Below are 72,089 nucleotides of genomic sequence, written 5' to 3'. Positions count from 1 at the left end.
GTGGAAATGTGGATCTAGATCTCCTCTCTCTTTTCCTTCAAAAACTAGCAAGAATCCATGGAGGGATTGAGAGTTAGCAAGCTCGAAGAAGGTCAACAATGGGGAAAGAACACGAGCTAAAAGGATAAGGTTCATTGGGGAAGAAGACCCCCTTTTATAGGAGGGGAAAAATCCAACCGTTATGTGCTCAGCCCGCACACGAGCGGTACTACCGCTCCACGAGCGGTACTACCGCTCGGGTGGAAGAAGCAGGGAAAATGGAGCAACAAAACATGAACCTTGGGGCGGTACTACCGCTCACCCCAGTGGTACTACCGCTGGAGTAGCAGAACATGGGACCAAAAGAGGCAGGGCAGAGCAGAGTACGGCGGCAGTAATGCAGTAGCGGTACTACCGCCCGACCGGAGTGATACTACCACTTATAGGCGGTAGGCGGAACTACCGTGCCTTACTGCCGTGCCACTACTGCTAAACCCGACACGAAAAGTGCAGGACCCAAAATCGAGGCGGTAATAGAGAGGTACTGGAGCATTACTACCGCTTGACGCTACAAGCGGTACTACCGTTGCCGACCGCGGTACTACCGCAGGGAGAAAACCAGGACTGCCATAACTTCTTCATAAGAGCTCCAAATTGAGCAAACTCAAGCTTGTTGGATACAAGATGACGAGTAGCATCAAAACAACGACTGATTATAGTAAGAAGAGGCAAGGGAGGTATGCCTAACAAATAGAGGAGTGAGACCTCCAAAAAGGAAGAACCGACATAACCTCCAACATCGAAAACATCATAGAAGATGCACATGAACTCCGTTTTCAATGAAAACGAGCTTGTCAAGAAAATGACCATAAGCTCCAAATCTCATAAGGAGAAGAACCAAACAAGAACCAAAAAAGATGATGCAATGGTTTGAGCTCTCTACGAACGATACGATCAAGCTACTCATCGAGAGCCCCCCCCCCCTTGATAGTACGGCAATCGATCCTATAACCCGGTCTCCCAACTACCACTATGAGACCGGTAAAATAGAAAACCTACCAAGGGCAAACCTTTGTCTTGCACATAGTCCACTTGAGCTAGATGATGACGATCTTGACTTCCTTAACTTGGACCACCTTTCTTGATAGTGTTGGCTCGATGAAGACTAGTTGATTGCTCCCCCATACTCCACTATGGGTGAGCCACTCTTTGGCACATCTTCATAGATTTTTTTCTAGAGGTAAGTGATGATGTGGGATGAAAAGATAAGTGAGGGGCCCCACATGGGGACCACAACCCCCCAGGGCGCGCCAGGGGGTGCTGGCGCACCCAGGTGGGTTGTGCCGACCCGGTGCACCCCCTCTGGTTATTTTTGCACCAAAAATTCTTAAATATTCAGGAAAAAATCATATAAAATTTTCAGAGCATTCTGAGAACTTTTATTTTTGGGTCATTTTTTATTGCACGGGAAATTCAGAAAATAGACAAAACATGGCATTTATTTTATTTATCTAAAAAGAGAGAGAATAAAAAGTAGGTATAGAAAGTAGTGCTTACTAAATTCATCAACTTCATACCGCTCAAAAATGATTCATTAATAAGGTTGATCAAGTCTTATTAACAACCAGTTTCGATTAGTATGAAACCGAAGAACTTTCGTAAATCACTAAGTTACCTCAATGGGGATATGCATTTCCCCAACAATAAGCATTTCATATTTCTTTTTGACTGTAGGTCGATGTATTTGAAAACTTCCAATAGTGATTGTCGGAGATTTTTCAATAACATTAATACCATTCGCTTGGAATTGTTTCTTCGTAAAGTGCACTGTATGCTCATTGCCATTAATATGGAAAGTGACCTTGTTTTTATTGCAATCAATAACAGCCCTTACAGTATTCAAGAAGGGTCTACCAAGGATAATCGACATGTTGTCGTCCTCGGGCATCTCAAGTATAATAAAGTCAGTCAAAATAGTAACATTAGCGACAACAACAGGCACATCCTCACAGATACCGATAGGTATGCCAGTTGATTTGTCAGCCATTTGCAAAGATATTTCAGTAGGTGTGAGTTTATTCAAGTCAAGTCTTGTATATAAAGAGAAAGGCATAACACTAACACCAGCTCCTAAATCACACAAAGCAGTTTTCACATAATTCTTTTAGATGGTGCAAGGTATAGTTGGTATTCCCGGATCTCCAAGTTTTTTAGGTACTCCATCTTTGAAATTATAATTAGCAAGCATAGTGGAGATTTCAGCTTCCGGTATTTTTCTCTTATTTGTGATGATGTCTTTCATATACTTTGCATACAGAGGCATTTTAAGGATATTAGTCAAGCGAGTACACAAAAAGACTGGCTTCAGCATTTCAGCAAAGCGTTCAAATTCTTCATCATCATTCTTTTTAGTTGACTTGGGTGGAAAATGCATAGGTTTTTGAACCCACGGTTATCTTTCTTTACCGTGTTTTCTAGCAACAAAGTCTCTTTTGTCATATATTTTATTTTTATGTTGTGGGTTATCAAGATCAATAGGTGGTTCTATCTCTACATCATTATATGGTTCTTTATCATTGGTTGGTTGAGAGTCTTCATGAACCTCATCATTATCTCTTTCATTATCATTAGGTGAGTGTTCATTACCAGATTGAGTTTCAGCATCAGAGATAGAAATTTCATTTTCATTATCAGGAGGTTTTTCTATTTCAGGTTCACTAGAAGTGTGCAAAGTCCTATCATTTTTCTTTTTCTTTCTAGAAGGATTAGGTGCACTAGTGCTAGCTCTTTGTGAATCTTGTTCAATTCTTTTAGGGTGTCCCTCTGGATAAAGTGGTTCCTGAGTCATTTTACCTCCTCTAGTTGCAACTCTAACAACAAAGTCATGCATATTATTATTCATTTCATCAAGCAATTCTTTTTGAGATTTAGCAACTTGTTCTAACTAAGTTTGAACCATGGAATCATGTTTTCCAACACCTCTAACACCCTTTGATATTCTAAATAACAAGTCACTCAAGTGAGCAATCATATCAGAATTATATTTCAATTGTTTCATAACATTTGCATTGAAGTGATCTTGTTTCCTAATACAGTTTTCAAACTTATAAAGGCATTGACTAGGATGCATATTGTGAGGATTATCATTTTCATTAAACTTCATAAGAGAATTTACCTCTACCACCTTAGGAATTGGTGGTGTATTAATCCCATGTATTTCTTCAATAGGAGGTAAAATTTTCAAATCCTCAGCTTTAATACCTTTTTCCTTCATAGATTTCTTTGCCTCTCGCATACCTTCGTGACTGAGATATAATATACCCCTCTTCTTCAGAGTGGGTTTAGATGGTGGTTCAGGAATAGTCCAATCATCATAATTTTTCAATATGTTATTCAATAATTCTTCAGCTTGTCCAACAGTTCGTTCCTTGAAAACACAACTAGCACAACTATCTAGGAAGTCCCTAGAAGCATCGGTTAGTACATTATAGAAGATATCAAGTATTTCATTTTTCTTAAGAGGATGATTAGGCAAAGCATTAAGTAACTGGCAAAGCCTCCCCCAAGCTTGTGGGAGACTCTCTTCTTTAGTTTGCACAAAGTTAAATATTTCCTGTAAGGCAGCTTGTTTCATATGAACAGGAAAATATTTTTCAGAGAAGTAATAAGTCATATCCTAGGGACTACGCATGATATGTCTCCAATGTATCTACAATTTTTGATTGTTCCATGCTATTATATTATCAACCTTGAATGTTTTATATGCATTTATATGCTATTTTATATGATTTTTGGGACTAACCTATTAACCTAGAGCCCAATGCCAGTTTCTATTTTTTCCTTGTTTTAGAGTATCGCAGAAAAGGAAAATCAAACAGAGTCCAATTGACCTGAAACTTCACGGAACTTATTTTTGGACCAGAAGAAGCCACAGAGTATCGGAGTTGGACCAGGAGAGTCCCGGGCTGCCCACGAGGGTGGGGGCGCGTCCACCCCCTGGGCGCGCCCCCCTGCCTCGTGGACAGCCCGGAGGTCCACCGACGTACTTCTTCCCCCCATATATACCCATATACCCTAAAAACTTCGGGGAGCACAATAGATCGGGAGTTCCGCCGCCAGAGGCCTCCGTAGCCACCGAAAACCAATTTAGACCCGTTCCGGAACCTTGCCGGAGGGGGAAATCCCTCTCCGGTGGCCATCTTCATCATCCCGGTGCTCTCCATGACGAGGAGGGAGTAGTTCTCCCTCAGGGCTGAGGGTATGTACCAGTAGCTATGTGTTTGATCTCTCTCTCTCTCTCTCTCTCGTGTTCTTGAGGTGGTACGATCTTGATATATCGCGAGCTTTGCTATTATAGTTGGATCTTATGATGTTTCTCCCCATCTACTCTCTTGTAATGGATTGAGTCTTCCCTTTGAAGTTATCTTATCGGATTGAGTCTTTAAGGATTTGAGAACACTTGATGTATGTCTTGCGTGGGATAACCGTGGCGACAATGGGTTATTCTATTGATTCACTTGATGTATGTTTTGGTGATCAACTTGCGGGTTCCGCCCATGAATCAATGCACAGGGGTTGGCACACGTTTCCGTCTTGACTCTCCGGTAGAAACTTTGGGGCACTCTTTGAAGTACTTTGTGTTGGTTTGAATAGATGAATCTGAGATTATGTGATGCATATCGTATAATCATACCCGCGGATACTTGAGGTGACATTGGAGTATCTAGGTGACATTAGGGTTTTGATTTATTTGTGTCTTAAGGTGTTATTCTAGTACGAACTCTAGGATATATTGAATGGAAAGAATAGCTTCATGTTATTTTACTATAGACTCTTGAATAGATCGATCAGAAAGAATAACTTTGAGGTGGTTTCGTACCCTACCATAATCTCTTCGTTTGTTCTTCGCTATTAGTGACTTTGGAGTGACTCTTTGTTGCATGTTGAGGGATAGTTTTATGATCCAATTATGTTATTATTGTTGAGAGAACTTGCACTAGTGAAAGTATGAACCCTAGGCCTTGTTTCAACACATTGCAATACCGTTTGTGCTCACTTTTATCATTAGTTACCTTGCTGTTTTTATATTTTCAGATTACAAACACCCATATCTATCATCCCACTTGTATCACCATCTCTTCACCGAACTAGTGCACCTATACAATTTACCATTGTATTGGGTGTGTTGGGGACACAAGAGACTCTTTGTTATTTGGTTGCAGGGTTGCTTGAGAGAGACCATCTTCATCCTACGCCTCCCATGGATTGATAAACCTTAGGTCATCCACTTGAGGAAAATTTGCTACTGTCCTACAAACCTCTGCACTTGGAGGCCCAACAACGTCTACAAGAAGAAGGTTGTGTAGTAGACATCAACGCACACAACCAGGAGCATGAGTATTGTACCAAGCTTTAGCATCACCCTTTAATGAGAAAGGAAATAATCTGAGAATAAAGTAATAACGAGTTTTCTCATCATGAGTAAAAAGAGTGGCTATATCATTCAACTTAGTAAGATGTGCCACAACGGTTTTAGTTTTATAACCATGGAAAGGATCAGATTCAACCAAAGTAATTAACTCTAGGTCGACGGAGAATTCATAATCCTTATCATCAATATAGATAGGTGAAGTAGCAAACTTAGGATCACATTACATTCTAGCATTCAGAGATTTTTCTTTATACTTGCATAGTAATTTCTCTAGATCATCTCTATCATTACAAGCAACAATATCTCTAGTTGCTTCTCCACTCATTACAAGCAATAATATCTCTATTTTCAGGAGATTCAGTTTCAAGCTCATCATCAGATTCAACAACATCATGTTGTATAACTCTAGCAATTTGTTTATCAAGAAATTCACCAAGTGGCACATCATCATTATCAAGCAAGGTACTAGCATCATTATAAGCATCATTCATAGTAGAAGTAGCATCATCAATAACTTGCGACATATCAGAATTAATAGCATGTGGTGGTGTTGCAAGTTTACTCATAACAGAAGGTGAATCTAAAGCAGATGGCAATTCCTTACCTCCCCTCGTCTTAGAGGGATAAATCTTAGTCTTTGGATCCTTCAGATTCTTCATAGTGATAATATGATAATAATCCCAAGTGACTCAACAAATATAGCTATGCTCCCCAGCAACGGCGCCAGAAAAAGTTCTTGATAACCCACAAGTATAGGGGATCGCAATAGTTTTTGAGGGTAGAGTATTCAACCCAAATTTATTGGTTCGACACAAGGGGAGACAAAGAATATTTGAAGGTATTAGCAGCTGAGTTGTCAATTCAACCACACCTGGAGATTAATTATCTGCAGCAATGTGATCAGTAGCAAAGTAGTTTGATAGTTTTGATAATAGTGACAGTAGCAACGGTAATAGTAAAAGTGATAGCAGTAGTTTGCAGCAAGTGTAACAGTGATGATAGCAATAGTAACGCAGCAAGATCAATAAGGATAAATTCATAGGCATTGGATCGGTGACTTGTTGGATGATATTCATCATGTGACAGTTATAATCTAGGGCGATAGGGCACTAGCTCTAGTTCATCGATATAATGTAGGCATGTATTCCGTAAATAGTCATACATGCTTTATTAAAAGAACTTGCATGACATCTTTTGTCCTACCCTCCTGTGGCAGTGGGGTCCATATTGGAAACTAAGGGATATTAAGGCCTCCTTTTAATAGAGAACCGGAACAAAGCATTAACACATAGTGAATACATGAACTCCTCAAATTACGGTCATCACTGAGAGTGGCCCAGTTGTTGTCACTCCGGGGTTGTCGGATCATAACCATAATAGGTGACTATAACTTGCAAGATCGGATCTAAAACATGGATATAATGATGAATTCATAACAGTTCAGATCTGAAATCATGGCACCCGGGCCCAAAGTGACAAGCATTAAGCATAGCAAAGTCATAGCAACATCAATCTAAGAACATAGTGGATACTAGGGATCAGGCCCTAACAAAACCAACTCGATTACATGATGAATCTCATCCAATTCCTCACCGACCAGCGATCCTACAAAGGAATTACTCACTCCCGGTGGGGAGCAACATGGAATTGGCGATGGAGAAGGGTTGGTGATGTTGAAAAACGAAGATCCCCCTCTTCGGAGCCCCAACGGACTCCAGATCTGCCCTCCCGAGGAAGAACAAGGCTTGACGGGGCTCCGTCTCATGGATCGCGATAATTCTTTCTCCCTGATTTTTTCCTGAAATAATGTGATTTTATAGTATCAGGGGGTCGTCAGCGGGGCCACCAGGTGGGTACGACCCACCTGGGCGCGTTAGGGGAGGGGGGCGCGCCCTTGTGGGTTGTGCCCACCCAGGGGCCCCTCTCTGGTGGGTCTTGGCTCCAGTAATTCTTATTATTGATATAAAAAATCCTCAAAAGTTTTGTTCCATTCCGAGAACTTTTATTTCTGCACAAAAACAACACCATGGTAGTTCTGCTGAAAACAACGTCAGTCCGGGGGTTAGTTTCATTCAAATCATGCAAATTAGAGGTCAAAACAAGAGGAAAAGCGTGAGAAGAAGTAGATACATATCAACAACCATCTCCCCAAGCTCCGGGACCATGTCCATAAGGTTCGCGGTGCTCCGGCTCGTCCCTCAGACGAGGTATTCGATCGGGTATGGCCCCGCCGAGATGCTACAAACCTCGAATATCCGCGGGAGAATTGATTTTAACCCCCCTTATTTGAGGGCCTTTGATCTTAGACCCTTTGTTTGTTTGCCTCCCTCCGAGCCCCCCAGTACCACATAATTCATGCTGATTGCCCCCTTGGCATTGTTATTTGTTTAGTTAGCTAGTAATGAAAAAAAGTAGTCTTACAATATTCCTCTTTGACTAATCTGCCCTCGCACAGTTTCGTCAAGAACCCAGCACGGGAGTTTTCCGCTCGAGAGGGCTATCATGTTCATTCTTTTCTTCTCGCTTGACCGCGACTAGCAGCCAGAGCCACCGCGCCCCGCCGGCCGTGCCCCCTGCAGCTCCGCCGCGTCCCCTCCCTCCCCATCCGCTGCCCTCCATTGCTGTCCCAAGGCAAGGCAAGCTTCTCCCCTTTTGTTTTCCATGGATTTTTTGTGGTTCCTCTTGTACAATTGTCTAAATTGTAGGAACTCTAGGTGCCAAGGGAGATTGATATGGGGAATTGAGTGGGAGGGGTTGGATCCATAAAGGGGTGTGATGGATCTGAAAAGATTGACATGGGTACTTCTGTCTATTGTTTTCTCTATTTGATGCTTATGTACTAACAATTTTGTTAAACATGCAACAGGGGGTATGAGCAACAGCTAGACATAACTAGGGGGGCTCATATGGAGGCGAGTGAACAGAGGGGTCTAAGATCGAAGGCGAGCGAACATGGGGGGTTAAAATTAATTCTCGCAATCTCCGCCCTGGATCTCCAGTCTCCATGGCCTATTCACTGTAGATGTCACGTCCCCAGCCTTCGCATCGCCTTAGATAGCTCTATGTGGGACTCCTGAAGATGCCTTGTACCTCCTCGCCGAGGCCCTCGACCCGAAGCACCCCTTCCCGCGCGAGCGTGCTCCGGCCATCACCTCCACCTGCCATTGCGATGCCTCCGACCTCCTCTGCAAATTCAGGACGCCCCCGTGCACTTGTGGCGTTCCGCACCTCCCCTCTCTCCTCTCCGTACCCCCTATCTCTCCATGCCTCGCGCCGCCAATTTCCACCACGGGAGCTCGCCGTGTTGTCCCCCGGCCGGTGTTCAAACGTTGTCTAGGACCCTTAGACTAATTATAGGAGAACTACTAATTTTCCTAACCCCTGTACTAATTAGCCACTGAATTTTGGCCCCACACCGCACTAACCCCTCTTAGTTATAGTTATATTAAATTAGTTTCACTACTTAGCTAACTACAACCACTCTATGACAATGGAACCTACCTCTCTTTAAAATTTATTTTCATAGGTGATTCCCATATGTAAGGGACTTGGCTAGGGAGGGAGTTTTTTTGTTCTCAAGACCAGGTCCAGCATGTAAGTGACAAAACCCCTTTGCCAGCTACCAGGGGCAATTTGGTCCAAAGTAACGGTCAAACGTCTTTGACCGGATGGAATGTTGATGGAAGGGCATTTGAGCGACCCGAGAGAAAAAAGTAAGGGCAAATCTGATGAAGCTCGAAAAGTAAGAGCAAAGTGGGTAGGAACCAACTAGCGATAAAAATGCAACTATCCCTTTGATGAGGCTCTCTCGCCGGTGTTGAGGCCCTGAGGCTACGACAAAGGCAATGGAGACTCTGACCCCCACATAAAAGGAAAACTAAATGGTCTGCCGTGTGGACAAGATGTCATGATTTGACGGTAATTAATTATGTGACTTTGATGAGCTTGCTATTTTGTGTACTTCTTGGTCATTGTACTCTAGATCATTCCAGGATTTCTGTGCCAGGCTAAATTCATCCATGTTCGGCTACTGAGAAGAATCGATCCTTATTACTTTGTTTATTACAGTTTTAAATATATTGCAATCAATAGATCTCCATTGTTATATTTAAGATATCTCAGATAATACATTCTCAAATATGTGGACATTTTTTTTCCCGATTGTAGTTTTGGATGCACCTTGTTGTTTTGTTAAAAAAAGAGTCAGGTCAACATTGTTATTTCATGCTCCTATGTTTAATAATGAGGCAAACAAATGGTTTGTCAGGTAAACATTTTTCTAGACTTCGATGTTAACGTAGACGGCGCTATTACATCCTCTCCTCATCATGTACGAAAATGGTCATGCAATTAAAGAGACACATCAAAGCATGTATGCACCTCAACCTTACTTCATTGGTTGTTATCTGACGACCAATGGTGAGCTGTACGCGTTTAAGCCCAGATTTACGTCATACTAATCATCATTACTGGTCTGCTCAACCATATGAGTATCCCCTTTACTATTGCTATGTGAACATGGTCGTCATATATATTTGGCTAAAAATAGACAATGAGGTGAGCTATAGACTTGGCCGGTAGCGGCTGTGCAGTCCTAAAGCATGTAGGGAATGCTCTAGGCGACTTCTTAGGCCCTCCACTTTGTAGGCCAAAACCGGTGCCAAAGTCAATTTACTTCATTAGGCACCGGTGCCCTGCACTGACTAGCAGGTGCCATAATTTTTTTTAAGAATCGGAGCATCTACTTTCTTTGATACCAAATCCATCTACGCAATATATTAAGCGCGTCATCCGTCCTTCTTGAAGAGCTGCCAATGAGCCAGGAACAGCATCTGCTAGTGGGCTAATCTGGGCTGTTATATACTAGTTTATATACATGGGTCCTAGCTCTAATGGATGCCAAATTCTTTCACGTTGTGTGGGCGGTGCTAAAAAAATTTCTTCTGGCATTGATGCGCGTGTGGCATACTTTTCAGAGTTTTGGCACCGCCTACATGGTGGAGGGCCTTAGAACACTAATTATAAACTTCAATGCTACCGGTAGTATAATGGAATGCGAAAACATGGCGAGTAACTAGCTTTGCAATGTTAGGGAGATATGTCTATGATTGTCCAAACACTAGAGTTAATCAAGCAACAATCATGGTATAAAATTATCGAAAATGGATTGGAATCATGGTTCTAACAGGTTGGTTTCCATTTGTGAACTATTTAAATTGTATTTGAACATGTGTGAACCATTATATCATCATAATTATACCTAAAAAAATCCAGGACATGTCAGATATCTCGAGTCAAAATTTCACGTCCATCCAAAATCATCCCATGTTCCCCAACAAATAAATTAAGATTGACAATATCTTCAATCTCTCTGTGGTAATTTATCCATCCTATTGCCTCTATCTGGCAAGGCTCTCTTATCGGGGTTGTGCTCCTAAGACAAGGACAACGGTAATGGCGACTCGACTTGACAGACTCACGTACAAAGAAACCTGAAGTTCAAGTCGAGAGAAAAAAACATCAGGAATTTTATAGTAATGAATCGGGTACATTTGATCAGCTTAATATTTTTGCACCCTTGAGTCATGTGTGTACTCCAGATCGTACGAAGATTCCTATGTCAGACTACGTTCATCCAAGTTCAACCGACGAGAAGAGCCCTTATTACCCTGCTTATTATTGTATTTAAATATATTGTAGTTAATAGATATTCCTGGTTGTATTTAAGATATCTCAGCTATATATATATATATATGTTATCAATTTAAGTGCAAAATTGGCAATGTATTATATATGTCACTGATTCAGTAGGCCCTTATATTATAACATGCAAACTATCTACTGCCTTACCTGCAATTAGTGGCAGAGCGTGGCGAACAATCAGGGGACATGTCACGGACAAATGATGTTGAATTGGGGAAATTAAGAGACGAACGCCCCAATATATTATTTGTTTTAGCTTATGCTGAGTTGCTGTGGAGGGTTTTCACCAAGGGAGCTTCAGGTACATATAACATACATACAAATGACTCACTGACAGACCGGAGTTGCAATCTTCAATTGTGTGTAGCTAGTTATCTAATCACCAAGACGCTTTTGCCTCGCTTTTTAGATAAAGCAACAACCACCGTACAAATGACAACACAACTCCACATACACACACCAAGGCATGATACAATGATGTTGATTAATAGCCACACATCCTGCAAAAACTCCAAGAAAATGATAGGTGGGCAAACAGACCACCACTTGGAGTCGACGGAGCACTCAACCTTGGACAAACCACCACAAAATAGATGAAGCTGAATAACGACGAGCCAGGAACTCAAAATCGGCGCCTATAGAAAGGATACGACACTGGAGCGCCATCCCCACCCGATCTAAATGATCTGGGTTTTCACCCAGAGCGACAAGGACAGAGAGTAACCATGGTCGTGCCTTCAAGAAGGCGGCAATGCCCGTGGATACTGCCACCGTTGACCTAGCTAACACCAGACTATGTTTTAACCCCCAACAAGCACCCTCCACCTTTGGAACATGGAGCAGCCAGGTGCGAGACCACCTGTCGCACCACCACCAGAGATCTTCGGACACCAACTACAACACCGCCCACATGACCATGACAGTAAGCCATCAACCGAGCTATGAGCTTCGCCCACGAGCATCACCGCTCCCCAGCATCCAAGACCACCCCTCAACCGCCGCCACAGCACTCAAACACCATCAACCGGCGAAGCAGCAGAAGGCCCCTCCTTCTGCCCCCAAACAAGATCCCTTGCAATCGGGAAGGTCCCCCTCACCGTTTACGCTGGCTGGGCTTTTCCCGGCTGCGCCGAGGGGGAGATGAGGTGTGGGAGAGACGAATCAGGTTTTGCCCTCCGCTCGTGGGAGCAGAGCGGGTGAATCATTTTTTTTCAAACCAACACCTTTTTTAAAAGGAGGTGGACCCCCGGCCTCTGCATCTGGGCGATGCATGCAACCACTTTACTAATTATTCACAAAGACCTTACAAAGAAATACAAAAGTAAGTCTGAAGCCACCGTCTAGACAACAACTGTCACTACTCCTATCCAGTTGATGCAGGGATGCTGATAGTCTGGGCCTAATACCAAACATGCCTCACAGCTAAACCTAACATCTAAGATCCGAGGGCCCAACCAAGCCACTTGCTGGGTATGAGGCATACATTGGTCCGGCGTGCTCTCAGAGACCACCGCCGCCAACTGCCATCGTTCCATCTTCAGAGTTGTACTGACGCATCAACCTTGTCCGGTCTAGCTACCGTCGACGCCACCACGGCTCCAAACGACACCACGGCGCCCAACGACGCCACCTCCCTGCGCGCAAACTGCTGAGCATGTCGTGGACGCCCCCGGTACACCTCAGCACCATGCCGCCACGTACCATCAGCCGATACAGCTTGAAGTATTTGGAAGATCTATCGTGCGTAGCACCTGCCGAACAGGCATGACAAAGCGTATCACCGAAGCTCCGTGCTGAGCATGTCGTGGACGCCCCCAGGCATGACTGCTGAGCATGTCGTGGACGCCCCCAGGCATGACTTGACATTTCCACCGAAGCTCCGTGCAAGATGAAGCCGCTCCACTTCCTGCCTCTATCTTCCAGCGCTGCTCCAAACACGATGCTCCCAAGAGAGAAACGACACCGCAATGCTACCATCGTCCGATCTGGAAGAACAGATCATAGGGCTTCCCCTGGAGTAGTACGAGTGGGTCGACAGTAGTCACATGATGATGTCTTCATCAAGGTAACGACGCAGAAGGCCGCCATCGCCCGTCGTTGGCTCGGTTTTCACCGGCAACTACATCTCCCCGACTCGCAGCCGGTACAAGATGACGGACCCGAGATCCGAACACCCAACCTCAGGCCGACCACCTCTGACGGAAGAGATGACCACCACCGCCGGCTGCACCGGTCAGAACAGGATCTGATTGGAGGTACCGTCGACGAGACCACCAGGCCCTGCACACCGCCGTCGCTGATCTGAACGCAGCATGCATGCCACCGCAGCCGTCGCCGCCCGAAGGGCCAGCCGCTGCACCCACATCCTGGCCGCCGCCCGTGACTGGTCCGCCCACCGCGCCAAGCTGTCGCCGTCCGAGGACGGGCCGGCCTCCTGCCGCAGCCATTCGCTGAGCCGCAGATCCCAGATCGGCCGCACCACCGCACGCCTTGGGGTCCGCCCCACCCCGGAGACGCGCGAGAGAGGAGATCCCCGCCATCGCCGTCAGCCCCCGGGCTTAGCCCGGTGGCGTCCTCCGGTGGTGGCGGAGGGAGAGGAGGAGGGAGTTCGTGGCGGCGGTGGCTAGGATTTTGGGCTCCACCCGAGTCGCCCTAGGGGGAGGGTGACGCGGGGGTCAGATCTTTGCGAAGCCCAAGACTTGTATTCTGCTTTGTATTTTGCTATCTGTAGGTGTCTAATTAAGACTACACAGAAACTACACATCAAGTCATCAACCTATTATTTCTATAAATAGGATACTATATAGGACATACTTATGTTAGTATGAATAGTTCATCATGATTCATACTTCAATGCCATGTTGTCCAGTCAATATGATATAGAAATGACCACAAGGCAGTCATGGTGGACGATGGCAGCGTCTCTTAGCGTCGTTACCCTGTTGAAGGCATCATCGTAGCAATGTCGCCTCGCTCCTTTCGGCCTGCTCCAGGGGACCCTAGATCTGTTACCGGATCGGACGATGGTGACGTCTCGCGCCGCGCTCCTTGCTGGAGGCATCGTTGTGGAGCAAGTGCTAACTCGAGTGCACAGGTGGTGGAGCGGCCTGGTTTCTAATGCATCATCGACGACGGGTCTCGGCGGCATGGCGCAATGGAGTTTCAGCGACAGGTGCGTGTGGATGGACGCGTGTAGGATGGTGGCACTGTCTGGCGTCATGGTGACGTCGATGGTAGTATGGCCTGACGAGGTGAATGCATTGATCAGTACTGAAGATGGGACTGCAGAATATGGAGGCAGATGATCCTAGAGCGTGCCGGTTGGTACTCTCGTCTTGCTAGCGAGCAGCTTCATGAGGCCACCGGAATAGATGTTATCTGTTGATATGTTGTACTAGTAGAAAAAGGGCCTATTGTCCCAGTTCATAAGGGCCTTTTGTCCCGGTTCCTAAACCGGGACTAAAGGGTCGGTACTAAGGCCCTGTCCCTTTAGTCCCGGTTCAATCCAGAATCGGGACAGATGGGCCTCCACGTGGCCTGTGCGCGGAGCCCAGGCAGGAGGGCCTTTGGTCCAGGTTGGTGGCACCAACCGGGACCAATAGGCATCGACGCATCAGCATTTCTGTGGCTGGGGTTTTTGTTTTTTTTTTAAAGGGGGGGGGGGGTTGGGGGTTTTGGGGGGTTAATTTAGGTGTTTCATATATTGTGTTAGCTAGCTATAATTAATAGAGAGAAGTGTCTTCTCTTATGTTCGTGCTTGGTCGACGCTACATACTATACATACGTATAGAGAGGACTAGACACGTTAGCTAGCTAGTAAGCAAACGAAGGAAAGAGAAGATCGTCATGAACATATATGCATACAGAGAGAAGTGATATCGACCACCTCTCCTTCTCCGAGAGATTGGTCGAACAACAAGTTCTCGTATATCTATCCGACACTACCGGCTACATATATACAATAATTATCTCTTACAAATATAATCTCCTAACATACGGACTCATGGTCCACATAGTATTCTCCGTCTTCAGCGATCACGTGGTCAAGAAAGAATGCTGCCAATTCCTCTTGAATTGCTCGCATGCGAGCTGGTGCTAGGAGTTCATTCCGCTTCCGAAACATCTAATTTGAAGAGGGGGTCAATACACACACACACACACATATATATATGAATGAATGAATGAAACTCAACACAAATGATGGTAATAAAATAAAATTGTGAATGTTGTTATTTACGCACTTCATATTGTTCGTCAGAGTAGCCCCGCTCACAGGTCGTGTGGCGGATGGACTCGCAAACGTAGTATCCACATAAATCATTCCCTTGTTCCTGCCACAACCACTTTACAAGAAATAGAGGTCAATCAAACTGATAAGCAAGAATGCCAAATGGTATTGATGAAACTAGTGCTTGAATCAATAGGAGATGCGCGGAACATGCTACTATAGTACTTACTTTCGGGTGTCTAAATTGCAGCTTCTTCGGGAGTCCCGGAGCTTTTTTGGTGAATTTTTTCCAAACCCTGCCAGACAAAGAAAACAATTACTTGATATATCAGGAAATGAACAAAGTTGCTGATATGGTGGATAATGATCGATTTAACTTACTTCTCGAGCATTTGAGTCATGTCCGCATAGTCCTGGGGATCTTTTCGTCTTGAGTCTAAGACGGTTACTAGTCCCTGCTCAAGCTTAATCTCTAGGAGAATATAGCGGAAACTGCACACGCATGCATAACTCATCAATTACATTACTATAACCTTGACTAATATATAAGGGAAACCGAATATGCACAAGACAGTAACACTCACTTGAAGTTGTAAGGAAAGAGTATTATATCTTTGTTTTCATTTATTACCAACGATCGTAGCAAGTTGGCCTCGGTATCTGCGGCATGAAATTTAACCTGAGTTGCATCTATGAGATTTGTGTTAATGAACCCAATATCACCGATTTGTCTTTTCTTCAATTCGACGATCTTCAATCTGCATAATATAGTGAGGATAATTATAAATACATGCAATGAAAGAGCTGAGCTATATAGAGAGACTTAATGACAGAAGTAGTACTACTTACAGACAGTAGCAGGTGACCGTTGCTTTATCGAGGGCCAATTGATTGAAAAACTGAAAGAACTCCTCAAATGGAACAGGCAACAGTTCAATTCCAACGAGGTCATGCTCTTTTTTAACTCTCAAATACAAAGTACTCCTCCCCCCAGACTCTCTGCAGATTTTCAAGTACCAATCATGCAATCTTCGCATCATCGTTGATAGAGATCTTTCATCTTCGAGAGGCTTCCCGTACTCGTATCTTTGTATCTGCACCTCCATGAAATCATAATGTACATCGTCGGGCAGGTAATCTCCAAGATTGCTATAACCGGGCACCATCCTCGGATCATTAGCGACGATGTCGCTAGGCACCTTGAGTGGGGGGCACGATTGCTTCGCTTGTTCGCCGAGCTGGGTAATTTGTTTCCCAGCTCGTCGTTCTTTCAGCCTTTGATCACTGACAGTACTTCCCGACCGCTCCGCTTCGGCAAATTCCTTTCCAATAATGCGCTCATAGTTTCCTTTCGGCGGAGACTTGCGTGGTTTTGTCAAGGCAGCCAGAGTGCGCTTCGCTTTCACCGGATCTATCTTCTCCTCCGGAGGTGGATGTTTCTTTGCTTTCACCCCTTCAAAGAAGTTCCTCATTTCTTCTCGCACGATCTCGGCGTTCTCCTCCGGGATCCTCTCGTATGGTAACTTCTCTGGAGTCTTCAGAGAAGGACCGAATTTGTATGTCATCCCGCCTCTGGCTGTACTGCTAGATGCCGGCAGAGCAGACGGAGTGGTTGTCTTCTTTACTTGCTTACAAGGCGGAGGAGAAGGACTACGACGCGTCGGAGCAGCCGGAGTGGTGGCAGGTCTCTTTCGCCCTTGTTGATGAGGCGGAGAAGGAGGAGGCTGGCTGCTCGGGCGCGCCGGCGCGGGCGGAGAAGGAGGCGGAGTGCCGCCACGCGCCGGAGAAGGAGCCAGCCGAGTGCCCTGATCGTCACTCGCCGGAGGAGGAGGAGGCGGTGGAGGAGGCGGAGTGCCCTGACTCGCCGGAGGAGGAGGAGGAGGCGGAGGCGTCCAGTTCGTAAGGTTGATGAGCTCCTTCCGCCATAGGCATGGAGTCTTCAGAGCAGAACCCAGCCGAGTCTCCCCTTCACCGGTAGTGTGGTCAAGCTGGAGGTCCTCAAATCCCTCCATTATTTCATCCACCATGACCCTAGCATATCCTTCTGGAATCGGCCGGTAGTGAAAAGTTGCGCCGGGTTCAGTAGGAAAAATAGAGCCAACAGCCGCCTTGACCTTCATATTAATCCATTGCGTCATAAGGTGGCAATTTTGAGACTCCATGATAGCATCCACAGGATAGCTGGCAGGAGCCATCAAGACATGCTCCGGCTGACGCAGCTCGGTGGAAGCCACGCTGCTTCTCCGCTGAGATGGCGGGGTAGCTTCGGGGGAAGCTTCGGCAGTTCGTTTGCTGCGATTTGCTTCTCGTTCCTCTATCGCTTGTACCCTAGCATGCAGCGCCTGCAGTTGGGTCTGCTCCACTTTCTTCCTCCTCTCGTGGCATTTGTAACCGCATGCGTCCGAAAACCCAACCTTCCACGGAATGGAGCCTGGCGTGCCTCGTGTCCGTCCAGGGTGCTCAGGATTCCCGAGGGCCATTGTGAGCTCGTCGTTCTCTCTGTCTGGAACGAACGTCCCTTGCTGCGCTGCTTCGATATACTGCTGAAGCTTCTTGACTGGTATGTCCATTTGATCGTTCGTCCAAATGCACTTCCCTGATACAGGGTCCAAGGTTCTGCCAGCCCCGAAGAACCAAGTCCGGCAATGGTCTGGCCAGTTAATTGTCTCTGGTTCGATCCCTTTATCAACCAGATCATTCTCAGTCTTGGCCCACTTAGGCCGGGCTACGAGGTAGCCACCTGACCCCATGCGATGGTGATGCTTCTTCTTCGCAGCATTTTGCTTGTTTGTCGCCTACATCTTCTTACTCTTTTCCGATGTCTTGTGGGCCACAAATGCGGGCCAGTGATCTCTGATCTTCTCATATCTACCCTTGAATTCTGGTGTCTCTTTATTTTCGACAAACTTATTCAGCTCTTTCTTCCACCTCCTGATTAGTTCTGCCATCCTCTTAAGAGCAAAAGACTTGATTAATTGCTCTTTAACTGGCTTCTCCGGATCATCCTCAGGCGGTAGGGTGAAATTTGACTTCAGCTCAGTCCAAAGATCATTTTTCTGCATATCATTGACATAAGACACCTCAGGGTCTTCTGTAGTCGGTTTTAACCATTGCTGGATGCTGATCGGGATCTTGTCCCTAACCAAAACCCCGCACTGAGCAACAAATGCGCTCTTTGTCCGGAAGGGTTCAATCGGTTGGCCGTCGGGCGCAATTGCTATGATCTCAAACTTTTCATCTGAGCTCAACTTTTTCTTCGGGCCTCGTCTCTTTACCGAAGTTGTGCTTGATCCGGAGGGCTAGAAAAAAGAACAAAGACTTAATTAATATGTGTACATACCAAAACAATGAATGCATCAATTAGCTAGTCAGCATAAGCTTAACTAATATATATACCTGGCCGGACTCGGTTCGGTCACCGGAGACGTCATCACGGTCTCCTTCTTGCACCGGCATTGGGTCACCGGAGCCGTCCTCACGGTCTCCTTCTTGCACCGGCATTAGGTCACCGGAGCCATCATAATCATAGCCAGCTGCTTCGAGACCATCGGTGTCGTTGAGAAACAACGAGCAGACGGCATCACTTCCTCGTGCGATTATGTCCCCCAACAACTCTTCTTGTACTTCGTCTCGGGCGTGTCCATAGTTTCTACAAATATTTACAACATGGCAATTATTATTCAAACATGACTGATGGATATATTAGTGGCAAACGTAGAACTAATAATAATTAGTGGCCTCGACGCTGCTTCCCTAGGGTTTGGGGTGGCCTCGACGCTGCTTCTCTAGGGTTTGGGGTGGCCTCGACAACGCTTCAAGGATAAAAAAAGAAGAGGAAGAAGAAAAAAAAGAGGAGAAGAAAGAATAGAGGAGTAAGAACTCCTCTATTCTTTCTTCTCCTCTTTTTTTTCTTCTTCTTCCTCTTTTTTTTATCGGGAATGAGGGTCGTCGAGGGTCGTCGAGCGGTAGAGGAAACCCTAAATAGCAAGTATCGTCGGTGTGAGATACATGTGGTCGTCACCGACACTGACGGCCACATGTATCTCACACCGACGATACTTGCTATTTAGGGTTTCCTCTACCGCTCGGCGACCCTAGACGACCCTTGTTCCCGATAAAAAAAGAGGAAGAAGAAGAAAAAAAAGAGGAGAAGAAAGAATAAAGGAGAAGATCCTATTTTTTTCTTCTTCCTCTTCTTTTTTTATCCTCTTCTTCCTCTAATGTTCGACGACCCTCGACCCCTCAGCGACCCTAGACCCCCTCTCGACCCTCGACACCTCGGCGACCGTCGACCCCCTCTCGACCCTCGACCCCTCGGCGACCCTAGACCCCCTCTCGACCCTCGTTCCCGATAAAAAAAAAGAGGAAGAAGAAGAAAAAAAAGAGGAGAAGAACTCTATTCTTTCTTCTCCTCTTTTTTTCTTCTTCCTCTTCTTTTTTTATCCTCTTCTTCCTCTCATGTTCGACCCCCCCCCTCGTGTTGAAGTTATCGGGAGGGGGTATATCGACCCCCGGCCCCACGTGTTGAAGTTATCGGGAGGGGGTATATCGACCCTACCCCACGTGTTGAAGTTATCAGGAGTTTATATCGACACGAAATACGGACATGCGGGAAAATAATATTATCGGGGAGGGGGTATATATATCGACCCCCCTCGTGTTCATTGTTCATATGAATATACAAACATTTGCATATTTACAATAATCAATATCACCAAAAAAATCTATGAACAGAAAAAAATACTATTTTTTCTGTTAATCTATCTTTTGCATACATATACACACATACATATACTATACATACACATATAATCAGGAAAAAACATATATGTATTTGCAAAAAAACAGGGGGGAAGAGGGGGGTGCCGGCCCTGACCAAAGCGAGAGGCGACGGCGGCACGGGGCGGCGACGGCGAGGCAGAAGCGGGGCGGCGACGGCGTCGGGGCGCGACTCGGGGCGGCGACGGCGTCGAGGCGGCGCGGGGAGGTGACCACGACGGCGCGGGGTGGCGCGGGACGGCGTCGGAGGCAGGGGCGACTACGGCGATGGCGAGGCGCAGAGGGGCAGCCTGGCGGCGGCGTCGGGGCGGGATCGAACTGAACCAGTTTTTTCACAAGTGTGGCTTATATAGACGGGGCATTGGTCACGTTTCGTGGCATGAACCGTGACCAATGCCCCCTTTAGTCCCTGTTGGTGCCACCAACCGGGACTAATGGCCTGCGCCTGCCAAAGCCGCGGTGCGGTGGGATGTTTAGTCCCACCTCACTAGCTGAGGAGCGGCCGCACCTGTTTATAAGCGCTGCCCCGCCATCTCCATCGAACTCCTCATAACTGCAGGCCTCTAGGCCTAATCTCACACCGCTATGCCTGTGGGCCTTCTGCGGGCCTGAATCCTGGCCCATGGATGGGCTTCTAGTCGTATTCAGGCCGTGGTGGCCCAGTAGATGGTATTTTTTTACTATTTATTTTTTTCATTTCTACTTAGAACTAAATACTTATAGTTTTTTAGTGATTTTTTCTTTTAGGTCACAAAAATTATAAACTTTCTGTTAGTGCCATTAGTTTTAAATTTTGAATTTTTTAAAATTTGTGTGAATCACTAGTTTATGAATAACTTTACAATAAAAATTGATTTTTCAGTCATTCTTTTTCCTGCTATTTAATATTACTGTGTTTTATCATTATACTCAATTTGGTAATTTTAGTTAGTCATAACAAATATTATAGGCATTTTTTTCTTTTTTGCTATTTATTTTTTCATTTCTACTTAGGACAAAATACTTATAGTTTTTTAGTGATTTATTTTTTTCTTTTAGGTCACAAAAATTATAAACTTTCTGTTAGTGCCATTAGTTTTCAAAATTGAAAACACTTTTTTAGTTTTTTTTGCTTTTAGTGCCTATTTTTTTGCAGTTTTTTTGTTTTGTTTCTGCATTATTTATTTTCTTTTGTTTTTTGCTTTATTTTTTAATTCTTTTTGCTTTTAGTTTTAGAAAAAATATAAACTTTCTGTTAGTGCCATCAGTTTTCAAATTTGAAAACACTTTTTTAGTTTTTTTGTTTTCTTTGTTGCTTTATTTATTTTATTTTGTTTCTACTTACAACAAAATACTTATTGTTGCTATTTTTATTTTATTTTTTTCAGTTTTTTTGTTTTGTTTTCTGTATTATTTATTTTGTTTTGGTTTTTGCTTTATTTTTTAATTCTTTTTGCTTTTAGGTCAGCAAAGTTATAAACTTTCTGTTAGTGCCATTAGTTTTAGAAAAATTATAAACTTTCTGTTAGTGCCATTAGTTTTCAAATTTGAATTCTTTGAAATTTGTGTGAATCACAAGTTTGTGATTAACTTTACTAAAAAAATGAACATAGATGCACCTATAGAGAAAATTTGATCTAAATTCATAGTTTTCAAATGAACTCTGAAAAAGTTGGCATAGCATACTCGTGTGTTACAAAGTTGGCATGGTATTATCATAATAGTTGCGGGAGAAAGTCTTCACTTTTTTTTTCGCTTGTGTCATTTGCTTATTGCGCCGTAACCATGGATAATCTTCATCGTTTATCAGGATGCTTGGGTCAGCCTTGACATTGAAGGGAGGAATTTCATGAAACTTTTCATAATCTTCAGACATGTCTGTCTTGCCCTCCACTCCCAGGATATCCCTTTTTCCTGAAAGAACTATGTGGTGCTTTGGCTCATCGTATGATGTATTCGCCTCCTTATCTTTTCTTTTTCTCAGTTTGGTAGACATGTCCTTCACATAGATAACCTGTGCCACATCATTGGCTAGGACGAACGGTTCGTCAGTGTACCCAAGATTTTTCAGATCCACTGTTGTCATTCCGTACTGTGGGTCTACCTGTACCCCGCCTCCTGATAGATTGGCCCATTTGCACTTAAACAAAGGGACCTTAAAATCATGTCTGTAGTCAAGTTCTCATATGTCCACTATGTAACCATAATATGTGTCCTTTCCGCTCTCGGTTGCTGCATCAAAGCGGACACCGCTGTTTTGGTTGGTGCTCTTTTGATCTTGGGCGATCGTGTAAAATGTATTCCCATTTATCTCGTATCCTTTGTAAGTCAATACAGTCAAAGATGGTCCCCTGGACAACAAGTACAGCTCATCACAAATAGTGTTGTCACCTCTGAGACGTGTTTCCAACCAACTGCTGAAAGTCCAGATGTGTTCACATGTAATCCAGTCGTCGCACTGCTCCGGGTGTTTGGAGCGCAGACTATTCTTGTGTTCATCGACATACGAGGTCACCAAGGTAGAGTTCTGTAGAACTGTGTAGTGTGCTTGAGACCAAGAATATCCGTCCCTGCATATTATTGAGTCACTTTCAAGAGTGCCTTTTCCAGTCAGTCTCCCCTCATACCGCGATTTAGGGAGACCTATCTTCTTAAGGCCAGGAATGAAGTCAACACAAAACCCGATAACATCCTCTGTTTGATGGCCCATGGAGATGCTTCCTTCTGGCCTAGCGCGGTTACGGACATATTTCTTTAGGACTCCCATGAACCTCTCAAAGGGGAACATATTGTGTAGAAATACGGGCCCCAGGATGACAATCTCGTCGACTAGATGAACTAGGACGTGCGTCATGATATTGAGGAAGGATGGTGGGAACACCAGCTCGAAACTAACAAGACATTGCGCCACATCACTCCTTAGCCTTGGTACGATTTCTGGATCGATCACCTTCTGAGAGATTGCATTGAGGAATGCACATAGCTTCACAATGGCTAATCGACGTTTTCCGGTAGAAGCCCCCTCAATGCAACCGGAAGCAGTTGCGTCATAATCACGTGGCAGTCATGAGACTTTAGGTTCTGAAACTTTTTCTTTGGCATATTTATTATTCCCTTTATATTCGACGAGAAGCCAGTCGTGACCTTCATACTGAGCAGGCATTCAAAGAAGATTTCTTTCTCTTCTTTCGTAAGAGCGTAGCTGGCAGGACCTTTATACTGCTTCGGAGGCATGCCGTCTTTTTCGTGCAAACGTTGCAGGTCCTCCCGTGCCTCCGGTGGATATTTTGTCTTCCCATACACGCCCAAGAAGCCTAGCAGGTTCACGCAAAGGTTCTTCGTCACGTCCATCACGTCGATTGAAGAGCGGACCTCTAGGTCTTTCCAGTAGGGTAGGTCCCAAAATATAGATTTGTTCTTCCACATGGGTGCGTGTCCCTCAGCGTCATTCAGAACAGCTAGTCCGCCGGGACCCTTTCCAAAGATTACGTGTAAATCATTGACCATAGCAAGTATGTGATCACCGGTACGCATGGCGGGCTTCTTCCGGTGATCTGCCTCGCCTTTGAAATTCTTGCCTTTCTTTCGACATTGATGGTTGGTCGGAAGAAATCGACGATGGCCCAGGTACACATTCTTCCTGCATTTGTCCAGGTATATACTTTCAGTGTCATCTAAACAGTGCGTGCATGTGTGGTATCCTTTCTTTGTCTGTCATGAAAGGTTACTAAGAGCGGGCCAATCGTTGATGGTCACGAACAGCAACGCCTTTAGGTTAAATTCCTCCTGTCTGTGCTCATCCCACATACGTACACCGTTTCCATTCCACAGCTGTAAAAGTTCTTCAACTAATGGCCTTAGGTACACATAAATGTCGTTGTCGGGTTGCTTAGGGCCTTGGATGAGAACTGGCATCATAATGAACTTCCGTTTCATGCACATCCAAGGAGGAAGGTTATACATACATAGAGTCACGGGCCAGGTGATGTGATTGTTGCTCTGCTCCCCGAAAGGATTAATGCCATCCATGCTTAAAGCAAACCATACATTCCTTGGGTCCTTTGCAAACTCATCCCACTACTTTCTCTCAATTTTTCTCCACTGCGACCCGTCAGCGGGTGCTCTCAACTTCCCGTCTTTCTTTCGGTCCTCACTTTGCCATCGCATCAACTTGGCATGCTCTTTGTTTATGAACAGAAGTTTCAACCATGGTATTATAGGAGCATACCACATCACCTTCATAGGAACCCTCTTCATGGGGGGCTCGCCGTCAACATCACCAGGGTCATCTCGTCTGATCTTATACCGCAATGCACCGCATACCGGGCATGCGTTCAGATTCTTGTATGCACCGCGGTAGAGGATGCAGTCATTAGGGCATGCATGTATCTTCTCCACCTCCAATCCTAGAGGGCATACCACCTTCTTTGTTGTGTATGTACTATCGGGCAATTCGTTATCCTTTGAAAGCTTCTTCTTCAATATTTTCAGTAGCTTCTCAAATCCTTTGTCAGCCACAGCATTCTCTGCCTTCCACTGCAGCAATTCCAGTACGGTACCGAGCTTTGTGTTGCCATCTTCGCAATTGGGGTACAACCCTTTTTTGTGATCCTCTAACATGCGATCGAACTTCAGCTTCTCCTTTTGACTTTCGCATTGCGTCCTTGCATCGACAATGACCCGGCGGAGATCATCATCATCGGGCACATCGTCTGGTTCCTCTTGATCTTCAGCAGCTTCACCCGTTGCAGCATCATTGGGCACATCGTCTGGTTCCTCTTGATCTTCACCAGCTCCCCCCGTTGCAGCATCACCGTATTCAGGGGGAACATAGTTGTCATCATACTCTTCTTCTTCGTCGTCTTCCATCATAACCCCTATTTCTCCGTGCCTCGTCCAAACATTATAGTGTGGCATGAAACCCTTGTAAAGCAGGTGGGAGTGAAGGATTTTCCGGTTAGAGTAAGACCTTGTATTCCCACATTCAGTGCATGGACAACACATAAAACCATTCTGCTTGTTTGCCTCAGCCGCATCGGAAAACTCATGCACACCCTTAATGTACTCGGAGGTGTGTTTGTCACTGTACATCCATTGTCGGTTCATCTACGTGCATTATATATAATTAAGTGTCCAAATTAATAGAAGTTCATCATCACATTAAAATCAAAGTACATACATAGTTCTCATCTAACAACATATAACTCTCCAGAGCATCTAATTAATTAAACCATACATTGAAACTATGTAAAACATTTCAATGCGAAAACAAATGCGATCATAATCGCAACCAAGGTAACAATTGATCCAACGGCATAATGATACCAAGCCTCGGTATGAATGTCATATTTTCTAATCTTTCTAATCTTCAAGCGCATTGCATCCATCTTGATCTTGTGATCATCGACGACATCCGCAACATGCAACTCCAATATCATCTTCTCCTCCTCAATTTTTTTTATTTTTTCCTTCAACAAATTGTTTTCTTCTTCAACTAAATTTAACCTCTCGACAATAGGGTCGGTTGGAATTTCCGATTCACATACATCCTACATAAATAAAATCTATGTCACGTTGGTCGACATAATTTTCCTAAACAATAAATGAACCAATAGTTATAAAGATAATATATATACCACATCCGAATCATAGACAGGACGAGGGCCGACGAGGGCGGATACCAAAACCATCGCACTGTATAAGATGCAATAATAAAAGTAAGAAAATAATACAAGTATCTATGTAAACATACAAGTAAGAATATTTTTTTCTTTCAAAAAGAAGATAAGAACAAGAGGCTCACCACGGTGGTGCCGGCAATGAGCTCGGCGTGGGTGATCGGCGGCGGTGAAGACGGAGACGGGGCGTGACGGACCGCTAAACCTAGACAAATATTGAGGAAAATGGAGCTTAAAGGTCGAGCTTGGAGAGGAGAAAGCTTAAGTAGTGTGGCTCGGGCATTCCATCGAACACCTTGTGTGCATAGGAGGTGAGCTAGAGCACCACCAAGCCCTCTCCCCCTCGGCCAGAAAAAAACAGAGCAGTGTGCTCTGCTCTTACGCGAGGGGGTATATATAGGCACCTCATTGGTCCCGGTTGGTGGCATGAACCGGGACTAAAGGGGAGCCTTTGGTCCCGGTTCAAGCCACCAACCAGGACCAATGGTGGTGGGCCAGGAGCGAGGCCATTGGTCCTGGTTGGTGGCACCAACCGGGACCAAAAGGTCCAGACGAACCGGGACCAATGGCCCACGTGGCCCGGCCGGTCCCCTGGGCTCACGAACCGCGTCCAATGCCCCAATGGGTCTCGGTTCTAGACTGAACCGGGACTAATGGGCTGATCAGGCACGTCACCAAGTGTAGTGGCGGTAGTGGTCAGGCTAGTGGCTTTGGTTTGATCATTGTATTTGGTTTGTTTGGCTATGTGGAATAATATAATAAAATGGATGTGTGCATCGGTTGATGAAGAGACCGGAGGTATTCCTCCTTTTTGAAAAAATAACAAGGGTAATTATCCGCACAATTGTGTGAGACAGAAGCAAGTTTTCATTATTATAAAAACAAATAATGAAGGGGTCATGTTCTTCTTAGCATCTATGATACTAAAGCCTTTCTCATACCGATTGATGCCCAATTGAAGCCGACATTCGGAACCAAGGCTCCAAAGATGAATTAGTAAGAGGTCTAAACTTAGTTTATATAAAACAATGTGTCTACTCTGAAATTTGATTATCTTGGTTGAAACAATGCCTAGTCAATTTGGATATATATAGTTATTCTTCACCCCCTCTATTTTACCATCAATGCATCGTAATTTTACGTTCCATAAGTTTTGTGTTATTTCCGACGCAAAAAAGGACCGTAAGAAAATATATAATCACCGTAAAAAATATTTTATGTTATGTAAAATTACAAACGTAAAAACATAGTCTAAAATACACATAAACTGCAAATTTTCTTGTCTTATGACCTATATTTTTATTTTTTTATGTCAAATTTTACGTAATTAATCAATAGGAATGTAACTATTTGAATTCGAAACATAATTTAATTATGAAATGATCGTAATATTACCTCGGGTGAAGAATAACTTATTCTGCATCCTGGGTGATGAATAGTAACACTATATATTGATTCCCTACGTAAAATTTGACATAAGAAAATAAAAATATATGTCATAAGACAAGAAATTTTTGCAGTTTATGTGTATTTTAGACTATGTTTTTACGTTTGTAATTTTATATAACATAATTTTTTTTAGGGTGATTATATATTTTTTACAGTCTTTTTTTGCGTCAAAAGTAAGACAAAACTTATGAAACGTAAAATTACAATGCATTGATGATAAAATAGAGGAGGTGAAAAATAACTATTCCTCACCCAGGGTGACGAATAGCGCGACCCTATATATAATAGTGTTACTATTCATCACCCAGGTGGTGGAGCGGTCATTTCATCACTCGAGTTAATCTTACGATCATTTCATAATTAAATTACGTTTCGAATTCAAATAGTTACATTTCTATTGATTCACTACATAAAATTTGACATAAGAAAATAAAAATATAGGTCATAAGACAAGAAAATTTGCAATTTATGTGTATTTTAGACTATATTTTTACGTTTCTAATTTTACATAACATAAAATATTTTTTACGGCGATTATATATTTTTTCTTACGGTCCCTTTTTGCGTTGTAAATAAGACAAAACTTACGGAACGTAAAATTACAGTGCATTGATGGTAAAATAAAGGGGGGTAAAGAATAACTATTCGTCTATTTTTTTTGCGTCGGAAATAAGACAAAACTTACGGAACGTAAAATTACGGTGCATTGATGGTAAAATAGAGGGGGGTGAAGGATAACTATTCCTCTATTTCAAATAGAGGAAATAAGACAAAACTTACGGAATGTAAAATTACGGTGCATTGATGGTAAAATAGACCATAAGAAAATATATAATCATCGTAAAAAATATTTTATGTTATGTAAAATTACAAACGTAAAAACATAGTTTAAAATACACATAAACTGGAAATTTTCTTGTCTTATGACCTATATTTTTCTTTTCTTATGTCAAATTTTACATGGTGAATCAATAGGAATGTAACTATTTGAATTCGAAACATAATTTAATTATGAAATAATCGTAAGATTACCTCGGGTGAAGAATAACTTATTCTGCACCCTGGGTAATGAATAGTAACACTTACGGAAATAAGACAAAACTTACGGAACGTAAAATTACATAACATAAAATACTTTTTACAACAATTATATATTCTCTTACGGCCTCTTTTTACGTCGGAAATAAGACAAAACTTACGAAACGTAAAATTACGGTGAATTGATGATAAAATTGATGATAAAACTTACGAAACGTAAAATTACGTCGACGAGGCGTGGTACGGCGCGCACGTGGCGGTGCAGCAAGGCTTGCTCCGCGTCATGTTCGAGGATTCCACCGAGGATGCGGACGAGTGGTACGATCCAGGGGCTGACTTCGCATCCCCTGGCGACGTGGAGGCGCTCCGCGCCAGGTTCCGCCGGGAATGCCCGCCCCTCGACGATTCCCGCTGCGGGGATCTCCGCCAGGGCGACAAGCTCTGCCGTCGAGGAGCTCAAGTACTACGACGCCGTCCTCGAAACCATAAGTCCTCCGTGTCTCCTCCAACTCAGCGCTTCGTCAACACACGCATATGCTTCAGTAATAGTAGGCGCCGACCAAATATGCAGGTAGAGAGGGTAGCGCACGGCGTGGAGCAGTGCGCGTGCCGTTTCACGGTCTGCTGGACGGAGGGGCCGCGCAGTGGTTGCTTGGACAAGGTCGGCATCAACGTGGTCTGCTGCGTGCCGGAGTCACCGATCCAAGAACCGGTGCTGAGCGAGTTCCTGGACGACCTGACAAAGAGGTTCCTTGGACAAGGTCGGCACCAAGGGACGGCGACGGCAGCGTCCCAGCAGGCAAACCCGACCCCGATGAGCGAGGAGGAATTGTGCGGGTACAGTCTCGCATACTCCTCAAGTAATAGTCTTTTCGTCTTGTAATGAAGGGGATTTTCTCCCCTGAAATCATCAGAGATTTGATACATGACACCCATGCGCTAAAAGAAAACAAAAGAACTCTGCAGGGATCTACAGTTAGTTTTTTTTTAGAGCAAATAGACTGCCTTTTATTAAACTGCGGCTCCATCAGCCACAATAGCATCCCTAATACAAAACGGAAAAACACTAAACCAAGTTTTACAAAACTTAAAAAGGCAGCCCTCCCTAGCTAATATGTGAGCAGCTTTGTTTACTGTACGTCTAGCCCACACCACACGAGCCTCATCTACACCAGAAATCGTCTCATTGATCTCCTGGACAAGGGGGCCAAACCTGGACCGATCAATATCGCTGGAGTTGAGGACTTTGAGCCAGTGCTCATCCGGCGTTATCCAACGAGCTTCCTGATGCACAACAGAGACTGTTCCCTTTGGAGCATTTATTTTCACCCATTCATCTATGAGCCTAAACACCCTTTCCACAACAACCTGAACTTGTTCAAAAATCTGATTGTCCCCGGCGTAATTTCTAATCAGCCACATGCATGTGATATAGACTCATCACCATGATGGCCTTCTGCCTCCTTGTGCTTTCCAAACCAATCAAGAAGCCACCCCGCCATCTGTTGCTGCGATTCAACCCACACAGGTGGGCTAAAATCAATAGAAGACCCTCTCAAACTGTTAACACAGTCCAAAAGAGCTTTGCATAAGGACATCTCCAGAATCGATGTAGTCCCGTCTCTTCACGGCTGCAAGCTAAACAAAAAACACCCGGTTAAATTCCGCGCCAGTACAACTCTGTCCCCACTGCAAGGACATTCTTCAACAGTCTCCAAATGTGCACCTTAGCCTTGCCTGGCACTTCAGTACTCCATAGCTCGTTCCATCTAGCATGCACCGAGGCCGAAGCAGAACATTCAGGTGAACCTGAGCTTGTGTCTTTCAGTTTAATCTCAAGATGGTAAGCTGAACGAACTGTAAAAATACCGTTCTTCGTGTAATTCCAGGCCATCATGTCATCTCTGCCGAGACCTCCCACCACAATCTGAGCAATGTCAGCAACATCAGCTTCATGGAACACCCGCTGCAAAGTAGCCATGTCCCATCTAGAACCAGAATAATCAAACAACTCATCCACAGTTCGAATATTTCACATATCCCGAGCACCAACAGGCTTCAGCGCACCTTCTCTTGGGATCCAATTGTCAGACCTCATATTTACCTTGGTTCCATTCCCTATACGCCAAATGAGGCCTTCTTTCAGTAAAAAATGACCATAAATAATACTCCTCCAAGTTTGTGAGGCACTCTTAGGGATCGAAGCCTTCATAAGATCTCCCTGCGGAAAGTATCTGGCCTTTAAAACTTTTGCACACAGTGAGTCCGGGATAGTAAGAATCCGTCAAGCTTGTTTTGCGAGCAGTGCTTTATTGAAAGCTTCAAAATCCCTGAACCCCGTCCCACCCACCCGCTTACTTCTGCACATTTTGTCCCAAGCCACCCAATGCACCTTGCGTTTGCCATTTTCAGCTCCCCACCAAAAGTTTGATGAAACTGAAGTCAGATTCCGGCATAGTTTCTTCGTGAATTGGAAACAACTCATAGCAAACGTCGGCATCGCTTGGAGGACCGATTTAACCAGCACCTCTCTTCCCTTCTTAGACATCCCTTGACCTTTGCAACCCGTCACTTTTGCACTAGATCTCTCCCTAGCATACTTGAAACACCCATCTTTTGACCGGCCTACCACAGTTGGTAAACCAAGATACCGCTCACTAAGAGCTTCAGAGTTCCTTTTCGAAAAAAAGAGCTTCAGAGTTGATATTGATGGTTTCTTTCAAAGATTCCTTTACATCATCCTCACAACCCCTGCCAAACAAGATAGAGCATTTCTGAAGATTAACTTTTTGGCCAGAGGCCTCCTCATAGACTTGTAAAATATGAGTTAGCTCCAACATGATATTCGCCTCCGCCTCCAAGAAGACAGCACTATTATCCGCAAACAACAGGTGAGTTATGTGAGGGCCGTCCCTCCCAAACTCCACACCTCGGATCTGTTTGTCTCGCTGAGCCCTATTGAGAAGAGCGGGAAAACCTTCAACGCAAAACAGGAACAAATAGGGAGATAGAGGATCACCCTACCAAAGTCTTCGAGACGGAGAGAAAATTTTCGACAACCCATTGTTGACACGAACCGAGAACTTACCCGAGGTAATACAGTGCATAATCATATCAATCCACCTCTGAGAGAAACCCATCCGTGTCATCATCGCTTCAAGGAAACTCCACTCGACACGATCGTAAGCCTTCATCATGTCCAATTTGACAGTACAAAGACTCTTCTTTCTTCTCCGCTTCCGGATAGAGTTAATGCATGCATAAGCAATAAGGACATTGTCCGTGATTAAACGTCCCGGTACGAAAGCACTTTGTTCTTCAGAGATGAGAATTGGCAACACACACTTAAGTCGATTAGCCAACACTTTTGCAGCAATCTTGTAGAGAACATTACAAAGGCTAATCGGTCGGAATTGTGAGAGCATCTCTGGAGCGTTGACCTTGGGGATAAGAACCAAAATTGTGTTATTAAAATCGGACGGCACCACTTTCCCCTCGAGAAAATCCCTAACAGCCTTGCACACCGCATGTTTGACCAGCGACCAGTGTTTCTGGTAAAATAAAGCGGGTAGACCATCCGGCCCTGGCGCCTTAGTAGGACCCATCTGAAAAAGAGCTTATTGAATCTCATCATCAGAAAAGGCAGTAGTATGACGGGCATTCATATCTTCAGACACACCAACTTGAACATTCTGAAGGATTCTCTCCATATTGGCAACCCCATCCGACGTGTACAAACTCTCAAAGAAAACCTTTGCCATAGCTCCCATCTCCTTATCCGAAGGAGCAAAACTCCCGTCACCCTTCTTTAATTTCAATATCGTATTCTTTCTTCTTCTGTGTGATGCTCTACTCTGAAAAAACTTTGTATTTCTGTCTCCCGCATGCAGCCAGTTAACTCGTGATCTCTGTCTTTGCATGATTTCTTCCCGCTCATACAGCTCATGAAGCCTAGCTTCAATATTTTGAACCTCAAGTGAGGAAGCCGGAGAATCAGCATGCTCCTGGGCCTGTCCAAGCCTTTCCCTCAAGCTCTTAATCTCCCGCTGGACAGATCCAAATTCAGTGTGTGCCAATCTCTGCATATCGCCAGACATATACTTTAAACAAGCCCACGTCCCACCAATTGAATCAGCCGTATGTGCATAGTGCTCCCATGCAATATTGATCATATCATTGTATCCCTCATGACGGCGAAAATATATTTTAGAGCACCTGCACCCATGTTTATCTCACGTAGAACATGTCTTCAAATTCAAACCTTTGCAGAACGGTAAAGCTTTCTAACTAGAATCTAGGATAAAAACTTTATATTTTTTCGTCCAACATAAATATACAAAATAAGTCTTATTTGATTAAAACATATTTTTTTAGTATTTATGTTGGACGAAAAATTCTGTAAGTTTTATCCCACATACTAGTTAGTAAGTTTTGCTGCGCTGCAAAGTTTGAAGTTCAAAACATGTTCTATATGAGAGAAACAAAAAAGAGAAAATTTCATATACGAAGTTAGTTGCCTCGCACAGATCTTAAAGCAATATTGGAGAGCCGGGATAGCAGGGCCTGAGTAGCCCAATTCAAGGAAACCACAATCTGTTAAGCACTCTCTCAATTCGTCCATTTGCGTCCAACCTCTCTCATTCTTCTCCTTGTGTTCCTCTTGCCAACAAGCTTCTTAAAAATCACCAGTACACAACCACGAGAGATCATCTTGGCGCTTTAGGTAACGAATAGCATCCCAAGTTTTGTTTCGAAGTTCCGTTCGAGGCTCGCCATAGATTCCAGTGAACCTCCAGCAGCCATCCCCGCTGCTAATAACCGCATCCATGAAATATTGACACCACGGCCGAATAGTGACATCATAATCATCTTTCCACCATAGTGCCAATCCACCACACTCCGCCCCACACAGTCAATTGTTTGAACATGTTTGAAACCCATGCTCCACTATATTTTTCATAGCTCCGCTTTTCTTCTTTGTCTCACTTAGGAAAGGAGACCTACCCCTGGGTTGTATGACCTAATTAGGTCTCTCAATTCACCCAAAGCCACGTCCAACCCCAAACCACGGCAGTTCCAGGATAAGATGATAATTGGTCTCGGCGGCCCCGCGTGGCGGGGTCCGCTGCTGAAGTCCTTTCTTCGATACGCTCAAAGACAGACGACACCTTCTGTCGCTTCTCACCAATGAACGCATCATGAGGAGCATATTTCTCTCCCTTAACAACCCAGATCTGCTTTGAACTTCTCTTTTTTTCCATTGGCTATGACAAGTTCCTTCTTCTATCATCCTCTCTCTTAGACCTTAATTTTCTAATGTAACTGTCTGGCTTCCTCTGTCGAGACCTCAAACTTTCAGCAAACTCACTGTACCTCTCCTTTTGATGCATCCCCATAACAATCTTGTCCTGCCTTTCATCAACTCTACCTGCCTACGATGCAATTCATTCCTTAACTCTTTCTCTCTTTTCTGCTCCAAGTCTGTTCTCGTGCCGTGCTCCTTTCCCTTGCCATCTCTTCCAAAAGACTTTTCCAGACCATTGACCTCCTGACCCACGCCACCATATGTCCAAATGTACGATACTCGCGCTCCCAACCATTGACCTCCTGATCTACAGTTAGTTTTAGCAGACGCGATTGACACACTAGTGACACCACCATGTGTATGTCTTCCCTGAACCGTCACTATGTTGTCCAATATAGAAATGTGGTTCCCAGTTTTGAGATGCTTAGTAAGAAGGCAACATAAAAGAAGGGGCTCTATTGGGCACTGGCTTTATTAGAATATTAGTTCAAATTCATGTAGGACTTTTCTATGTTGCTATATTGTATGCATCTTTCATAAAGTTGCTATATTGTAGAGCAAAGTTTTCTTAAGATGATGTAGCAAAAGAATTACTGGGAAGAGATGTTTAATTAAGAAAAAAGAAAAAAATCCACACAAATCTCAACGTAAGATCAATGACATATGACTTTGATGTGCAATACTTATGGCACATCTAGATGTGCTTTAGTAAAACTGTTTAATTTAATTAAGTCGTTTAGAAAAAAGTAATAGGTGACAAGGGAAAATGAATGAACTAATTGACACATTTAACAGTTTAAATAACTAAACAATCAAGCTTCAAAACTGTTACGATTAAACTATCCGTTGAATTTGATGGTTAACATTGTACAAAGTTGACTTTTACATTATGAATTTTTTTAACTATCTAATTGAATTTCATGGTTACTATTTTACAGAGTACTTCTTTCATTGAAGAGGGCACCAAAAAGTTCGACCGGAGAATCGTGAAGAGGGGGTATTGTATCTGATAGGTTGATATCTACATGCCTGCTCAATAAGAGAAAGTGTCCAACGAAAACTCAGTTTCATTGAAACATGGAAACCGAAACTTGTGCCTTTGGATCACAAACCTTTGGTCCAGATTAGTCTACATGTTTCTCAGATTATGCAACGTGCTTCTCGGTGGGCATTGTGCACAAAACTCCTTTTTATTTTTACCTCTACTAAAATGAATCCATTAAAGTTGGCACTGCATGTTTGGAGTTTCGGACCTGTACTCCATGCCTTTGCTGTTTTCAGATTTAATTCCAGTAAATTTTATGTGTGTTGTTTTGAGATTTATCTCCAATTTAGTTAATGTCAAAATAAAATCTCCTTTCGCATGTTGTTTTGGTCCAAACATATAAAACGGTTGATCATTAGCCCCTTAGGTTGATCATAAATTTTTTGGTTATCCTTTGTTATCAAAAGTCAGTAAGCCTATGCTCTCACTCGGATGTGCAACATGGTGCCACATGCAGGCTTTGCTTTGTGTTCAACCAGTCACAAAAAAATTATTCTCTCTCAAAGAACAAGGAGAATTGACGAGCGGTAGCCAGTGTTTGCAAACTAGCTGCTGTGTGCTCCAATACCCTCACCAGTTACTACCTACGAGAGAGCGGATGTTTGAAAAAGGATAACATATACGAAATCGAGCGGAAACATAAGTTCGATATTACATCAAGTAGCGAGGCCAAGCGGCACACACGGTGCAGCTGAACAATATGTACATTATTTAATAAACATGAAGGGGTCTCGATCACGATAACTACACAGCAGCGGAATGGCGACGAAGCGGAACTCCATAGCACAGGGACACCGATGTGGACACAATCTAGACACGAGAAGCACTCCGATCGGGTAAGACTTTCCTGAAATCTGGCATGACACGTCAGGTCAGTACATTGAATGTATTTGCAAGCTCACAACAATCATAAACATAATGGCAAACAATATCATGACAATTTATCAAGTTAAATGCAATGCGATAACACACTATTGATGTAGTGAAATCAAACTTGTGCATTGAGTCCCTCGGACTCTCTTACCAAACGGGTTACCTCATAACCAAACGGTGATCATGCCCCGATCACAAACGAAACCAACACTTTGGTTCACACAACGATCATCTTCATGATCTCACAAATATCATCACTTAACCAGTGCCAAGCATATAACTTTAGTGTGCAAGATTACTTATTAATGTTGATCCATGGTGTGACTTACTCACGAGCTATGTCCGTAACCGAGGACGCGACTATTGATAGATTTACAATAATGAATCGGGTACCTTTGATCAGCTTAATATTTTTGGACCCTTTAGTCATGTGTGTACTCTGGATCCTACGAAGATTCATATGCCAGGCTATGTTTACTCTGCTTATTATTGTATTTAAATATATTGTAGTTAATAGACATTCCTGGTTCTATTTAAGATATCTCAGCTAATCGCCATGCATGGGGACACGTCACGGGCAAATGATGTTGAATTGGGGAAATTAAGAGACGAACATCTTAATATATTATTTGTTTTAGCTTATGACGAGTTGTTGTGGAGGGTTCTCACCGAGAGCTTCACGTACATACAAAAATCAAGCAAGCTAGCTATGCACGTACAAGACATATTGCACTTTTGGGGTGGGTGGGCGGTGGTGGTGGTGGTGGTGTGTGTGTGTGTGGGGGGGGGGGGGGGGGGGGGGGGGGGGGTTGTACCCTTTTGGCCTCCATGAGCCTCCGCTGGTGCCTGCAATCGTTTGGTTTGCTTACTGATTTAGTACTACCACAATCTATTTGTCGCCTTAGCAAAAACAGTCAAGCGGCAAGCCTAAACATTAATGCAATATACTAGTAGCATAATATAACATACATACAAATGACTCACTGACAGACCAGAGTTGCAATCTTCAATTTTGTGTAGTTATCTATTCACCAAAACGCTTTGCCTCGCTTTATAGATAAAGCAACAACCACCGTACAAATGACAACACAACTCCACATATACACACCAAGGCATGATACAATGATGTTGATGAACATCCACACACCCTGCAAAAACTCCAAGAAAATGATAGGTGGGCAAACAAACCACCACTTGGAGTCGACGGAGCACTCAACCTTGGACAAACCACCACAAAAGATATGAAGCTGAATAACGACGAGCCAAGAACTCCAAATCAGCACCTATAGGAAGGATACGACACCGAAGCGCCATCCCCAACCGATCCAAAGGATCAGGGTTTTCACCCAGAGCGACAAGGACAGAGAGTAACCATGGTTGTGCCTTCAAGAAGGGGGCGATGCTAGTGGATGCCGCCACCGTTGACCTGGCTAACACCAGACTAAGTTTTAACCCCAACAAGCACCCTCCGCCTTTGGAACATGGAGCAGCCTGGTGTGAGACCACCTGTCGCACCACCACCAGAGATCTTCGGACACCAACTACAACGCCGCCCACATGATCATGACAGTAAGCCAACAACCCAGCTATGAGCTTCGCCCACGAGCATTGCGGCTCCCTAGCATCCAAGACTGCCCCTCAACCACCGCCACAACACTCAAACACCATCGACAGGCGAAGCGGCATAAGGCCCCCATTTTGCCCCAAAACAAGATCCCTTGCAACAGGGAAGATCACCAACGGTCGCCTGCCAGGCTACAGCTACCCACTGGCCCACTCACATGGAACCAGAGCCGCTGTCATGACATATATATTAACCTCCGTAGATCACCCCTGCCTTTTGAAACTGATCAGACTGGCGCCACACAACGAGCCTCCGGCGCCATCCATCAGGGCCTGCTACTGGGCGTCGGACCTAGCAGCCACAAGTGGCTAGGAGGGGTAAGGTCGCAATGCCGCCCCGGACCTGCATGAACTACCGCGTACCGCCACGGCCCAGTCGGAACCGCCACGCGCCAGATTCACGTACCAAGGTACCCCTGCGCAGCCGTAGTTGATCCCTCGCCTGCTTACACTGCCGGCCCGGACACACGTTTCACCGCTGCCACGTGCGGATCGAGCGTCACACCATGGCTGAGGCACCACACATCCCGCGCTGCAATGCACCCATCCAAGAAGGAAGAGGATCCCCCTCATCGTTTACGCTGGCTGGGCTTTGCCCGGCTGCGCCGAGGGGGGATGAGGTGTGGGAGAGACGAAGCAGGTTTCGCCTCCCCGCCCGTGGAAACGGAGCGGGCGAATCAGTTTTTTTTAAAACCAACACTTGTATTCTGATTTCTGTAGGTGTCTAATTAAGACTACACAGAAACTACACATCAAGTCATCAACCTATTATTTCTATAAATAGGATACTACTAGCACAAACGCCTGTACGTTGCAAGGGGAGAGAGAAAATAATATGTGGTACATTAACATAGCAAACACAGAATGATGATCAATTAAAAGTAGGGTTTCATGGTGAGCTAGCCCAGAATAGTCGGCTGTTGAGTTGGGTGCCACTGTGGCCCCTGTTTTTTGTAAACAGGTGTATGTAAACTTTGGTGGAGGGCTCTACTCCTATTTTTCTTCTATCGATATATGATATGCACGTTCGTGCATATTCTAGAAAAAAAAAGTAACTGATCCGGGTGAAAAAAAGGTAACTATCAATTATTAGTTTATTGATATGAGCCACGTCTTCCTCGACTCCTAAAAAACAACGGCGCGACATAATCTGGACATGCTAATTGCTGGTAAACAATGGTAAATATGGAGGGGAGTGCAGATCTTTCGTTTGAAATTCTTAGTTTCCCAACAAATGTGTTGAGTAATAAGCAGAATCCACACTTTGCTCTGTTTAGTTATTCACTTTTTGCTTAGCATGAGCAAAAGTTTGAAGAAATTTACAGTATAAAACTCCATGAGAATAAAAGCATTTGCTACAGTCTGAAGCAAAAGTGCAACGTACATGCTATGGTTTTCATCTACTGTCAAATCAGCTAACCTTTATATCACCAATCATGCATATAATTATGGTCCACTATAAATTAACAAATGAGATTTCCATAACAATGATAAATGATCTCTAAATAAATTGAAGATGCTATATATGCAACATCGCAAATTGCCTTCTATGATTCCGGAAATAGAGTTTCATAGTTGTGCGTAGACATTTGGACATAAATAAATCTGAACAAAACAAGAAAAGTAGAACAAAAAGATGGCATGTTGATTAATGATATAGCCTGCTAAGATCACATATATATCGTTGGCATCACGCACAGGATGATAGGAGTGTTGCCTTTGGAGCCGGCCATGGCGGATGGATGGATATAAGCCAGCTCTAGCTGCATGCTCTTGGTTGCAAAAGGAAGGAGCAGGATATAGTGGGACACATCTCGAGAGAGGCGATATGGTGGACGAGCTCGCATGCTCCTGCTAAGTGGACCAATGGGACAGTTTGATGTTGGAGGTGTCATTTACTGCTTGGTAACCGAGAGTTGACGAAGCTGTGAGTGAACGTTTGGGTGGGCTGCACATGACAGGGTGTACAGTTGGTAGACGCTGCTATTTTGTGGGTACTTTTTCGTGAGTAAAAAGGGCTAGCAACATACTTCCTCTATTTCACAAAAAAAAGCAACATGCATCCTCTGTTTCACAAAAAAAGCAACATACTTCCTCTAAAACAGATAAAGTTAGCAACACACTTCCGTAAAAATGCTAGTGGGCGAACACTCTATTACCATTATTTTCCTTTGGTTCTCTTTACATTTTATTTCCAGCTTTACTATTCTTTTGGGTAAAATACAAGAGCTAAAAAAATATAGGTGTTCACGTACATAGAAGAAATGTTCGCGGATATAACAAAAGTTCATGTGTATTACAAAAAAAGTGTGGTAAAAAATGTTCATCATGTTAAAAAATCATCACATATTAAAAAACCATGTTGTATTTAAAATCTTATCTGTCGTGCACTAAAAATTATTCATAGCATAGTTCAAACATGTTTATCATGTGATATAAAAATACCCATCATGCGTTAACACTCTTTATTATAGTTACATGAATTTTTTCTCTTAAATGTTTAAAAGTGTTCATCCTGTATTAATTAAATTCATCAGCTAATTTAAAAACTGTTCCTCATGTATTTAAAAAATTCATTGTGTTTGCCAAAATTTCCCATAGTATAATTCAAAACCTTTAACCATACATTGAAAAGTGTTCATTTTGTATTAAAAATGTTCACCATGTATTTAAAAAATATTCACCATGTATTGAAAATGTGCATGATATATCTTCAAAAAACACAGTGTACCAAAAATATATCTGTTGTGCATTTTTAAAAAGAATCATCATGCATTAAAAGTTTATTATTTGTGTATCATAATGTGATCCTTTATGTATCATAAATGTGTGTACTTTAAAATGATTTGCTAGGTGCGTAAACCATGTCCTGAGTGCGAACGTGTCACACGGGGCCCACACACGTCTATCCCGAATCTTCTCCCCACTCTCGTCTTCTCCGAATCCCCATCTATCGATGCGCTCTAGTCTCTCTGCCTCCTTCTTCCAACCACCTTCTCTAGCATCTACGCGCATTGTTGTGGCCCAGATGTCGCCGCCAACGGAGCTCCAATGCAACGCCGCCGGTGCTGCGACCCGGGCCTCGCCACAGGCGAAGCTCCAATGCACCGCCGCCGATGCTGCGAACCAGGGCCTCCCCGCCGATGGAGCTCCAAGGAAACACACTGCTGCGACCCGGATGCCCATATGTCGCCGCCGGCGGAGCTCCAATGCAACACAGCCGGTGCTGCAATCCGAGGCCTCCCCCCGAACGGACCTACAATGCAACGCGATGCTATGATTCGGATGCCCAGATGTCGCCGTCAGCGAAGCTCCAATGCAACGCCGCCGGTGCTGCGACTTGGGCCCCGCCGCCAACGGAGTTCCAATGCAACGCTGCCGGTGCTGCGACCCGGGCCTCGCTGCCGATGGAGCTCCAATGCAACGCATTGTTCAATGTTTAATGTTTGTTTACAAAATGTTTGCCATGTCTTTGAAAAATGTTCAATGTTTGTTAAAAAAATGTTCAATGTGTATTTAAAAAATGGTTGCCATGACTTTGAAAAATGTTCAATGTTTATTTTAAAAATATTACTGTGTATTTTAAAAATGAAAGGTAGTTGGGTGTGCAACTGTAGTTGCGCGTGACCAATTGATATACAGTTGTGCGTCACGGACGTGCAACTTTTGCTCACGCAAGATGACTTGTTGCGCAGTGTGTGGATAAAATAAAATCAAACCCAAATAGATATAAATCAATCAAACGGAAAAGATTCTTATAAACCTTCACGTAAAATCAAATGGCGAGGACTTCTTTTCTAGGTTAGAATTAGTAAATAATGTTTAAAACTACACGAGGATATTTTCACAGCGATGAAGATTTGTTTCTGTTAAATGGAGAATTTGCTTTCAGAATGATTTATGAAGCACTAAACCATCAATAGAAAAAAGAACAATACAAATCATAGTTTGTCCATTCATTCAGAATGAATTAATGATATATGCAACTCAAAAGAAAAAGAGTAATAATACGTGGAATCCAGTTCCAAGCTGATGCATTAGTCAAGACTTCATATGTGCTTCACGCTTGTCACCTAGGAGTACCTGAGAAACTTTCCTTGTGGGCCAACGGTACATGATGGAATGAGTCACCTGTACTAGGACGATCTCACACGACCATGCACTGTGCAATGGGCCCCATGATTCCTAACATTAATAGTATACTCCCGCCAGTTCAGATCTAGAGACGAACATGCAGCGGGGATAAAGTGTGCAGGCGAGGACGAGCGCTCCTTTCAATTTTCGGACACATATCCGGCTATCATGGGGGAATATCATAAAAAGTGATACAAAACCAGCTTAGGCTAGACACAATGGGCAGGAACATAAACTAGTAACCTACACACTTTCTTAGAATATGTTACTACCTCCATAGTGGGTAGGAATATGTATATAGTGTCATGCAACGATGTATTTATTAGGTTATAGACTCATTGTTTCTTGGAGTGTGTGATGTTCCGGTAACTTTAGCTAGTTACCACAAGCAGCTCTCTCTTTATTAAATATGTGCCTCATAAGCAAAGTTGCATTGGAGTGTGTGATGTTACTCCTAAGTTTCTGCCCATTGTGACCAGCCTTAAGCTGACTGCACAACAGGTTTGCATTGTTCTTTATGTAATGAAAAATAGCCTAATTAAGTAGAAGAACAAAATACTGATGCTGGAGTGCTATTTGATTCAGATAGTCCACCAATTGGCAATGAATTTGAGTTGCTAATAGAGGGTGATCGTGACATGATTATAGGAATACATAATATTCCCTATAGAAGCAGTACCAGTATGGTTGTGCTGGTTTGGTAATTCCAAAGAAGTCGGCAAGACAGAAAACACATGATTTATTGCCAGTGGAAAGACGACATGACCCAATACTGAGGACGAACGCCGACTTCGGCTCCTCCCAATGCTTCACCTTGTACAGGTGCTAAGCCTTCCACGTAGGCAAAAAATCTGATGTGGCAGGTTATTTAAGAGGAGAGAGATGAGTGTGGTAACCCAGGAAGAACCAATGCTAAGCGCGTGAACCTAAGCAAAACATTTAAAGGAAGGAAGCCCACCAATACATGAAGAGCTTTAGTTGCTAAATCATTAAATGAAGCAAGCTTAGCAACCACAAGCTAAGCACATATGCATTGGGGAGTATAGTTGCTAAGCTATTTAATGTGCTTAGCACCTCATCTAAGCACCCATGCATTGGCACCCCCTACGACTCCACGCAGCGTCGATCGAGTGGTGGCCGAGCTCACTTCAAAAATTAAATATAATCATCAATTCAGAATATTAGGTAGTTATTGCTGCTAACTGTAGGTAGTTATTGCTGCTAAATATAATCCAGTACTCCCTCCATCCACGAATAAGTGTACATCTAACTTTTGTTTTAAGTCAAACTTTTAAAATTTTGACCAACTTTACAGAAAATAGTAGTAACATATATAACAACAAACTGATATATTATCAAAGTACACTTCAAAACGAATCTAGTGATTCTAATTTGGTGCCATAAATGCTTTTACTTTTTCCTAAAAAGGTGGTCAAAGTTTTAAAACTTTGACTTAAGACAAAAGCTAGATGTACACTTATTCGCAAACGGAGGAAGTACTTAACAATTAGGTAGTTATTGCTGCTAACTGTATCTGTAATTGAAAGAAGAGAACATCCACCCAACCTCATCCCGATCCGCCGATCGAGTGGTGGCCGAGCTCACTTCAAAAAATTCCATATAATCATTAATTCAGAAATTACTTTGTACTTAACAATTACGTAATTATTGTTGCTGCTAACCATATCTATAATTGAAAGAGGAGAACATCCATCCACAGCCTCATCCAGATCCGCCGTCCAAGCGTATGCACAGGGTGCCAGACATGTGTGATACCACTCAGCGTCCGCGATGAAGAGCAGCGTGATGCCCAGGCTCATGACCAGGAGACCCTACTCCTCCCAATATCGCCGATAGCTCCTTCCCAGGCATATGTTATGTGCATGCTTGAACAGAACAAATTCATCTTTGCTTCTAAAGCTACATTGTATGCATGTCTGTTTTAGCTGCCTGGCTTTGCGAATGATGAGCAGGGGTATGAGGGAGTAAATGCTAAAGACCACTCCTTGCTGCCTGCGCACAAGACGGGAGGGCCATGTGCGGGACGGGTGTCGTCCATGATGCTCTGGGCGACCGCGCGCCACGACGGCTGAGGCGAGGCAGGAGTGCCATGCACAACAACGCTCCGGACGCCCGCACGACGACTGGCGACAGCCGTGGCATGGTGGGAGGACGCTAACCCGCCTGCATCTCATCAAGGCATGGTGTCTGTCCGTTTCTCTTTCCCCTCCTTTCCAGTGTCTTGCACAACGACCCAGAGGTGAGCAGTTGAGCCCGCCTCGACAGGGAGAACCCACGATGGGGCGTGACTTGCGTGGTTGATCCATCATATTATTGTGGTGTTCAACAGGAAATCCTTGACGAGCCAACTATGTTGCGTCTTGGCCAGATAGAAATGCTTCTATCGTCGCTCGCGCTCGCCGTGGAACGACATAGCCAATGCAGGTCCATGTTGGAGGGGCTAGTCATATTCTTTCTCCTTCGCTTCCTTGTGATCCGACTACGCGGGGACTCGACCGGCGCCGTGCCATCACCTGCCCCATCGCCGCCACCGCCGCCACTCACGAGAGGTTGGCGTAGGGAAAAGAGAGAGCAATGTAAGGTTGGTCCCATCGATCGAGGAGGACGTGTGTATAAGTGCACCTGATTTGTACGTACGAAGCTAGGCTAAGTAGACCTCTAGATTGATTCTGTGGAGGCTAGCACATACGGCAAGCTAGCTAGTTGATTGCCGTGCAAAAACAAGCTAGTTGATCTTGCCACTTAATTTCGTCGGACAGTTACGCACACATATGCATGTATCCACAACGATCGAATAGTTCTTTTTGTTTTCTCGGTACAGCTTTTCTTGTTTGTTTGTAGCATATTTTTTATTTGCGAGGACTATCTTTGTAGCATACTGATTGCATAGAGTCCGATCCAGCAAATACTTATGCAACTCAAAAAGGTGGAACTGTGTTACGAGTCTGGGACTTTTTTTGCGCAACGCTTTTTTTTCTTATACGTGTGTAGATCTATTTTTAAATCTCAATCGTCAATCTTCATGGTTAACATAAAATCAACGAATATAAAAAGATGACATATGAAGAACTATGAAAGGTTCCAACCTTTAATATTAAGTATAGAAGTATAGATATAGATATAGGACATACTTATGTTAGTATGAATAGTTCATCGTGATTCATACTTCAATGCCATGTTGTCGAGTCAATATGATATAGAAATGACCACAAGGCGGTCATGGCGGACGATGGCGCGCGACGTCTCTTGGCGTCGTTACCCTATTGAAGGCATCGTCGTAGCAATGTCGCGTCGCTCCTTTCGGCATGCTCCGGGGGAAACCCTAGATCTGTTACCGGATCAGACGATGGCGACGTCTTGCACCGCGCTCCTTGCTGGAGGCATCGTTGTGGAGCAAGTGCTAACTCGAGTGCACATGTGGTGGAGCGGCCTGGTTTCTAATGCATCATCGACGACGGGTCTCGGTGGCATGACACAACGGAGTTTCGGCGACAGGAGCGTGTGCATGGACGCGTGCAGGATGGTGGCACTTTATTGGCGTCATGGTGACATCTATGGTAGTATGGCCTGACGAGGTGAATGCATTGATCAGTACTGAAGATGGGAATGCGGAAGATGGAGGCAGCTGATCCTAGAGCGTGCCGGTTGGTACTCTCGGCTTGCTAGCGAGTAGCTTCATGAGGCAATCGGAATAGATGTTGTGTGTTGATATGCGGCGAGGCATGTCACCAAGTGTAGTGGCAGTAGTGGTCTGGCTAGTGGCTTTTGTTTGATCATTGTATTTGGTTTGCTTGGCTATGTGGAATAATATAATAAAATGGTTGTGTGCATTGGTTGATGTAGAGACGGGGGTATTCCTCCTTTTTGAAAAAAAAACAAGAGTAATCATCTGCACAATTATGTGAGACACAAGCTAGTTTTCATTATTATAAAAACAAATAATGAAGGGGTCATGTTCTTCTTAGCATCTATGATATTAAAGCCTTTGTCGTATCGATTGATGCCCAACTGAAGCACACATTCGAAACCAAGGCTCCAAAGATGAATTAGTAAGGGGTATAAACTTAGTTTATATAAAACAATGTCTCTAATCTGAAATTTGATTATGTTGGTCGAAACAATGTCTAGTCAGTTTGGATATATATATATATATATATATATATATATATATATATATATATATATATATATATATATATATATATATATAGGGTCGCGCTATTCGTCATCCTGGATGAGGAATAGTTATTCTTCACCCCCTCTTTATTTTGACATCAATGCACCGTATTTTTACGTTTCGTAAATTTTTTCTTATTTCATACATAAAAAGAGAATGTAAGACAATATGTACTCGCCGTAAAAAATATTTTATATTATGTAAAATTACGAATGTAAAAACATAGTGTAAAACATTCATAAAATATATATATATATATATATATATATATATATATATATATTGTGTGTGTGTGTGTGCACATTATGTTTTAATTAAGGTTTTGCCCTAATTTTTGTTATATTAGTTAACAAGAACGACTAATAGCACGGTTGAAAACTAAACATTTTTTCTGGTCAAATTATGTATATAAATTATTTTAATCCGAGTAACAGTTGTAAAATTATAGCATGGTCATTTTAACATATGCTCTGTAAATAATAAAGACCATGGATCTAAACGGCCTGAAAACATAGTGAACTGGGCATACTGTAGCTGAACTCAGAATACTAATTAACCAGTGCCCAGCTGTGCGTGACAGTGGATACAGAAGTTGGGCCGAAGCCCAACAGATAGAGATAAAGAAGAGGGACTTAATACTGGATCGTGGAATATTTAGAAAAACACTTGTTTTTTTTATAAAACATACGATGGCGGACGGGCAGAAACACTCCGTACTTTATCAATAGGTATATAGAGCCTACAAGAAGCCATGATAATATGTGGAAGAGGCCGAGTAGGGATGTGGTCAAAATAAATGTTGATGATGCTTCCCGAGTTAAAACATTCTAGATGCAACAGGCGCTTTTACCCATGATGGAAGAGGGAACTTCATTGCTGCGGCAACATGGCGCGTTCCTTAGGTGACCAGCGTTGACTCAGCGGAGATGACAACGATCCGAAATGGATGCAAGGAGGATCGGATGCAAGAAAGTGATTAGTGAATCAGATAGTAGCGTTGTGGCGGAAGCAGTGCAACAACCAGAAACATATGTGGGCTCAGATGTTGCAATGATACTTGAGTGCAAACATTTAGGCTGAAACTTGCGAGTGTCTTATATTCACAATGTCGCCATGAAGCAAATGATGTGGCTCACAATCTAGTGGAGAACTTCTTTTAGTGAAAAATCTTCTATGTTTGGGAATCTATAATCCCTGATTTTATTTCTCACTATATTGTAAATGATATATCTATTATCTGAGGAATAAAATATGTTTATTTAAAAAAGGTATATAGATATACTCCCTCCATTCTTAAATATAAATCTTTTTTAGAGATTTCAATAATGGACAACATACAGAGCGAAATGAATGAATCTACTGTCTAAAATATGTCTATATACATCCGTATGTAGTTTATATTGAAATATCTAAAAGGACTTCTATTTACAAAACGGAGGGAGTATACCGCGAAAGTATTTGCACATTATGTTTTTCTTTTTATCGAGGGGTGTTTATGCACATTATGTCAACCAAAGCTAAACCTAAAACCTAGAAAGATTGTTAGAATCTGGACGGTATAAAGCATTGAGAAACCCGCCGCCCAGTCCTCTCGAGGGCCCAAATCCCACCGACCACCCAGAGCGCCGCCACTCCCACAGTATCCCTGAAATGCCGAAGTCGCGAAAGCGGAAGGCCACCGTGTCGCTGCCGCCGCCGCCGCCGCCCACGGCCCCGAATGGAGCACCGCGCGTGGTTCGACAAGGCGTGGGACGGTGCGCGCGTGGTGGTGCAGGACGGCTGGCTACGCGTCATGTTTGAGAAATTCCCCGAGGATGCGGACGAATGGTACGATCCAGGGGCTGACCTCGCATCGCCAGGCGACGTGGACGCGCTCCGCGCGAGGTTCCGCCGGGAAATCCCGGCCCTCAACAACGCCCGCTGCGGCGATCTCCGCCCGGGCGACCGGCTCTGCCTCGCCTGCGATATCTACGGCGACGAGGACGAGCCCAAATACTACGACGCTGTCCTCGAGACTGTATGTCCTCCTCGTCGCGCTCTACTCAGTGCGTTTGTCAACACACGCATATGCTTGAGTAGTAATAGGCGCAGACCAAATATGCAGGTGGACGGCGTGGAGAGGTGCGCGTGCCGTTTCACCGTGCGCTGGACGGTGGGCGTCGAGGTGGTCTGCTGCGTGCCGGAGTATCCCATCCAAGATCCGGTGCTAAACAGGTTCGGCGAGGACCAAGGGAGGCGACGGCAGCGTCGCAGCAGGCAGCCCCGACTCTGACACCAGCAGGTAGCCGACGGTACAGTCTCGCGTTCTCCTTGAGTAAACTGTTAATGAAGGAATTTCTCCCCTAAAATCTTCAGATGCTTGATACTTACAGCCATCGGCTAAAAGAAAGCAAGAGATACACGCTCATTACTCTGGTAACAGAATCACAATTTTGCACGAGCCCCACGTCCCTCACTATTAAACGGATAAAGGATACGAATTGCATAGGTGCGAGTGACCGGGCCGGTCCATTAAGCCATGTCCCTCCTACCACCTACTTTTGGAAATAACAATAGATTAACCCGTAATTGTATCTATGTCGATGCAACAACGTATTGGTCCTGAATATGCTCGCCTTGAGTCTGCCTCAAGCTATAGCAAATGGGACTAAAGGCCAGTTCTTAATCTCCCTCTCCTCAGCTTTTTCCATAAGCCACCTCTTATATTCATTGGGGCGGGATAACTAGCTTAGAAGTCTTAAAAAAATTAGAGCCGGCTTATTTTTTTAAGCTGGAAAAGGCAGCTTATTTTTTAAGCCGTCTAAAAAGAATTAGCACTAAAGTAGTTTTTGAAGAAGATATTCTCCCATCCCTATAGGAGTCATATCAGTACTTTGTAGGGCTGGGAAATGTATGACACGGAATCACAATTTTGCACAAGCTCCGCTTCAGCACACCTCCTTCACCAAACGCATAAAGAGTAATATGGACCTTTGGCAAAATGTATACGCAGACCCATGTATATGATTTGCACAGGCATGAGCGAGTGGGCTGGCCCACTAAGTCATGTCCCTCCAACCACGTTCTATCTAAGCGACGTAAAAATACAAAGAAAAAGGTGGCTCACGAGGACTCAAACTCAAGACCTCCGACTTAAGGCGCGCAATTCTACCAACTTCACATCACTGCTGTTTGTGATGTTCTACAACACGAAATATATAAGAACATACAGCAGCGTTCATATATATGAAAACATTTCTGAAAAAAAACTTTGATTGGAAGAAAAATGAACAATTTTGAATGCTGAATTGATTTTGAATTTATGAAAAAAGTGGAAAAGACAAACATGTTTTCTAATTTGAAATTCCCGAACATCTTCCGAAACATGAACAATTTTGTAAGAAATTAAAACAGATATAAATTCATGAATATTTTTAGAATTTATGAACAAAATTCGTATACATGACAATTGTTTCAAATTTTATAAAAAAAATAAAACTAGGAAAAAATTGACAACATGATTTTTTTAAAATTCCACAACCATTTTTAAAAACTTTTGAACAAAATTTGGGGAAAACATGAACATTTTTGTAACTTGTAAATACATTTTGAAAACATGGAATTTTTCAATTTTGATTTTTTTTTGGAAAATCGAACATTCTTTGGATTTGCGAACAAACTTTCAAAACAGGGACACATTTTGAAACTCTGAACAATATTACACAACGCAAACATTTTTCTGAATGTAAGAACATTCTTGAAAATAGAGTTCGCAAATTAAAGGAAATGTTCACGTATTTTAAATGTTCACGGATTTAAGAAAAAGTTCATGATTTAAAAATAGTTCAAAAATTTTGAAAAAGAAAAGAAAAAGAAAGATAAAAACAGAATAAAAACGGAACAAACAAAAACTAAAAAAACCATAAATTTTAAAAATTATTCATGTTTCGAAAAGATGTTCGGAAGTTGTTCATGTTTTAAAAGATGTATGGAATTTTTTTAAAAAAATGTTCATTTTCTAAATCCTGTAGAAAATTCTGAAAATGTTTGTGTTTTCAAATTTAGTCACAGTTTCAACAACTATTCGGCATTTCAAAATAGTTCACGTCTTTTTTCATTAAAAGTTTCAAATTATTTCAGAAATGTTTTCGTATATATTAACACTGTTGTGTGTTCTTATATATTACACATTATAGTCCTTGCAAGCTATATTTGTTGTGGTGATGTGAAGATTGTTCATGTTTCAAAAGATTATGCTATATTTGCAGTGGTGATGTGAAGTGGCTACCAGTGTGTGCCTTAAGTTAGAGGTCTCAAGATCGATTCCTTGCAAGCTCCCCGTTCTATGTATTTTTGCATTTAACGTGGTAGGAGGGATTTTTTGCACATCTACAGTTTGTTTTACCAGAATCGACACACTAGTGACACCATGTGTCTTCCCTGAACCGTTTGGTACAGTGCTTTTGTCCGATCAAACGTCTGCTCTCTTGTAGTTAGTAACTGGTGAGGGTTTTGGTCTGTGGGGTATTCGGCAAGTTTGCAAACACTGGCTCCACTTGTTAATCTCCTTGTTCTTTGAGAAAATATGTTTTTTTGTTACCAGTCGAACCCAAAGCAAAGCGTGCATGCGGCACCATGTTGCACATCCGAGTGAGAATAGGCTTACTGACTTTTGATAACAAAAGAAAACCGACAAATTTCTGGTCAATCTGAGGGGCTGATGATCAATAGTTTATATGTTCGGACCAAAACAACATGCGAAAGCAGATTTTATTTTCACATAACTACATTCTTATCTCAAAACAACACACATAAACTTTACTGGAATTAAATCTGAGAACAGCAAATGCATGGAGTACAGGTCCAAAACTGCAACCATGCGGTGCCAACTTCCAAGGATTTATTTCAGTATAGATAGAAATAAAAAAGGAGTTTTGTGCACAATGCCCATAAGAAGCAGTTTGCAAAATCTGAGAAACATGTAGACTGACCTGGACAAAAGATTTGTGATCCAAACACACAAGTTTCGTCTTCCATGTTCCACTAAAACTGAGTTTTCATTGGATAATTTTCTCTATTGAGCACACATAGAGATACCAACCTATCCGATACAATATCTCCTTTTGATGATCTTCCGGTGAAACGTTTTGATGCCGTCTTGAAGGGAAAAAGTACTCTGTAACATATTAACCATGAAATCTAGTTAGATAGTTAAAAAATTCATAATGCAAAAGTCAACTTTGTATGATGTTAACCATGAATTTCAATAATATTTAATCATATCAGTATTGTACCTTGACTAATTAGTTATTTAAACTGTTAAATGTGTCGAATAGTTCATTCATTTTACCATGTCACCTTTAACTTTTGTGTAGCCGTCTTAATTAAATTAATCTTCTCTTCCTAATAATCCACATATGGAACTCATTTCATTTATGAATTGATGTATATACTAAGCAAGCATGTATATGTAGCACCAACCCCTATGAAGTTAAACTTGTGCTACTACAAAACTTGGTGAGATAGTTGAATCATAATCACTCAAGCTTTATCTTCCATTGATTTTTTTATTTATATTTGATATTTAGTAATTCATTTATTTTCCACCTTACATTTTACTACAAAATCATTCTTTTGCTAGATCATCGTAAGAAAGTTGAACTACTCGTTGTCCATTTTACTAATGGTCAGTGTTTTCACGGTCGACCATGGGCCATGTAAAGGAGCGTGATGGCCTAGGGCCCATCTCAAATAAGGGCACAATAGATCAATAACTTGTGAAAGCATGTTTGCAGAACATAAAACCAGCAATAATAGAAAGTTAAAATGAATTTGCTGATGGATACCTAACTCCAGCACAATGTAAAATGAACGTGATAATACAAAGCTTAAGATTTCACATCGTCTGATATGATTGCTTCTACTTGACGCTTCATTGTGGTGGAGTTAGGTATCCATCAGCAAATTCTTTTTAACTTTTTATTATTGCTGGTTTTATGTTTTGCAAACATACTTTCACAATTTATTGATGATTGGGCCCTAGGCTATCACACTCCGTTACATTGCCCATGGTCGACCATGAAAACAGTGACTATTAGTAAAATGGACAACGAGTAGTTCAATTTCTGGAGATGATCTAGCAATAGAATGAATTCGTAGTAAAATCTAATGTAGAAAATAAATGAATTGCTAAATAACAAATATAACTATAAAAAATCAATGGATGATAAAGCTTGAGTGATTATGATTCAACTATCTCACCAAGTTTTTTGGTAGCACAAGTTTAACTACATAGCAGTTGGTGCTACATATGCATGCTAGGTTAGTATATACATCAATTAATCAATGAAATGGGTTCCATCTATGAATTATTGGGAGAGAAGTTTAATTTAATTTAGATGGCTCGGCAAGAGTAAAAGGTGACATGGTAAAATGAATGAACTATTCAACACATTTAACAGTTTCAGTAACTAAACAGTCAAGCTTCAACACTATTATGATTAAATATCATTGAATTTCACGGTTAACATTATAGAAAGTGGACTTTTGCATTATGATTTTTTTTCAACTATATAACTGGATTTCAGGATTATATTTTACAAGTAAAGTTTTCCTTGAAGACGGCATCAGAACATTTGACCGGAAGATCGTGAAGAGGGGATATGGTATTGGATAGGTTGGTATCTCTATGTGTGCTCAATAGAGAAAAGTATCCAATGGAAACTCAGTTTCAGTGGAAACATGGAAACCAAAACTTGTGTCTTTTGATCACTAATCTTTTGTCCCGCTCAGTCTACATGTTTCTCGGATTTCGCAACCTCCTTCTTCGTAGGCATTGTGCAAAAAACTCCTTTTTACTTCTATTTATACTGAAATGAATCTTTGGAAGTTGGCACTGCATGTTTGGAGTTTTGGACCTGTACTCCATGCCTTTGCTCTTCTCAGATTTAATTCCAATAAAGTTTATGTGTGTTGTTTTCAGATTTAACACCAATGTAGTTAATGTGAAAATAAAATCATTCGGTCTTTGCTTGTTTCTTGTACAGAACTTCTAATGACCCAATTATAAATTGAGTGGTAGATCATTCAAACCGCTTTTGTAGTTCAGGATCCATGCAAGTTAACATGAGACACTGGATTACCTCATAGTCATCACTATGAGGAGCACAAAGCAGCAACTTCTTCCAGTGGTGCATCCTTTGTAGGAGCATCACCCAAGGGTTGATCTAGTACGTACTTCTTCTTAGTACTCCTGAGAACAAATCTCAGGTTCCAGATCCAATCCGCATAGTTTCGGTCATTTGCAGCCAACTTTTCTTTCTCAAGCATAGAGGCTAAGTTGAACATATATATTGCGAGCCATTTACTCTACAACGATAAACACACAAATAATTTTAGACATAATTCATAATTAATATTACACTAGTTATTAAAACAAATTCTAATTTAAAGTGCACTTCCACTCAAACTAATATCTCTCACAATTAATAGTGAGTGATTCAAGATCCATGTCTAGTTCTCAACCATTGATGTGGACATCACTGATCATGAGAATTTTGACCAGTAGGCAAACTTTGCCGATCATATCTCCATATGACTCTTGTTCATTTGTCGATGCTTCATGCTTCGAGCTAGAACGATTCTACTAGAACTTCAAGACAACCAAGTGCTATCTGCATACATGGTCTGACCATCCCCGTCTTATAGCTCACACCCTGTTTGTACTCATGTGGACATAACGCACTCCGGAATGCTACGTGTTATAGATGGTTGCAACACTGAGTGATGCTCAAAAAAAGTAAGCTCGCTACAGAGTGCCATATGAGGTTTGATCATATGAGTAACTTAGCGGTTTCTGCGTTGGTGATGTAGTGGTGAAGACGTGTCCAACCGAGTGGCGACACGCGAGCGGCCGAGTGGTGGAGACGTGTCCAGCCAAGTGGTGACGCGCGGGGCGGCCGAGTGGTGTGGACGTGTCCGGCCGGGCGTCGACGCGCGTGGCCGTCAAAATGAAGGCGTGTCCCGCCGAGTGACGACGCACGGGGCAGCCGAGTGGTGGAGACGTGTTCAGCCAAGTGGTGACGCGCGGGCCGGCCAAGTGACGATGCACGGGGCGCCCGAGCGGTGGAGACATGTCTAGCCAAGTGGTGACGCGCGGAGCGGCTGAGTGGTGTGGATGCGTTCATCCAGGTGTCGAAAATGGTCCTCGGAGGAGTCAATCATATGATTTCGAAGCTGATGTAGTGAAGAGGTTGGTGTAGCGTGGTTGCGGTGCAACAAGACCGACGCGGCAACTGAGTTTAAGTAGGAACGAAGATGTCATCCAAAGCGTCTGAGTGATCAAGTAACTTGTTGAAGTGGCGGATCCGACTGCCCTTGTTGAAGTGAAGGATCCGACTGGTGATGAAGTACTAGACCACTCAGGAGAGTGTGATTCCAAATGAGATGCAGCCCCCGAGTATGGCGTAGCCCCCAAGCGCACTACAGGCACCGACGGCGGACCTGTCGGAATACGGGAAATATAGTTTTGAATGAATAAATTGTAATTCATCGTGTCGGACTCGGGTAAAGGTGAGGAGCAACTTATGAGTGATGTTCAAAAGAGGCAAACTCGCAAAGGAGTGAAGTGTGCAATTTAATTATAAAAGGGGCTTATCTGTCTCATGCCCAACAAGACGGCGAGGTCTATGTCGTTGACATGATGAAGAGGACTCCACTAAGGGATCGGCCGGATGTGTTCGAAGTCAACAGAGTGACAGGGTCGATGTTGCGGTGCGTTAGGACCGGCGCGGCAACCAAGTCCGAGTAGCGATGAAGTTGGCGCACAGAGTCACCGGGTGATCATGTAACTTGTGTGTGAAAAATAGCACAAGCTAACGTAATAATTTCTTGAGGTAATTTTATGTGTGCTAAAATCGTTTGTGTAAATAACAACCATAGACACCCGCTGGCTGTGCAAATGGTTTGTGTATCCAGTAAGAGTCTAGAAGAATAAAGGATCCGATCGAACTTGTTGAAATGAAGGATCCGATTGAACTCATTGGATACTGGACCCAAATAAAGCGGAAGTATAGTGTTCTGACTGAGTTGTAGCCCCCGGGGCTGATGTAAACCATTTGAGGTTCAAAGAGAACACACGGTGTTCGTAAGCATGGCAGGAGGGACTTAGCTAAAATGCAAGCTGGACTCGGAAGTCAAATAAACCGTACTAAGCAAGTACATGAAAAATAAACAATCGAGTGTAGAGGCATGCTCGGTGGCATGGTCTCTGAGTGACGCCCTGTGTGAATTACAGGGGGAGCACGAAAATAATTGTTTAATGGAGTGCAGTGCGTGAAGAATGAGTTAGCTGCCTGACGGCGCATGAGCGGCCAAGTGGGCGTGTTGATGAAGACGTGCCCAACTGAGTAGCGGCGCGCGGGGTGATCGAGTGATGTAGATGTGTGTCACCGAGTGGCGATCCGCGGGGCGGTCGAGTGGTGAAGATGTATCTCATTGAATGACAACGCGCAGGGTGGCTGAGTGGTGGAGATGTGTCTCACCGAGTGACGACGCACGGGGCGGTCAAGTGATGATGATGTGTCCAGTTGAGTGGTGAGGGCGGCCGAGTGGTGATGACGTGACTCACCGAGCGGTGATGCACGGGGCGACCGAATGATGTAGACGCATCCTGGGAGAGTGGCGACACACGAGGTGTCTGAGTGACAAAGACGCGTCCAGAGTGACGACGCACGGGGCAGTCAAGTGACAAAGACGTGTCGAGAGTGACGACGCACGGGTGACCAAGTATGTAGACGTATTCCGTGGAGTGACAACGTGCAGGGCGGCAAGTGAGAGTGTCTGGATGTTTTTGTTGTCCGAGTGACGGATAGCCGAATGTCCATGATCTTTTCTCCAGAGTGGCTGTGGATGACATTTCCTTTGGTTTCATCTTTGTCCAGTGCCCGAAGAGGAGAGCGGAGCTACTTGGCGCTGGGGCCAGGATTTGCTCGGTACCCGTGGTGCATCGCCGAGTGCCTCCACCGCGGAGCCTGCTGCAGGGCGGCGGACACCGGAGGGGGGAGTTGCCGCGCGCGAGGGTGTGGTCTACCCTGGTGCCTGCGCTGCGCCTTAACAGCAGAGGTCGTTATCGAGCGGCCGACCGGATTAAGGAGCCGCCGTGCGCTGGGCCATGGCCGGCCTCTGGCGTCCGCGCCACGTCGGGGAGCCAGACTGCCGTTCCAAGTAGTTGATGCCGGAGGTACTAGCCGCCGAGTAGTTGGTGCCGGAGGGAGTTGCTATCGGGTGTCAGGTCTTGTCGACGCAGATGAGTAGCGATCGTCCTCCACCACCCGGTGTAGCGATGCCACCCGAGCCCAGGACCCAGCGAGCCACCCTGCCCCTCAGCAAGTAGGACCACGAAGATGCTTTTTGCTTGATCGAAACGCCCCAATGCATTGATGTAGGAGTTGCACACACACGTCCCGAATCATGGCTCATTCACGGCATGCAATAACTCTGGCTCAAATAACGCCAACGCCTGCTGCATGTATAGGCAGTTTTCTTCTCTTGGCCGCGCACTAATTGTTATTGATTTGTCAATCAAAGTAATTTCCTTTCTTCTCCTTCCATAACGTGCATGCAAGTGGGATATGCGATTAGGTTGGTTATAATAGGGAGTATCATATACTAGTATCATGCATATGATACTAGTGTATGATATTACCTCCCTAATACATACTCCCTCCTTTCCAGTTTATAAGGCTCAATTCAAAATTCTCACCAACCAAGGTAGATGGTGAGTGGTGAAATACTTTTTGTAGTTTGCAAAAGCATCCAATTAATGCTCTTGTTTTCCTCAAAAAAGTATGTTTACCAATGCATTAATTGCAATGCATGCATGCATAAATTACATGCATTGGTCAATTTTCTCTTTGTACTTGCATGCAATGATTTAATGCACCTTGGAATCTGAACATGTGATGGAAAACAACCAAATTGAGCCTTATGAAATGGAAAAACTAAAATTTTGAGATAAGCCCTATAAATCGGAAAGGAGGGAGTAGTACTTTCTCCATTCCAAAATATAGTGCGCCCGCGCTTTTCGAGGTCCAACTTTGACCATAAATTTAACCAACGAAACCAACTGCGGCGGGAGAAAAAATTATATAATTAAAAACTTCTTTCAAATACGAATTCACTGATATAATTTTTGCTCCCGCCGCAATCGGTATTGGTAGTTAAATTTACGGTCAAAGTTAAAGCACATGGATAAAGGAAGCACTACATTTTGGAATGGTACTCCCTCCGGTCATTTTTACTCTGCACATTGGATTTGCCGAAAGTCAAACTTTGCTAAGTTTGACCAAATTTATATTAGAAATTATTAGCATCTATTATATCTAATAAATATAATATGAAAATATATTTCAAGATGAATCTAATGATATTAGTGTTGTTATGTGAATGTCTATAATTTTTTATATAAACTTGGTCAAAGTTGGATGAGATTGACTTCGGACAAACCTAATATGCAGAGTAAAAAGGACCTGAGGGAGTACTAGTACTATGTAGTACTTTATTTATTGCCATGCATGACTCATAGTAGCATAGTATTTATTATAATACTATATCATGATATGATACTCAACCCCCTCTCTTTCTTCATTTAATTATATGACACCTCATCAAAATTGCCTAGTTGGCATGTATGATATTAATTATGATACTCCCATTACGACGGCCTTAGAGGAGTGTGCACGCATGCATGACAGACGTGAGACCCGGTAATGCTAGAGCTACGGGCTATTTTTACATGGTTTATTGTACAGCCTGATGTGGAGCGAACTAATTGGTTTAGGATTAGCTGCCGGGCCCCACCCCCTGAAATTAGGGGGGGAGCGAATTAGCGAGAGAGGGTCCGTACCTGAAGCGTAAAGACCTGTACGTCTAGGATTATTGCGTGAGACCAGTCGCCGAGTGATCGACGCTGACAGGAGGAGGTAGCCGTGCCTGGAGGCATGACGACGACGTTCTAGACGAGGGCGGAGACAATGGGATGGACCGTTCGGTGGCCGTGTGTGGGAGCCCGACGACGACGCCATACACGAGGCCGGAGACGACGGAACGGACCGTGCCGGTGGCCGTGTGTAGGAGCTCGCCGACAGCGTCATACACGAGGCCGGAGACGACGGGATGGACCACGCCGGTTGCCGTGTGTAAGAGCTCGCCGATGGCGTCATACACGAGACCGGGGACGACGGGACAGACCACGCTGGTGGCCGTGTGTAGGAGCTCGCCGACGGCGTCATACACGAGGCCGGAGACGGCGACGAGGTATGCCGGTGGCCGTTTTTGCCGTCGCTATTGATGATGATCCTGTGAGAAGGCAGGAAATATGGGGAACGACTTGTTCTTTTCTCCTCTTCTCTGCTTCATGATCGATCATGCCTGGGTGTTTGATCCTACAGGAGAAAAAGACAGACTCATTGTCAGACAAATTATTGTAAATAGACTAGGTTGAATGGATACCTCCCTGATCCTTTTGTTTGTGCGAATGGCGCGATGGCCAAAACTCCAGCGGCAAATTTCTCTGGCGATGGTTGTTGATCTGCTGACGAAGATTAAAGAAAAAATCATTTGCACCATGGTTCGATAGACGCCAAGCATCAAGGTGGGCTCCAACTGTTGTGGGAACAATTTCGACAATAATAAGGGGTAGGGTAAAGGAGTATGATCTATCAAGATGCAAATGGGTGACACGGTGATTTTAGCGAGTTCGAGCCTCTCGAGGTGGAGATAATTAACAACCCTACGTCTCGTGCTCCGGAGAGGCTTTGTGTTATCTGAGTATGTTTCTGAAGATTACAATGAGAGAGAAAGGAAGGAGAACGGATCCCCGTGCCTGAGCTAAGTCCTGAGACTAATGGCGAGAGAGCTAAGGAAGAAGAGTGAGCCGGTCTAGCTACGTGGTGGGGGGTGGCTTATATAGAGTGCGCCACCCCTCACTTCTTATGTTACAAAGTGGGGCATTGATAACATAATGTCAGCCTACTATTAGGATGATGCTTCGACTTCCTTGCCGATTGTTAGTCTTCACATATCCGAGTGAGTCATACTGCCGGGTGGTTTCCTGTCATCCGAGTGGATGGTACGTCGATCGTCCGAGTGGATAGTACGTCTGAATGAGATTTATCTGGACCCACCTCATGTGTGGACCTCATGTTTTATGATATTTTGACCCTTCGTGGGCCTACCTGTTATGTATATCCCCAACACTGCCCTCGAACAATCCCTCGAACGGATGACCCAAAGCACGACCTCTCTACTTGGTTGCAAGTGTACAGTCTTCACGATCCGGCAGCGCTTCGTCGTCCAGAGCTAATCATCACCGAAGAAATAGAGGGAGAAGATTAGAATCACACTGGACTTCTAATTATGAGGATTAGTGGTGGCTATGGCTAGCTCCAATTAGTCGACTAGGACCAACTAGAATTAGAACTAGATCAACAAAAGGAGGCTCCAAAACTTGTGTGTAGAAAATGGCCAACACCTCAAGTATATATAGGTTAGGAGGAGAGGAGGGTGCACCACAAGAGGGAGGGAAAGTCCCCTACCTTGGCCTGCCAAGGAGAAGGACTCCCCCCCTCCAATTCGGCCTCCCTCTCCCTTCCATGGGGAGAAGGGGGCGCCACCCCTATTGGACCCAAGTGGCCCAAGTGGTCTTCCACCACTTGGCCTTTTAAGGCTCATTGATATTTAAATTAAATATAAAATGTTCTAAATACCTCTAGACCATTATACATATTTTTTAACATCTTCGAAAACATTTCCAACGTATATATAATTAATCGGCAATACCCGGTATTACCCGTTATTCACCGAAACCCTTCCGGTGACCCTGAAACGCTTCCGGGACCTCTCAGAACTATTCCGGATATTAATGAAATAATTCCACAAATATATTCTCAATCCTCCCGTACCACTAACACTCAGTAGACCGTGATTGACACAATCTTGTGACCTTGTAGGTTCGGTAAATCATAGACATGAATGAAATTCCTTTGTTCAATGAACGATAGCGGAACCGTGGACATTCATATTGGTCGCTATGATTACACAAATGATATTTGAAAAAAAACTTTGGTTATCATGTGATGTTCTCTTTGCTTGGATACTTTACAAAACCCAATGTGCATTGGTATCCTCCTAAGTCATCACCATATTCACTATACAGTTGCTACCATTACCGGTTTTGTTGTTCTTTCCCATTAACGTGTTCTGGCATCCCTGTGACGTAGTCACCTGTGTCTGACAAGACGATGATGGATGTTGTCACACTAAATGGGCCCTAAGAATATCTCTGCATCGCCGGAGGAGTAAATCCCACTCTCGAGCTATCTGGTCACCTGTTGAACTTTCCGGTGAGCCTGAAAGTTGTCATTATGATCACCTTGTTACAGATGACGTTTGAGCAACTCCAAAGTCCACCATCTGGTAGGAAGTGACCGAGACACTCTCATGGTATGAGGAACTAACACACATGCTAACACTTCGTGTTATAACAGATGATTTCAGACGAAATAATCACAAAGTATAACAAACAAGTTTGTGTCGATTCAATATTATAGTTCTTCTAATGTTATACCCTCAATGTTGTTTTAGGTCAATCATTACACTTAATGATATCCTAAGATTCGGAAAACGTGATCACCAACAACACTTGAGCCAATCTTAGAGGCGAGACCGGGAACCTATTGTTTAGCCATTTATCATTTCACACGCGCATATGAGTTTCCACTAAATCATATATTCCAGGATCATAGCAGTTATAGCATGAAATATAAACTCTTAATTATGAATAATGGAAATATAATACAATATTATTGCCTGTAGAGCATATTTCCAGCACTCTGGCCGTTGCCCACCATGGCTCTAGCAGTAGCGTGGAACAATGCTAGGTAATCTACCGGCACCGATATTTTGAATTCCATCCACGACCTAGTCTTATCAACCCGCAGGAGCCATGCCCATCGCGCCTGTGGCGCCTTGTTCAGCCAATACAAGTTTGGTCTCCCAAGGCCTCCAGCCCACTTTGTATGCATACCATATCCAGGGCCGAGCCAGCAAAATCGGGGGCCCTGTGCCAAACTTTAAAATGTGGCCTCAACTATAGTATACCCAGGCCTAGTCTTGACACGTGCAATTTGATAAAATGAGGCCTCTCCACATAGATATTTTTAGAAGGCTTGCTTATATTTTAGTAACAACTACAGTATTGAACATATCATATAAATATTATCTTCGCTCATTAGTTGTACTATATAATAACCAGATGGGAACTACTCATCATCTTATTATGACGAATTGAAGAGAACAGCTAGTACATTTTTTCCTTACCCAGACATATACTTCGTACATGGCATCTTAGTATGGAACATGTAACACAAACAATATGCAAATTATAAAATGAAGTTGAAATAAAAGCACCTGAAGGATCAAGACTAGGTCTGTCGCCTGTGCCTGTTGTGGTGTCGTTGCAAGAATGAATCCAAATCCCACGGGACCTTGCTTTTGGAGAATTGGACATCCCCTAGGATGTGGTTGCCAACAATCCCTTTCCGCTGCTCACCTTCTTGAACTCTCTTAAACAGTATTGAATATGGGGATTAGGGGAGAATTAAGGGAGCAATACTATGGAATCAGATGGAGAGTGGGAGAAAAATGAACAAACCTAGTAGAATAAAAAAATTGTGATCTTTGGGATGCCATCGTCACGTGGTTGAGAAAGAAGAGAATGTTTTTGGTGGTCTCGTCCTGACTGATGAATCGATCGACGCCGTGGAGGAAGAGAGGAAAAGAAGAGACCCCGAGCCGCCGCTGCAGCGTGGTCGCCGGAGGTTTAGATCTCCATGGATGCCGGCTGTCGCATCGAATCAGGTGGCCTGCTTTTTTTATGGGAAATTGGGTGGCCTGGTAACTGCTGCTTCATTGTGCACCGTACGGACACGGCCCAAAAGTAAATTAAGTTGTGTGCCAGCCACTGGGCCTACTCATGCGCAGTGGGCTGCAGTTTCAAAAATCGGGGCCCCGGGAAAGTGGAGGCCCTGTGCGGGCGCACAGCTGGCACACCCATGGGCTCGGGCCTGACCACATCCCAAGCGGCCGCACAGTTCCGACCCTTCGCTTCCTTCTCCCCGCACCAAAGGAAACCACGAGAAATTTTGGCGAGCGCCACCAACGTCTTTGGTGATAGATCCAGGGCTAGCATTGTGTGAACTGGGATGGCACAAAGAACAGACGTGACGAGGTCAGCCGTCCACTCTTTGATCTGTGTCACCTTCTATTTCACCTTCTCAAGAGACTCTCGATCTGTGTCATGCACCTCACAGGCAAGATTATTAGAATAAGGGTGAATATGTGGATTCATAGAGCTAGTACCCTTCTACCGAAAATGCCGAACGGTGGACGAGCACTCTACGGACCAAATCCTCCCCGTCCGTTATCCTTACCGATCAGATCGCGCCCGGTATTTGTGCTCGCTGTCCCCCGTAGAGCCTTGCCACCGCTTGTATATCCCGGCACCCATCGCTAGCTTTTTATCAAATTGCCGTACCGTGTGATGTGATTTCACAAATGTGAAAACTTATACATATTGACGGCAGATTTGTGAAAATTCGTTTAAAAAAATTACGGTTTGCAAACTTACAAAAAGAAATACCGGCCCAACAAATGAGAAAAAAAATGAGTTTTAGTTCATATTGATAGAGTTACAATCCCGAGGTAAAACTTGAAATATGTTTTTTAATCATTTAAAAAGGGGGATCGAATGCACTCGCCCACCAGAAAGTAATGTTTTTAGATTTTATCAATCTGTTTTTTACTCGGCACATTAATTTTTGTTAGCGGGACCCGCACATTAAACTAACCAAGTAAATTTGATTAGTGATCCTGGACTAATTTTCCTGTTAGATGAAGAGACGTGCACCCTGCATTAGCAGGGTCTCCTTTTGTCACGTCCCGACTTGCAAAAAGTTCTGCGTTGTGGCCCACCATCGTCAGGTCAAATCACCAACTGCTTCTCCCGTGCGGCATGTGTACCAGCTCGGCCTACTCGCACGCCCAGATCCACGCAAGGAAAGGAAACATGTGTGCCATTCCTGTACGCCTACTGCCCCTAGTGCCTATTCCTAGGAAACAAGCAGGGGGGCAGCGAAGTGATGTTTGCTCATAACCAGGAATCGTTCGATGGCCATGATTAAATCCACACGAGCCGCCGTCCACCAAAAAGTCAGCTTCCTACCTTCCACCCACTATGATGTGTCATCCTTAGGATGAGAGATTCTATTGCGCTGCTGTCGAGCCAAAGCGAAGCTAAGAGGAAAGGAGGTAATCCTGTCACCATGTTTGAGGCAATTAACTTGTGATCGTTGCATCCAACGGACTTCCTCTAGCTCAAGTAAGAATTCAACCAACTTCTCTTCTTTGCTTCCATTTCATCATTCCCCAGACCCCAGAGGACCTAGCTAGCTGAGCTCAGCTGGGTGTTTCGAAGCCGCATATTTAGTTTTTACAACACTAGTTGATCCCAATCATGGTACATGCTCTGCATATACTCTAACTTGGCGATCACGCCACTGCGGCAACACACATGTTAGAATCATCTCATGCATGTTGGCCTTGTTCAGCTATTTGGGCCTCTTTGGAGCTATCTTGCCTCAAAAGAACGCTAGCCCATGGGCCTGATTGTTCCATCGAATGGAACTCTCTGTCTAGAAGCCATATATTTGTTTCTAAAAAAAGCCATATATTCGTTTCTAAAAAAGAGAGCCATATATTCCTCTCTGTCTAACCTCTGCTGCCGCAGATTTTTCACCGTTGTAATACCCCACTAGATCATGATTGGCGCGTGTTGTCGTGCCTGTCTATTTTTCAAATATATTGATAGTAATGTTTACAGATATATAGACGTGGAAGTACTAAATTCCTATTTTCAATGGAAGAGCTTCTGAACCATCATGTAGGCAAACCAAATATTTATCATTTTATGTAACTGTCATTTTCTATAATTTCCATGTCATATTGTTCATCCTCTTAGGTTCATGTCTACCAAGATTTTTATAGCGTCTCATAAATTGGATCATAAATCAACAACCGAGCATTTACGACCACTAATATGCCAAAAGGTGATCAAGAAGGAAAGTGAAGCCAAATGGCATTCCATGATATTGACTACTATACCAATCTCGACAAAACTTCTCAGCAAGACATGTCAAAATAATAATAGTGTGACATCCTTATAGTTATATAAAGTAGCATTATTCTAATGCCAGAATCAGAATAACTATTTGAATCACGAAGCACCCTGTACGGACGCCGAGTGGATCCTCCCGAGTCCCGAACTCCCGAACCGGTACGGTGAAGGAAAAAAGAAAAAGAGAACCGATCTCCACCCATCCCTTACCCACCCCTCACTCTCCTCATCCCCACCCGATCCCCATCTACCCCGGACCCTCCACAACCGCCACCGCCCCTGGTGTCGGCGCACATCACGCCGTAGGCCATCCCTGCCCCGTTGCCCCCAGATCCCGACGCGCCTCCCACCGCCGGCCGCTCGGCTTCGTCGCCACCCCCCGCCCCCAACCACCGGCGCCTCCCTGGATCCGCCGCCACCACGCGGCGGCCAGCCCCCCGTCCCCGGCACCTATTCTCTGGCGAGCCTCCCGCCGCCACCCACTCGCCATATTGGCATCAACGCCGAGCACCACCGCATCCACGCTCGCGCCCCTCACCCCCTCCCCTTCGCTCGCCCCTCTCCTTCCCCTCCTCCTGCGCCGTCGCCCTCCCTCGGGCAGCGGGGCCCCTCCTCTGCTGCGCGGCGCGGAAGCTGGTCGAGGAGGGCGAGTTCGAGGCGGAGGTGATGCAGTCGGACCTGCCCATGCTCGTCGACTTCGTCGCCGACTAGTGCGGGCCCTGCCGCCTCGTCGCGCCGTCGTCGACTAGGCCTCCGAGTTACGCACGCGCGCGCTGCCGGCCGCCTTCCCTGGTTGATAGAAAATGCCACTGGTGCCTCGTCGTGTTCGTCCGGTTGAGAATTGCCTGCGCAACACGCCAACGCCAAACCACACCACACAGAGCACAAGTCCAGTTTTGCTGAGTTAGAATATGGATGGCGTAGGAATTAGCAACTGCTGTTGAACTAGGCAGCAGAGAGCCAGAGATGATGTCCGTAACCCCTTGGCAAGGTCTGTAAGTAGTGGATGCATCATGCATGAATTCCATGGCAGCACCTTAGCAAAGAAGGGGAAACTCAGCATTTACCAGCAAGCTGACCTGTCACGGCGTTTCTGACCGTAAGAACTCCATGTTGTTAGTAAAAGAAGTTCAGAAGTTCAAGAGAGATGTTTAGTACAGTTGATTCTTTAGTTTTGTTTAGTACATGTTTAGTCCATGCCCTGTCAGTGGCTCTGCGCCAAAAGTTCTACAGAAGTTCAGAAACAAGAAGAAAATGCTTGCCTCGTGATGATTGTCTTTTTGGTGTATCTTTGTGCTAACTATTGTACAATATTTGCTTGTTTCTCCCTCTGAGATGCACTGTATTGGCAGTAGACCACTGACTGATAGAGCAGTTTGCTTTAAACTGTACCAGACCAGAAAAATGCTAGGGGAAGAGGACAAGGGCGCCATGATACTACACCTTTTTGTATAGTGCTACACATTGTTTAGAGAGGGCTTGGGGCGTGCATCCACAACTCCATATACACATCCATTTTGGTGAAACTTTTATGCAGAATGATGAAATTTACAGAACAAAAACTGCTTTTACATATCCTAGAAAAACGATGTTAGAAAAACAAACCAATAGAAGTTTACCAAAAAGAAATTACAAAAAGTACATTAGAAGTTTAGGACGACACATGGAGATTTCGGACCGAGAAAAAGAAGTTCAAAAAGAGAAAAATAGGAAGTTCATGAGCAAAAAAAGTGAAGTAAATGAAATCAAAAAAACGAATTTAATGAAATTCCCTGAAAAGTCTGTTCATTGCAACAAGTTCGAATAAAAGAGGAACACACCATCAAAATATCCCACAACGGAAGGTAAAACTAAAAATAACGAAAATAGTTCGAAAAGTTTAGTTAGAAAACAGATTTTCCCCGTTTCTAAAAAACCTAGAAGTTGAAATACAAATAACGGAGCGATTCAATGGTTATTACTACATTAGATTTTCCCCATTAATAAAGAATAACACAAGAAAACCAAATTAAAAAATAGAGCAACTCAAAATTTATAGAGATATGAAATTTCCCCGTTCTACAAAAAAGCCTAGAGGTTCAAATTTAAATAATGGGGAAGTTCAATGTTTATTACAAATACCAAGAAGGTCAAGTTGAAAAAACCGAGCTGTTCAAAAAGTTAATAAAAGTAGATTTTTCCTCTTTTAAAAATAAGATGTAGAAGTTCAACTTTAAATAATTGAACAGTTTGATATTTATTACATAACTAGGACTTTTCGTGTTACTAATGAATAACAACAAGAAGTGGTAATTAAAAAAATGTAGTTGTTTGATGTTTATAAAAAACTCATATTTTCCCCAATACTAGAGATTAAAATTAAGAAGTTGAATTCAAAAAAATGGAGTAGTTGAATGTATATAATAAAACTTAGGTTCTCTCGTTAATAGAGAATAAAACCAAGAAGTTCAATTTGAAAAAGTGGAGTAGTTTGATATTTATTTGAAAAGTCAGATTTTTTTTCGGTTACTAAATAATAAAACCAATAAGTTCAATTCGAAATAATGAAGAAGTTCGATGTTTCTAACAAAACTCCAATTTTCACATTTATAAACATACACAAAAGAAGTTCAAATTAAAAAAAGTTAGAGCGGTTCGATGTCTGTAAAAAACTAAAAAAATCCTTACTAAAAGCAAAACATAGAGAAGTTCAATTTGATAACAGCCCGAAGTTCACGTACTACATGGTGTGTGTTTCGTGAGAGGAAAAAAGAATAAAAAGAAAAACTCTAAAAAAATTGTTGCTAGAAGTTCAAGTGGTCGCCCCGGGGAAGATCAAAATAACTTGTGAGAGAGGTTCATCGTGTATTTACATGTACAAAAACACAAAAAAAATCTTTTTTGTGTGTGAATTAAAATAATTCTCTCAACCAACTGCCATTTTGAAACAAAAATGCTCTACATTAAAAAGTTTCTCCTATTCAACAACTTTTCAAAGGTGCATAAATATTCTTATTCTGAAGAACAGTTGAAACAAAATAGTGCATGTTGTTCGAAACAAAAGCTTAACCATTATGTTTTAGAAATTCATGTTTTAGATATAAATGTGAAGTTCATGTTTTAGAAATTCATAAGTTCACGTGTACCATATACTGAAGAAATTCATCAATGATAAAAGGACCGTCTAGGCCATTTCACTAACAACAAAAAAATGCCTAAAAATGTCGCGAGACAAAAAACAAATCATAGGAAGTGGAAAAAACTATAATTTTGTTTTGTAAAAAGTTAGAGCGGGTCGATGTCTATAAAAACTCAGATTTTTACCATTACTGAAGAGAAACAAAGAGAAGTCCAAAGTGATAACTGTCGGAAGTTCACGTACTGCATAATGTGTGTTTCATATGAGAAAAATACAATAAAAGGTAAAGTCTAAAAGTTTTATTGCTAGAAGTTCATGTGCTCGGCCCGGGAAAGTTCAAAAATTCTTCTGAAAGAGGTTCACCGTATATTCAAATGTCCAAATGGAAAAGGAAAGTATTTTAAATAAACCAAGAAGTCCAAATTATAAAAGTAGAGAAGTTTAGTATTTATAGAAAAAGACATGTTTCTCTTCGTTACTAAAGAATAAAATTAAAGAAGTTCAAATTAAAATAAAAGGAGTAGTTTGATGTTTACAAAAAACTCAAATTCATTACATTTGTAGGAAAAATAAATGTGCGAGGTTCAATTTAAAAAATATTCGATACTTATTTGAAAACAAATTTTTTTTCTAAGAATAAGACTAATAAGTTCAATTCAAAATAATAGAGAAGTTCGAAGTATATAAAAAACTCAGATTTGTTGCAAGAAGTTCACGTGCTCCTCCGTGCACGGTTCACAATTTATATTGCGGGACACCCGATCTCCAATTACATATTTTAAAATGGCAAAAAATGACATCCCATTTTCAATTGTGTATAATTCGACGTATACATAAACATGCGACAGAAGTTCATAGTGAAAACAACGAGAAGTTCAAGTACTGCAAGGAATGCATTTTAGGTGAAAATAAAAGTATAGAAAAATAAAAGCTTAAAAGGTTTGTTGAAAGAAGTTCAAGTGCTTTGTCCGGAGAAGTTCAAAAATTCTTGTGAGAGGGGTTCACCTTGTATTTCCATGTTCGTAAACACAAAAAAGAAATTATTTTTTTCCCTTTTAAAATAATTTTCTCAATTCACAAAGAAGTCCAGTTATTATTCGGGAGCAACTTGATTTCAAAAAGAAAATACAAAATTCAAATTATAAAAAGGTAAAAAGTTCTTGTACTACATGGTGTGTTTAATATGAGAAAAATGAATAAAAAGGCAAGGTCCAAATTTTTTGTTGTTACAAGTTCAAGTCCTCGGTCGGAGAAAGTTAAAAAAATATTTCTGAGAGAGATTTGTACAAAAAGAATTATCATTTGTGTATCACTGACGAATGAATGAGATAATTACAAACGAAGGTACGTCACGGAAGTTCAACGTGAAAACAGCACGAAGTTCAACTAATACGCTGAATGAATTTCAAATGAAAAACTTTTAAAATCATCGCGGGTATGAAAAAATGATCAACACAGGAATTTTGTGTGCTTACAGCAGCTTTCCACCGGTATATCACTTCCTCAATTTCGGTGAGTGGATGGAGAGCTATGAGCAGTGGATGGAGACCTACGAGCAAAAAAATTACGCGAAAAACAGAGTGAAGTTCAGGTACACGCGCCGAGAAGTTCAGGTTCTTCACGCGGTGCATTTTCGAAAAATCTGTTTCGCGATAAAGGCAGAACAAATGATCTCGCCATTTTCGCAATTACTTGAAAACGGCTAAGAATCAGAGAAAACCATCAACATGAAAAAGTTTTACCTTTTCCGTAGCTTTTCAACGGTATATTATTTGCCCAATTCCGATAAAGTTTGTAGAAATTACGGCGAAAATACATTTTTTGCCATTTTCAAAACTGACTTAAAACCGTAAATAATTGGGAGAAACAATACATACCAAAAAGTTTCGCATTTGTTAAAGCTTTCCAACGCTATATCATTTGCTGCATTCGGACGCACGGTTAAAAAATTAGCTCGAAAATACGAACTCGGTAGGACTTGGACCATCTTCAAAATTATTCTTAAACCATTCAAAATTAGAAAAAAACTTTTAAGATGAAAAAGTAGCGCATTGTCATAAGCTTTCCAACGCTGTATCATATGCCTCCATTGGATTAGCCGTTTAGAAATGACATCAAAAAAATGAACTCAGCTGTTCGGTTTACGCAATTTTACATTTTTTTTCAAATTACTCTTAACCATAGGGAATTAGAGACAACTTTCAACATGTGAAAGGAGCGGTTTTGCAGCAACTTTCCAACGCCATATTATATGCCTCATTCCGATAAACGGTTTAGAAAAGCGATCGAAAATACGATTCACGTTTTTTGTGCGAAGAAAAAACGGTTTTCAAAACTGCTCTTAAACCGCTTATATTTTGCCAAAAATTTAAGTTGGGTCATGATATTGGTGTCCATAGCTTTCCAACAGTATATCGCAAGCCCCATTTGGACAATGTTGACGGAAGTTCAACCTAGTTCACAGGGAAGTTCAACGTACTACTAGCGGGGCAGGTCAGGTTGTGATCAGAATGTTATTCTGATCCCGTGATCAGAATAGTGTTTATGTGTGTATATATATATATATGCGTGTGTGTGTGTGTGTGTGTAAATGACATCGGCAATACAATTAGAAGATGGATTATCTGATGCTACTAAGTAGCAAATGCATTTGTCAATGGGCATGTGAAAAGATTGGCAGCTCTCTTAGTGAATGGATTAGCTCTTTCAACCATTGGTGCGTTTGATACTCTCAGTGCTTGAATCCTATATTTGCATAGAAAAAATAGTACTACATATATAGAACCAATATGCAACAACGACCTTTTTGTTCAGATCAATATACATGAAAATTTAGTATAAATAACAACAGTCAAAGACACTGCAAAAATACTCATTCCTCTGTTCATAAATATAAGATGTTCAGGATATTTCAATATGGAGTACATATGGACTGCAATGTGTGAACAAACACACTAAAACATGTCTATATACATCCAGTTCAAAAAAAGAGTTAGTACATCTTATATTTGTGAATGGAGGGAGTATTTAGTGAGCCGTTTGGCTGCACTTTGGTGATGTACGTTACAAACTCAACTATTTACAAACTATGCAAATATGAGTATACACTATTCTTAGTCCTTACCAAGGAAAGCTACATAATAATTGGTAGATTTTTTTTGGTTCAGTACATGTACAGATATCACTGGCTCTTATGGTCACAACAACACCAGTCTCTCTGCGAATCTGATGAACGGGAGGATGAACATATGTGAGGACTAAACCGGACTAAACTAAAGATGTAACACAAAGGGTAATATTGTGATAAATTTGTACACATCTAGATAAGATGCAACAATGCTCTATGCACATGAAAGTAGGATGATTCATTTGGCAAGAATCCCAAGAAAATGTAATACATCTTTATTCTAAAATGTAACGTAAGGAAAAGATAATTCAATAAATGAAAGGACAATACGATTTGAACAAGTATCCATCTAAAGACCTTAATAATGAAGGGAGTGTTTATTACAAATACAAATATAAGAAGAAAGAAATGATTCCTAGAATGTTTTTTATTCGAAATCATAATGCTAATAATTTGGCATATCATCATTGTACCGCAAAGTTATAGCGATTTGCCTATATATAGATAGTAATACAGACCTAATCTTGAGATTGCTAATGCTACCCCAATTTTATTTTCCAATTAAATAACATAATCAATTACACGATAGGGAGTTAGTGGACATATTTTCTAACCATAGCCTCTCAGAACTAACCATTTCAATCAAAACAATGCTTATCTTACGTAATATGAAAGCCAATATGTGTTTCATGGGAAGAAACATTCCTGCTATCAGTGATTGTTAATAGATTATATTGCATATGCCATCATACAGTCCAACATACAAAGTTAAATTATGCAAGAACAAAGGTCGTCCATTAATGACGGTTTATTGGTCTAGATTTAGATAAGAAATGTCTTATATTTTGATACAGAGGGAGTACATTGCCATGTCATCTTTTTCATTGATCCATAAAGTCCGCCAAGATTTATAATTTTCGTTGTTACCAAGGACCTACGAGAGAGAGGGGAAAGGGTTTGAGATGAGCAAGCTATCGTGGGAGAAAGAGAGATGGGGCGTCGGCGACATCACCCGACATCCCCGCATCATTCTCTCACGTCTCGCGTGGCGCCGAATCCCCTTCTCCTTTCTCTTGCTGTGGTTTGATTTTTGGTCGAAAAAAACGGATTTCGGTCGAATTTCGGCCATCTCGGCCTGGGGCGGAAAGTATCTTTAGGCCGAAATTGATCAAATTTGGAAAATTTTAGTCAAAATTTGGTCAAATTTCAGCCGAAATTTTTGAAAATGACCAAATTTCGGCCATCTCGGCCTAGGGCGAAAAAAATCTCAAACCGAAAATCAAAACACAGCTCTCGCAGCGACCAAGCAATTCTGTGTGTTGGAGCAATTTTTTTCCTTCGGGAGGGTTAGCGGCCGACCGGGTGGATCAACCACATGCCTTCAAAAAATTCCCCAGAGTAGCGGCCCATTAGGACAAGCGGCCCAAGTACCGGGCATTGTGGCTGGAACGAAGATCTGATGGCCAGAAACTGTTCGAACGCATAATCTAATGGCCAAAAACGTTGGTATCGCGAGACAACTCCGTTTAGACTATGTTTTACTGCCACAATGAGTGAAAGCCTAAAAAACCCTAAAAGATTAAGATTTGGACGATATAAAGCATCGGACAACCCCCCGCCCCATCCTCTCCAGTGCCCAAATCCCGAGCGCCGCCACTCCCACAGTGCTGCGGAAATGCCGAAGTTGCGAAAACCGAAGGCCACCGTCGCGCCGGCGCCGCGCCGCCCGCCACCCTGCATGGAGTACCGCGCGGGGTCCGACGAGGCATGGTACGGCGCGCGCGTGGCGGTGCAGGACGGCTATCTGCGCGTCATGTTCGAGGATTTCCTTGAGGACGCGGACGAGTGGTACGATCCGGACGCGCCCGAGCTCGCCTCCCCGCGCGCCGCCGTGGACGCGCTGCGCGCGAGGTTCCGCCGGGCGTGCCCCGCCCTCGACGACGCCCGCTGTGGCGATCTCCGCCCGGGCGACCAGCTCTGCCTCACCTGCGGCATGCACGGCGGGGAGATCAAATACTACGACGCCGTCCTCGAGGCCGTACGTCCTCCGCGCCGCGCCCTACTCAGTACATTCGTCACACACATATATGTTGTAGGAGTACTAATAATTGGCCCCGACCAAAATATGCAGGTAGAGAAGGCACCGTGGACGGCAAGGAGCGGTGCGCGTGCCGTTTCACGGTGCGATGGA

At 43.2% G+C, this 72,089-nt stretch overlaps 1 protein-coding gene and 1 pseudogene across 1 annotated transcript in view; both read left to right on the top strand.

The window, feature by feature from the left end:
* The first annotated feature begins 47,092 nt into the window (after nucleotides 1-47,092).
* On the top strand, nucleotides 47,093-47,788 carry LOC125519200 (uncharacterized; annotated as a pseudogene).
* A 23,766-nt stretch (nucleotides 47,789-71,554) lies between these two features.
* Nucleotides 71,555-72,089, top strand: part of LOC125519199 (uncharacterized) — a 582-nt gene continuing 47 nt past the window's right edge. The window contains exons 1-2 of the mRNA XM_048684072.2: nucleotides 71,555-71,964; nucleotides 72,030-72,089. The exon at nucleotides 72,030-72,089 is cut by the window's right edge and continues 47 nt beyond it. Of these exons, the coding sequence (XP_048540029.1) occupies nucleotides 71,574-71,964; nucleotides 72,030-72,089 (451 nt within the window). The 5' untranslated portion in view covers nucleotides 71,555-71,573. The remainder of the gene's footprint in view (nucleotides 71,965-72,029) is intronic.

Source organism: Triticum urartu, chromosome 7A (genome assembly GCF_056163025.1).
Source record: "Triticum urartu cultivar PI428250 chromosome 7A, HENAU_Tu73, whole genome shotgun sequence".
In the NCBI taxonomy this organism is placed as follows: Eukaryota; Viridiplantae; Streptophyta; class Magnoliopsida; order Poales; family Poaceae; genus Triticum; species Triticum urartu.
This window is presented reverse-complemented; position numbering and strand designations above follow the sequence as displayed.